At 32.1% G+C, this 72,089-nt stretch overlaps 1 protein-coding gene and 1 non-coding gene across 2 annotated transcripts; one reads left to right on the forward strand and one right to left on the reverse strand.

The window, feature by feature from the left end:
• Positions 1–5,573: 5,573 nt before the first annotated feature.
• On the reverse strand, positions 5,574–16,071 carry LOC124356795 (nucleolar protein of 40 kDa-like). The gene is made up of 6 exons (XM_046808003.1): positions 15,899–16,071; positions 12,209–12,367; positions 10,441–10,523; positions 9,344–9,473; positions 6,201–6,392; positions 5,574–5,741 (listed from the first exon to the last, which is right to left on the reverse strand). The coding sequence occupies exons 1-6, from the start codon at positions 15,944–15,946 to the stop codon at positions 5,649–5,651; spliced, it is 705 nt and encodes a 234-aa protein (XP_046663959.1). The 5' UTR covers positions 15,947–16,071; the 3' UTR covers positions 5,574–5,648.
• Positions 16,072–41,779: 25,708 nt separating this feature from the next.
• Positions 41,780–41,937, forward strand: LOC124358799. Its single transcript, XR_006922082.1, has one exon. It is a non-coding gene; the product is annotated as a U1 spliceosomal RNA (small nuclear RNA).
• Positions 41,938–72,089: the final 30,152 nt, after the last annotated feature.

A 72,089-nucleotide genomic window follows, 5' to 3' on the forward strand; every position in this document is an offset into this window, starting at 1 on the left:
GCCTAAATATTAAACAAATTAAATTATTAACCATTTTACGGTTTTTGACATAATATTACATTCAAAGCGAATGCTCAAAAAATGCTACGAACAAAGAGTAATAAATATTACACATTGCTATATTGTTCCACTTTTATTCTGCTATTTGACTTAATATTGCACAAGAAGCATTTCTATGACAACCCATGCACCACGCATGTATTTCTGGCGTTTTCTACTAGATGTCACCACTACCATAATTCCCTGTCATGAGTGTTTGTACCTTGGGGAGTTCGCTGTAGTCGCACAGTGCAGACAGCTACCATGTGTTGTACATGTCACCTGCCTGGAGTGTTTTATGATTTTATTTCTAGTATTTATTGTACCAGGGAAATATCCCATACACAAATAGACGATTGGCATTGTTTACGGAATGATGACACGGACAAAGATAGTGAAAATGATTTAGTGGACAATATACAAAAATATTAAAAAGATGCTAAAACAAAATTTTTTGCATAAAAACATACATTTAAACTGTGCAAACCTTTGTTAGAATACAGTAGAAGTATCCAGTTAGTATTTTATAGTGATTGTAAAATACTCTGATTAAAAAAGAAGGGGAATATGTCTCATCATTTGTCATGTTTGGTTAAATGAAGAACCTGTGAAAGAAACTAAGTAAATTTTATTCAGTACAAAACTATAAACCTAGACTATATTATGATCAGTTGAACATAATCAATCACAGACTTTCTAATTATGGTTCAAGAAGGAACAATAATTGTCATGAATTTGATAGAAGATACCCCATATCATTTACTGTCCAATTAATTACAGAATATTTATCATAAGCCCAAACGACACAAAGTAGATACCAAGGAAAAAATAATATTTCTTCCTGTGTGGCTTATGAAAAAAAAATTACCCCTTTCTGAGCAGGGGGGGTAATGAAAGTACTCTCATTTAGAAGTCACATTCTTATGCTATTTACAGAATATTAACCCATTGGCTGCCAATGACATATATTGCACATTGTCGGTTAACATCAGCGTAATTACCAATGACAGGCACTGCCCATCACACAAAGTTCATAACTTTGAGGTTGAAAATATTCCCGATACTGAATATTTTGGCATTTATCTATACTATTTATCGATGGTATGTTCACATAACATGTTTGATTTTGAAGCTGGTCAACTCTCTTAAATTGCTGTTTACCGTTTGTTTTGATTGCCGTTTTAAAATGACATTGTGGTAAGATCATTTCTTTTCTGAGTTTTAGTAACTTTGAGTGATGAGTGAGTAATAATGAAATTTTGAGTGAAAGAAGAATTGCTTGGTGATAAAGAAATTTAAGAAAATTATGTAAGAAGGTGTAACTTTCAAACTTGGGAGTGGCTAAGGCAATATAATAATCCACATAATTTATTTTTAGTGGTAGATCTGGTTAAAACCCAATTGTTGCTAGGCAACTAAATACTTACAATATATAATTATAAAATACAATTTGAACTGTTGTACAGTTGATTAATATTTTTAATAGACCCTAAGCACTCACACAATGATTTCCATAGCAACATAAAAAATTAATTCGGTGCCTGAGGGTAAAATTATTTGAATTTTAATTGGTAGCTAAAGGGTATGCCAACATATCCTTGAAGCTGGGAGCACATGCTGAGTGCATTGCCTGGTTGTTCTTTGGTAATTATAATTACACATTTGTAGGAGCATTCCAGGGTAAGTACATCTTTTGTGGACCGCACCATTTCTTATCCCGGGATCACTCGCGTGTTTTAGACTAACACCGTTACTCGCGTGTTAGGTTGAAATCTAACATTTGGAAATATTGAATAAAAACTCATTTTCCCATTAATTTTTTGTTTTTATTGTACATAATTGCATCTTAAACAGTACTTTATACATTATTATGAAACATTTTAAATGGTTTGTTTATAAAAAAATATACATATTGATTATATGAGCAGTTTTTGAAAAAATGCCCTCGAGTGCCAAAATAAAAAAAAAAACATTGTAATATTCTTAAAATGTACATTTACATAAACATGTACAGTCTCTGATTATCACAAAGGTGTTCTTGATCATTTACTCTGCATCTTGAGGGTTTTCTGCAGCTGCGCACTGGAAGCATGTCAGTACTGTAGAAGAAATATATGCTCTTTGCATACTGCGTGGTTACAAACCACTACATCTGGCCTGTGTATACCTGTTTTTTTCTAATAGGACAGTATACACATCTGGTTTTTTTGTCCGTCTTCTGGAGGTGGTGCTGGTGTTGCAGGTGTTCCCACAATGCTCTTGATCTTTTGGCGAAGTGAAATTGATAAGTTCGTCAGTGATGACCGTCTTGTAATGTAATGTGGGGGATTGCAAGTGCTCTAGCCAACTCGGTTAAATACTTCCGTCTGGGCATTAGAATGTTTGTGTTACTCTTCAGATTATCTGGCTGTTAATGGCTCCAATATTCAACAAAGAACAAAATACAGTGAACGGCCATCTGTTACTAATCCTTGAAACACAATATTCTGTTTTCATTCTGTCAACCACATCTACACCTCCTTTTGTGAGGTTGTAAAATGTGATTAGTTCTGGTTTCAAATTATCACCACTTTCTTCGTCAATCACTCCTTGTTTTGTGCATGGTTGATCCGACTAAAACATTTTTATTTCTCTTTGGAATGTATGAGGCTAGCATACAGTTGTTTGGGCTTTTGGAGAAGGCAAATATAGTACTCTTTACTGGACGTTCACGTAAATTGGTCGTGAGTTCTAAAGGCAATTGGCGCTTATTTTTACGAACAGTTCCTACTACAGTAAGTCTGTGATTTGCATAGAGGTCATTAGCCAATGGTATGTCCATGAAATAATTATCCATTGTAACATTTCTTCCGGAGTTGTCAATGGGTTTTTATCATACGTTTTACAACACTCACTACATCATTGCCTAAATCAAACTCTCCTGGAGGCTGTTTTCCAGGATAAATCTCGAGGTTGTTTGTAAAAAAAAGTCCTTGCATCAACCAGTGCGTAAATCTTTATCCCGTATTTCGCGGGTTTGTTGGCAATATATTGCCTGAATTGGCACTTGCCCCTAAAACGCCTCCAACATTTCGTCTAGAGTTGTTTAATGCACCTAGATTGTAGGTGTCTTGACATTTTTTTACAAATGCCTCAAACACGTCCGTATTGGTGCTAAGTTATCCTTAGTTGATCGGGCAGGTCTTGTTGCTCTTCTTATCAAATCTTATGGCCTGAATGAGTGTTTGGAAACGCTTTTTAGACATCGTAGCCACAAAGAAATCAGGAGCAGTGCCATCATTTGCCCAAAGCTCATCAATATTCAAATGGTTACCTTTCTTGACACCAGCCAAATACAAAATACCAAAAAAATGCGTGTAATTCGCAAAAATCTGTTTTGAGGGCAGTCTTTTTCTCCTCTTGTGTACTTTTGGCTCATAACTAACAGCTGTTTCATTTGTACAACGTACTATTTCATCAATTAACGTGTCGGGAAAAAAACAATTTCCACGTGTCATAAATTGTGTTAGAATGACGTGCCATAGCCTTTACTCCAGGTAGTGTTGTAATTATATTTTGCCTAGGTGTTCTTGAACTGGGAGGTTCATGTACATTCCATCCCGTGATTTGGTCTCTTCCTACATAGTACGGTTGTAAGTTAGAGACTAATGATAGATTAGGCCTACTTACAGTTATGGTGTCGTAACACTGGGTTCACATGGACCAGCACTTTCAGTAACTTCATTAGGTTCATTCTCGAAGTCTGACTGCTCTGAGTTGGTGTCTTGATCATCAATTTCAGTTGTTGCATCCAAATCTGACACGTCATCGTGCAACAAATTCTCCTCTTCTTCTAACCAACCCAAAATGTGTTTCATTGTTCCATTTTTAAGTATCTGTTTATAAATGTCACTTAGTTCAAGCAAACAGATTAACTACACCACAATATTAAAATTAAATCAACAAAAAAACTAAAGTTGAACACAAACAAAACACTAACGCGGTTACTCGCGTCGTTAGGTAGCACCTAACAAATGAGACAACATCGTTACTCGCGCGGTAGGTTGGCACTAAACAGCGCGCGTATGGCTACACTCCCCTCCCCCACCAGTTACCCCCACCACACGGAACTTACTCTTTTCGCGCGAAAACATGCTCACAGACACTTCAACGAGGAATAGACAAAAAGACGAGAAAAAATATAGTAACTTTGACTAGTAATATTGTACTCCATTTACCAATGTTAGGTTCAACCTAACAGCGCGAGTGAACCCCGGGTTATAGTGTTGTTTGTAATGGCAAAGTTACGTAACACCTATATTTACAGAATACAGAATGCTTTATTCATAAACATCAAGTTAGAACAGGTGTCAAATACAAAATAATATAAATGAAAATCAATACAATGTAATGGAAATAAATTACATTGCTACATTACATTACATTGTTTAGGTTTAGAATGCTATTAATTGTGATGTTTGTAATTATAGTGTTATTGAACTAATCATAGAGTGGAGGAAAATATAACTATGTTTACAGCTAACATGCTGGGTGAAAATGTAACCTTTTGGAAATCTCTAAGCATAAGTGTTACAATAAGTACCAGTTTTGATTTTATTAGTTACACAAGAAAACTCATCTAATGCCATAAATTTGAGGTATAGAAAAAGTGAGCGCTCAGATTGCTCTCTGTGGAGTAGTATGAGGTGGTATCAGAAAGTTTCCGGACTGTACTCACCATTTTTTTGGACGTGACTGTACAAGCTAACACGCCTGTAGGCTCTGCCACAATAGCCGCTAAGTCACAGTGTGGTCTTGTTGTGTTTTACCATTATGTAGCGATTTTAGTGACGGCTGACAGACTCGAGCAACGGACTTACATCAAAACAGCAGTAAAATTATCGGCTACATTATGGCAATTACGTAATAATTTAAAAGTAAAATAAATTTAAAAATATTGCCTTAATGGTATTTAATTTAAAAAGGAATTTAAAATATTTCCACCATTACACTCATAGTACATCTAATAATTGCAGATGGTGGCACATAAGGTTGAAATGTAGTTGTGGATTAATTTGTTAATCAGTGTTATCTATGAATTTTAGGTTTAGTGCCAAGGAGTACAGTACAGAAAGTAGCTATTAAAACATTGTTCTGTCTTTAAAAAAATATTGTGTGTACAGTTTACATGGAGGGAGAAGTAATTTTACTATCCAGTTGGTGACAGAAAATATTTGTTCATTAATTTTTATATGTGGATTAAAACAGTGTCTTTGAATACGTAATACTAGTGATGAGTTACTCGGGGTAGACCCTTTGTAAAATTCAATGAAACCAATTAATCAATATATTTTTCCTTTTAAATTACTTTTATAAAGAAGGAGAGCAATGCTCAAGTTCCTCAATGTACCTACAAAATAATACATTAGCCTTTTATTGGCTTTTCTCACCATATTTCATTTATATTCATAAGTAACACATGAACGGAAGTAATGCATTTATTTAAAAAGCTAGATGGGTGAAATAAAGAAATGAATAGTCCAAAAAATGAAAAATACTGAGATAAATAAACTAATGTAATTAATACAATATTTTTGACTTAATTACATAAACAGTTACATCTTGGAACATTATTTCCTCTTTTTCTTTGGGGATCTAGATCTAGAACGATCTCTTTTCTTGTGTTTTCTTCGTTCTCTTCTCTTATTTCCATCAGTGTCACTCTGAAAAAAGAAGAAACTTAAGTAATATGAAAGAATATAATCCAAGTATATATTATAAGTAATATATATCCATAGGGTTATATATTTAAACATTATTAAACACAATTCCTTTTTAATACTAAATTTCTTCCTATTAACAAGTCAACTACAGCAAACACTTAGGTGCATGTTTAGGTGGTGTAGGAATACTCAATATCACTTAGAAAGAAAGCAGTAAATGTGTTAACTATATGCATTATAATTGGTTATACAGCAGTTTAAATAAAATTGGCCTAGATTCATTGTTAAGATTATGCAAAATAACAATAAATTTACTATGGAATAATCTTACACACATTAATAATCATCACATTAACAAGTTTTATCAGAATATAATAAACTTCTGGAACTACAGCAGTCTATATAAAAATGTATAAAAAACATAATGAATAAATATAAATACAGTATTTTTAAACTAACCTCAGAATCTGATTCAGAACTCGATGCTTTCCTTTTATTCTTCTTCTTTTCCTTTTTATATTTTTTATCTTTTTTCCTCTTTTTAGACTTAGATGATTCCTTTTGACTTGTTTTTTCATCTTCAATAGAATTCACAGGAACTTCATTAATATCATCCTCTGGAATAAGTTCATAAATCTTACCACTGCCACCCTTAAAGGAAACAAAATATGTTAATAAAACAATTATCAAAATAGAGTCGTAACTTAAACAGATTTAAAACTAATCTAAAGAAAATAGGTTTAACCCTGGAACTGGCGGTCATATTTCTCTCAGTGGCAGAGTGTTTTTAGTACTTCATACATTGCCTTATATTTATTTTATTATTACAAGTTTACTATAAAGTACCTATGTCATATTATATATTTCTTTATTCAGCATTGTTCAAGGAACATTTTTCACATAATATAACTAAAACAAAAAAAATACCCTTACTCTACCTCTTCATGAAAAAAAAATTTTTTAGAAAAAAGAAAAGTTAGTTCAAAGTTTTTGATTTGTAAAATTGTTGTTGTTAGTGATATGCAAAATCCAAAATATAAAAAAGGAAGAGCATTTAATTCTGAGTAAAAATAAAACAACACATAGTTTATAAGGTATTTATTTTTACATGTGGTAAACGATACAAAAATCTTTCACTGACATTCGAAAGTGCTACTTACCAACAAAAGTAAGAACTTCAAAGCTCACTTGGATTTGTACAATCTTGTAACTATTAGTTTATATTAATTTTCTATTTTTTTATTTTTTATTATATATTTTTTAAATTATGTTCTGATTAAATGTCTAAATCGGAATCCTCATCGTTGCTTATTTCATGTACAACTAGTTCAGAAATGTCACTTGAACGTTCGCGGAAATTACGATCCATTACGTAAACACGCACAAAAAACTTACTATTATTGTGTCATATACGCAACCATCATTACAACAAACTCAAACAAACAATAAACCAGACAGAACACCATACAGCTGACGAAATAACAATACCCGAATGAACCAGTTGACTCGTCGCTGCGCGCGCAACTAGTGCGGTACACGGGAGAATGTAAACCAACAGTTCAGAGATTATGAAACGTATGGACGTGTAACGAAACGATAAAATTATTTATTAGTGTATTATTTACATAAATTGAACCTTCCTCTTTCGATTGGTATCAATGTACAACATGTTTTCGAATGTCACGAACGATCGCGGAAATTACGATCCATTACGTAAACACGCACAAAAAACTTACTATTATTGTGTCATATACAAAACCATCATTACAACGAACTCAAACAAACAATAAACCATTCAGAACACCATGCAGCTGACGAAATAACAATAGCCGAATGAACCAGTTGACTCATCGCTGCGCGCGCAACTAGCGCGGTACGCGGGAGAATGTAAACAAACAGTTCAGAGATTATAAAACGTATGGATGTGTAAAGAAACGATAAAATTATTTATTAGTGTATTATTTACATAAATTGAACCTTCCTCTTTCGATTGGTATCAATACCGATACTCTTTGATCGTGTTTTAAGTACGTAATATTAAGAAATAAAAGACGTATTAAAACGCCCGATATCGGGCGTTTGCCAGTTCCAGGGTTAAAGAAACAATACACCGAATTTGAAACGAAATTCAAAGATAAAATGCAGAAAGGAGCAAATTGGTCATTTAAAATAAACGAAAAAATCACTTTCATCATAGATATTTATTTATGTATGGTTATCTAAATATTTAGTTTAAATCTAAGTTATGTGGTGATTCTATTGGTATCTATTTACTGATTTCTATCCAGGTCATATTAACAAATACTTATTTTTATATTAAAAAGCCCATTTGTTCATACAATTTTCAGAATTAATATAAATAATAGGTTTTTATATGAGGTACCAAATAAGCTGTATTTGTTACTGTTTACTTGATCTCACGGTTTTTGACTTCCATTAATACCTTCAAAATTGTATACAAGTTGATATAATAATTGGTTTTTAATGACTTCTCATGGACTGTCTTTACTTTACTTTACTTTTACTGTCCTCCTGCAAACATCCATTGAGGCATATACAGTATTTTGACATTGACGTTGATTTGCAGATAACTTTAATAAGTTAAATCATACCAAATTTTAATCTTGATTATAATAGCATCAATAATTAGTTAATTATATTTCAACTGGTTTCAAATAAATCAATAATCTGATGAAGGTTTTTAAAGTATATTTTTCAACATTCTATACAGTTGTAGAGTTTAGCCCCCTACACTGGCTGGGATGGTACTCTAAGAAAGTGCAAAGTGCATGATCTTCAACTGAGTACGCTGTGACAGCTGAAATCTGCTATCTATCTGTATCTGAAGAGATGAAAAAACCTCAAAACAGCTTCAATAGGCGAAGTATAAACTACTTTGCTTAAACTTGGTTTACCAAGCAAGCAAGGTGTATAACACAGGGGTATCCTCCTACGCCTTAGCAGCCATACTAAAACTTTGCTGGCTGACGATTTGGTAGATTTACAACTAGTCTATCCCTTCATTTTATACAGAATATTATTTTACCCTTGTTACCCACTGGGTAAAAAGTGTAATAGACAAAACAAAATTTACATTTTTAATAAATGTTTACATTATTTGAATATATATGTGTCATGAAAATCTCAAATTTAAGCAATATTTTATTTTCAAATAACTATAATTTACCTTAACCCACTAAACTATATTTATCTCTCGACTTGAACATAAATTAAACTTTCATATGGGTTCAAATTTAATAAATCATTTGGCCAAGTAAACGATGAAAAGGAAGTACCTAATTTTGTATCTAATGAACAAATCAATTTATGTAAATTCCCTATTACAACCACCTTGAAATTGTATAAAGAACATGGATCAAACATTTTAGTCAATTTATGTAAATTCCCTATTACAACCACCTTGAAATTGTATAAAGAACATGGATCAAACATTTTAATGTAACTATGAAAATAGATAATGACAAATTATGTACGTCCTAAACATAAATATTGCACTGATTGATAAGCACAATAACACACAAAATGTTGTACACAGTCCATAAATTCAATAATGAGTTTGTTATTCTAAAAAGTCTACTTACTTGAAAGCAATCCTTGGCTAAGTGACCAGTGATCCCACATTTTGAGCAAGTAGTCTTGAGAACAGCTTCCAAAGTGATTTTCTTTCGCCCTCCACCTGGAGGCATACTCTTGCGTTTCTGTTCATCCTGACTTGAACAAAAATCTTTCATGAAGGTTACTAAATTTACAAAATAGAGTTGCATAAAATAACATACAAATGAAACTAATTAAATCAAGGATTTTTTACTTGATTTGTACTAACTTATCACATACATCCTGACATCTATTTAATATATAATTGAAGGACAGGCCTATTTAAAAATTTTAATCTTGATTATAATAGCATCAATAATTAGTTAATTATATTTCAATTGCTTTCTATTTTATTTTTAACAATCTGCATTACCTCTTCAAATGTTTAGGTTAACTTTATAGACCTGCAAATACTCTCTCATTGGGTTCATAAATACATAAAATTATATTCAGATTCCCATTATTACAATAAGGTTAGTTCAAGAACGTTATTGGCACCAACAACATAAAACAAAACACTTCTACAGTGGAAAACTGTTGTGCTCAAAATACAAAATGGCGACTAGCGGTTAAATGACTCATTTCTCGACGTATGTTTATAGGTAATTTTTTGTTTGGAATAATGAATACTATCAGTCACAGAGGTTTGTGACATCCTTTTGTGGACATACTGTATATTGCATTAATACCCCCATTACCTATATATTTTTCTACAGACAAGTAGTTTTTAGCATTATAATGATACAGGGTAATTCAAATAATAAAATATTTGTACCTACTTATTCACTGTCACTGCAACTAAAGCCAGATAAATCTAAAAGTGCATCTTTAAAAAGATATTAAGTTTTATTTCTCTTTGAGAAATTACTTCTGATGTGATGATAACATTATTTGTATACTAACAACAAACAGCTAGTGACATATTCCAAATACTGAATTATTAAAAAAATGACTGTGAAGATAGAAGAAATATCTACTTATCTAGTAATACATACTATATGGCATATTTTTTATCATTAAGCAATTATTAAGTTTTTACTTAAATTAATGGATTTATTTTTATGCTTAATGGAAGATGACTCACTGAATCTGTACTCCGTTTGGATCCAAATCCCTTCCGTTGCCTTGATTAACAACTTTCATTGATAATCCAATCTTTCCATCCTCCTATAAACAAACAAAAATGTTCTGAAAAACAGGTTGAAAAGGGCATAATAAGGAAGAATAATTGTAGACTAATTCGCAAAACAAAACTTTTGCTACTACTTTTGTTAGCAGGATTTTGAAGAATCCGTTTTATACAATTAGGAGATTTCTTGATGAAACCCAAATCATGTTTAACATCATAAAGTAGACTTTTGATAGTTTCTTTTGGACAGGGTACAACTGCATTTGCTTTAATCCGTTATAAATTTTATTTTTAATATTTAAAGCAATAGACATAAGCCTATTCTAGTTTAGAAATTTGTCAGTGGCAACAAGGATTCTTGATTTCTCCATCAAGTTAAAATGTAAGATTTCTCAGGGATTACACCATATTGCTCAATTTACCTATGTTTACTTTTTGTGGTTTTAATGTCAAAACAACATAATTCTATGTCAAAATAGTGAAGAAGCATTAAAAAATATAGTATTCAAATCGGAGAATGTTTAATTTAAAAAAGGTTAATTTTTAAACATGTATGAGCAATTTCAAGAATGTAAAGGCAAAGCTGGAATTGAAAAAGGGCAATGTCTTGAAGAAAACTACATGATTATCTTCTTTAAGAGAACATCAAAATGATGTTCTGTTAGGCCTACTTGTGAAACAAAGTTTTAGTCTCACAGTTCTTCAAACAAAAATTTAGAATAATTAATCGTATCAAAATCTATTTTCAATTAATTAAAATTGGAAAGATTTGAAATCTGGATGACTAAGTCAATAAGTAATTTAATGCATCCAAACTTTGTATAGTAATACTTTCAATGTTTACTTTTAATCACTCACTTTCAGTACTGTATTATTTGATTTTAATGTCTTTAAAATTTCTGTTTAACTGCATATGTGTTTTATATAACTTTGTTCTCTGCAGGAACAAAAATACAATTTTTTGAACTAATTTTTATCTTTTTGAAGTTTATTAATTATTTAAGTTCAATTGGCAGCCATTTATAAACTTCTTCAAAATATTTTAATAACAAGTGCATATATACATGACTTGTGTCGTTGCTTGTGTAAGCTTTGTGACAATAAACATATTGTTATTCTTATATTAACTGTTATACAATTTAACCTTTTTGGTAATTCTCTACAATTACAGTATCAACTTAAATTTATTTAATACTGATATATTACAAAATGAATGTTTAAAATTATATCTGAGATGAAAACAATTGTAGAAAAGATGAGATAGCCACAAAATTAAGTAAATATTGTTATCCTCTTTCCCTATTTGTTACAGTATTGTATTACAAATATTGTAATATTGTATTACAAACGTTAATTATAAAATGAAAGATGTCTAATAAAGACCTATCTAAACTAAAATCTGTTTACTATATGAAAAAGTAAACGTGTTACCAGTGTTTCAGATTATATAATATTGAAGATGGATAGTATTATATTGAATTGTTCGATAATAATAATCGAAATATGAGAGTAAGCTGCCCTGAGGTCTCCCCTCAAATTATTATACCATTGGTTTACAGATACACTAGTTTAACAAAAAAAATAACATTAGAAAAATAATTATGGAGCATCAACATATTGTTGCTTGCCAAAGCACAGGGCTAATATGTATTTAGGGTGTATCATAGATTGTAAATTGAACCCCTGAAATAAAAATCTTAATTTTAACAAAACAAATACTTACTGATATGCTAATTACTTTACACCAAACACGTTCCCCTCGTTGCAGAACTTCTGTAGCATCATCCACATTAGTAGATGATATCTGACTTCGGTGGACAAGGCCTTGATTTCTGTTCCCTGGGATGTGAACAAATGCACCATAATTTTGGACACTTGCCACCTACAAACACAATAAAATAGTGACAACTCAGCTAAAATTTATTCTACATGCAAGCTGGTCAGAGTAGTTTCTTATAAATTAATCTGGTCCTTCTTAAGGATTTTCCAGCTGAATTTTAATATTATATAATCTATTTTATATTTATAAAAGACCTCACACATACAGAACATAGCCTACTTTCTATGACACATATTGCCTAGGTCTAGGTATATTACTGGGACAAATGCCTCAAGAAAGATCAAATATGTATATCTTATGTGTTGTTTAACCCTTTGGGTAATGTCATCCAGAAGTTGCCAAGAAATACTAATGTTCTGTTAATCGGATATGCCTGGAACTGTCGAGAAATACTAATTTTCAGATAACTGGACATTTAGAATTTTATTTTAGTATTAATTTTTTATAATCAATTGATTATATTTACGCTAAACACACAGAAATGTAGATTAAAAATATATATTACATAATAATATACTCATCTCTTCTTTGTTGTTTATTTCATTCAAATATAGATGGCAAATAACAACAATGGAGCTACTAGGCTATGCAGTTGCAAGATTTTTTTACAGCGTTATAAAAATTTTTTCAATAAAACTTATTAAAATTTGAGATTGTGTACAGTTTTAATTATATTATTTAGTGACATAAGTAGTTTTATCCTCAAAAATCTGTTTAAAGATGTTTTTCTATCTAATTCAAAATGGAAAAAATAAGTTTTTCTTTTTAGGTAGCCTAAGTACATTGTGTATAACTTTTAGGTTTTTATTGGTTTCATGTACAATATTATTTGTGGTTCTAAAGAATCTCTTCTTGTAAAGTAATCATGAATTTTTCCAGAAAATATTGAACTTATTGGCAATAATGCTGCAATATAATAAGTGGTCACCGATACATAGAATCATGATTATCTATATATATAAAAATGAATGTTTGTATGTTTGTCCTTTATGGAATCGTGAACTATTGGACCGATCATGATGAAAATTTGTACGTATATGTATTTTTCCACGGAGAAGGTTTATAAGCTATGCCCATCCCTTTCCCGATTCAGGATTCCGCCCCACTGGTTATAGAAATACCCATAAGAAATGCATTGCAGCAAACATATGTTAACGTCTTTTCAAATTTTTAATCAGCTGTTCTTTGTAAACATATATTACACTTATAGTTTTAAAGCATAGAGTAAGCTTAAGAGAAACGACAAATTTTGTTTAAACTGTTTTTGCAATCACTATTAAACATAAACTTTACTATCCAGATAATACAATTCAAATTTGACGTAAAAATTCACCTTTAACTGCAATATTTATTTAATATAAACCATGCTCGTAATGCTTGATCAGAAGAGTAATGCAGATATCATAATTACTATCTTACGTTGGCTACAAATATAAAGAATGTTATAAAATCAACCTTAGTTGTTTTTTTTGACAGAAGTATGGTTCTCAAAACTCCGTGTGTACATATTCTCTCGATCTAGACAACAAAGCAAGCTCAATCGTGGCATCGGAGATATAACTAATTTAATCTAAAATTTATTATAGTAAAAAAAAAAATTTACTAAGTAATATAAGGACTTCGGTTCTTAAGATTTGCGTGCGAAGCCGTGGGTAACAGCTAGATAGAGGCAGGAATATGGTACATACCTTCATAATACGCCCAAGAGGCTCACGATGGAACGACTATCAATTATCTCAGCAATGTTTAGAATGTGATAGAAAAAGAATAAGTGAATATAGTGTACTGTTTTCAACGGGAAATTGCGTGCGAAAGCCGCGCGGGCAACTTTTGCAAAAAAATTATTGAAATGCGCAGCAAAGCGCGCCGGGCCCGCTAGTCAATTATAAATATCAACCCACAATGGGCTAAAATGAGCCTAATACCTCTCAGGTAGATATCACTGTTATTCCTAAGAAAGATTTAAATTTGGGCAGTAAGTTACCTAAAGGGTAATGAACATATTATTATTCTTCAACAACATTCGCAGGTTACCCATACATTTGTTGTGATTTTGAGGTTATGTTTTAAAGTGATAAAAAATATTGGTACCAGTAAGATTAAACGCCGGGGCGGCAAATCACGAATTTGACGTTACCAACGTATTCTGCTCACCCTCCTGAACAAAAAATATATATAGTACTAGGGGGTGCAAATGACAAATAACATGATTTTAGGGGGTATATTGATAAGTGGTAAAGTTTCTAATGTTTTAATGTTCAGTTTGTGTGCTGTGTCTGGATAATCTGTTTACTTGAATATTATCTGCGGCCGGGACTGATAGCATACCTGTTATCTGAGTTGTCCGGGGCATAGGTCAGTTCTACACAAGATATCGTGTTCAGTAGGTCGGATTGAGTGAGTGAGTTTACAATGATGAATCAACCATCCACTAGTTCAACCAACCCTAGTGAATTGTGTGTGTCGGAGTGTTTCGTAGGGCACGTAAAGAGCTTACGTTTTAACCGAAACGAAATTATCTCTTTTTTAATAGAACAGGGCATTTTTAAAAATGAGTGTATTTGTTCGTCGTGCGGTCGAGTGGTGTTTTTAAACCGGGAGACTTTGTCGTTTCGATGTGATAGACCACTTTTTTGTTGCTGCTGTTTAGCTATATCCGCCAACACACTAATGGTAAGTGTTCTCTGTTAATATCCATCTATATATTTGAGTTTTTCATGATTTATTTAGTTTTTAAACTTTACATAATTGCCTTTGCATTACATTTCAATTTATATTTTTGATCAGCCCCTCTAGAATTTTATATTTTACTGATAGGTACTATCTCGAGGGATGTTTTTCTTTTATTGACATCAGCGCGGGGCAGCACCGAAGGTGCTGCCGAAGCCCGCGCTGATGGCCGGAGGCACTCGTAATTAATTTTTTTCTCGAAATTAAGAAAAACATTATTAATTTTGATCAAAATTCTGCTCATTTCTGTAATTTCTCATTTACGTTTGCAAAGATGGCGGCGCAACCGATGACGTCATCACGAGGTTCAATCATTGGCCACAAAAGGTCACGTGACGCTAGACGTGGATGTAGAACATGGAGATATTACTGGAAAGTTATTTAATTTTTTATTTTCTAGAACTTCGTTATTTCTCATTTCCACCCCATCAAACCTTATACTTTTTTTATATAGGACGATTCCAATAAGTTAAGAACGCAAAACTCGTATTTTTCCGCCCCGGCGGTTAATATGATAATTACCAAAATATTTAACTAGGCCAAAAAGCTATTGGCTAAAAGTGATAGGGCAGTCACAAATCACAATCCCCTTGTTTACTAAAATTTAAACATTTATCCTTATCCTACACAAATTTAAATTTACTCAACTATTAGCATATTCTGATCCATGCATCACCATGGTAAGAATATTTTACAAACATACAACTGTATATAATCCAATAATTGATTTATTGTAATTTAAAAAAGAACACTTGAAAAATTAACGATAGGCCTGTAATTGAAGTAAGTGTCACGGATAGCATAATTAAAACATTTTGACTCTCCAGCGGCTTAGAAACTTACCTCACCAAGAAATATAGTGTTCAGTATATTAGATTGTTCTCCTTCCATAATACGTAGGTATGTAGCGTAAAAATAATTTAATTCTTTTGATAATTCACATAGATATATTTGTTTTTGCCTCGAGGTTAGTTCTTCACAACAAAACAAACAAACCGATCAATGCCGCAAGTTCTTTTTACAGTTTACTTATAAAGAGGGCTTTGAAGACGTCATGAAGCCACGATATGCACTGCCATGTGGTTGCTTATATAGAATTATTGTTTGCTGGACACTACAGGGGTTGTAACATGCAATAAAACATGCAACATATAAAACGATCCGACTTATGGTAAACATATAACATTTTAAAACGTACATACAAAATTTTCATATAATATATGTCCTATTAGTGTAATGTTAGTCAAATATGGAAGATTCTAAGGATAGGTCACATGCAAAGCAGGTTTGCCGCTAGTTCAGTAACGAAAACAAACCAACATTACATTACATGATTACAAGTTACAACTACAACAATAAACAGTTCAAATTTCTTACGAAACAGCATAGCCAAGTAACTTTCTTCAAAATACATTCAGGCTTTTTGTATAGCATATATAAACATGACACATTTATTTTTAGTATCTTTCTTTCCATCTTTGAACAGAAACTGAACTGATTGTGTCAGATTTGTACTATGTACACAGTAACAACGACTATATACACATAAAAATATTAGCTAGTATAAAATGATTGGCAGCAAGATAATAGGCCTATACTATATCAAATATCTACTAATATCTAAATGTTAAGTATAAAGTTCTTTCTAAAGGAATGTTTAAATTAGAGCGGTTACATTTAAATTCAAATGGAAATGTTCAAAGTAAAAATTTAATTTTAGCACAATCTTTAAAGTTAAATAAAAGGATAATATATATACATATTATTTTTTGTTTTTATATCTGGAATATTTACACACATAATTAACAATCTTGTAAATAAAGTCAATGTGTTTGTGTAACATAAGAAAACTCTTTTTGTAACTATCGAATACTGTCTTATTTTTATTGATATCTGCAGTTACCCGCATCTTTACACGCGATTTCCTATTGAATAATAGTTACGTCATAGGTGTATCCTTTATTATAGCATAATAAACACTCCTGAAAATGATTGATTCAACTGAAAGACATTCTAATCTCTTGATTAATTTCAGAACAAGTACCAATGAAATACAAACATTTCTCTGAAACATTACATATTATTTAAATGAATAGCTCCAACAATTTCAACAACTTTTGAAATATGTTAGAACAAAATTGATGAATACTTAGCCCGTAGTAATCTTAATTGAAACACTTATGGTGTAATAAGCTTATTGGTGTTATGAGAGCTCTATAATAATAATAATTTTGAATCGTCATACATATATTTGAAACAGTTTTCTCGGTAAAGATGAATCTATTCCGGTCTTTTTAACTTACATCTGGTGCCGAAGTAGCGTTTGTATTGTTTCTCGGTTTAAAAAAAATATAAAATAAGTTTGAAAACTCATTACAGTTTATATTTTCCATGGTAAAAACGACAACTTCCCGTCATTGTAATTTATTTCCAATCTAAGGTATTTAGGGGTATATTAGCATTTGCGTTGTAATCCTGATCAATAAAATATACAAATATACATAGGCTTACGTCTCAAAAGTCTTCTTCGGTCAAAAAGCATGTACTAACAATTAAAATAAACTTCCTGTCAAGATATTTCCGGCGCTATTGTACATTTTACTGGTTAAATAAGTTGGTCTGAAATTTCCAATGTTATCAAAAAGTTACTTTTTGTCACTGGTGTATACTTCTGGTACATTGGTAGTGTTCGTTGTCCCGATTAAGAAAAAAATATATACTAAGATACCTATATTAAGTTTTGTTAGAAAAATCTACTTTGGTCACAAAGCGTCACTTTCGATTATTATAATCTACTTCCGATTAAGTTATTTCGGTAACCGGTAGTCTGTCGAAGGCATAATACACATGTGTGCCATACTTAATCTGTCTGGGACAGTAGGATGTTGAAAAACAAAAATGTAGTTATTCTAGGGTTTGCAACCCCATATCAACTTCTACCCTAATGGTTGTATACCTTCATGGCAAATATTTTATTTGTATGTTGCGAGCATACGTCACGTGTGTGTAAAATTTCATTGTTGTAGGACATTGGGGAGTCCTTCTAGGGGTTATTGCCATATGCTTGATTTTTATGAAAATGCCTTAGTTTTTCTATTTAAGTCATGGAGGCATACGTGTGCTAAATTTCAATTTTAAGGGATATCGGGAAGTTAGAGAATTAGTAATGAGTGACGGCTTTGCCTTTTATATAGAGATAATTTAATGAGAAAATAGAATAAAGCTTTAAAATATTAATTCATTTTCGTCTTAATTCATAAAATGTTTATTGCATGTCTGATGCTTAAGACTTTATAATAAAACTAATGCATATATTTTAAATGTTAAAAGGTATATTTGCACTTATGGGCAGTGTATATTTTAGCTCAGCCAAGTGAAGCTCTAGCGTCGAACATTTATTTAAAACTAACTTAGTTTCATCTTATTAATTCATGTTACTTTAGTAGAGTTAAGTTCTTATACAACTATCTGACCTGACCTTAACTGAAACCCCTTATACTAGTAAGTAGTAATATTACAGACTACAGATATTTCTATAGACTGTTGTCAGGCGTGCACAAAACTTTAGTGACGACATCATCGTAGAGCATTAGTGTCGCAAGGCTTCACTCACAGTGCTGCTGTCAATAACAGCAGACAGCAGTACGTGCTGGTGATCAACTGTCTTCCACTGATACACTTGCTTCACCCCCTGCACAGTGCTAACTCTTGCTGACTCATACACTACACACTCCTGCCATACCTGAGTGTTTCCATTGTCTCATAATACAATATCGAAATACTAAATAAATATTGCACACACAGACGAGATTCGCTAGTAGATGGGTGATATAGAAGTTCGACGTGGTGAAGGCAGTGGACAGAAGTCTGTTTGATACTGAATGTAGGGGGTCTGAGCCACGCCACTCCTCGAATTGGCAACAGTGGGGCAAGGAAACTCGATGCGCGAACCAAATCCTCACAAATAGTACACATAGCGCCAAACATGGCGACATTATCTGAAAGATTGGTTTGCAACGATCTATTGTAAGAGTTGTAGATCACACTAAACAAATACTGTATAGGAGGAAGTATGAAGACCCTACAGCCAACTACTCATTTAAAATTCATCTTTTAAGGTGTATTTTTCTCAAAACGTACAAACTTGAGGCGTTCCTGCTTTGTTTTAACTGTTTTATAGAAAGTACAGTAGACGCTAATTTTGACTTTAAAAAATATTATCTTTACACATTATAACCTTGATTTTTCAAATAAGATTTTAATTTTTCTGTTTTTGTTGAGTTATAGGAATAAATTTGCATGTATATGTACAATACTGTAATAAACAAATTAAAAATAAAGGGTGAGGCAGAAAGGATGAATGTTTTTAGAACAGATAGTATTCTGATCTGGGTAGTGGGAGTGGGGCGACTGAAGTTGCCATGTGTTCGGTAGAACATACCATTTTGTCTAGTCATTGTTGAGTCGTCATCATGGAGTCGTGGAGTGTGCAACACCGTGTGTTTACTTACGACAGCTTTGTTCGTAATAATGAGAGTATTGTTGCAGTTCAGCGCGAGTTTCGTCGTCATTTCAATCTTGCGAGAAATAACAGTGTACCCACCCGTAACACCATTTTACGTTGGGTTCAATCATTTCGTTCAGTAGGAACAGTGATGAATAAACGACCGCCAGGGGCTCATCGCACTGTACGCACTCCAGAAAATGTGGAAAGAGTTCGGCAAGTCATACTCCGTAGTCCTGGTCGATCTGCTAGGAGACATTCTTCTGAACTGAACATCAGTAATCGGTCAGTAAGGCGTATTTTACATAACGATCTAGGATTTAATCCCTACAAAATTGCCATGGTTCAACAATTGAATCCTGGCGATTATGTAAAGCGGCTAAATTTTGCTCGAGAAATGAAGGCCATACTTGACCAAAATGAAAACATCATTTTGTTTACGTCGACAGATGAAGCACATTTTCATTTGAATGGTACTGTTAATCAGCAGAACTTTCGTTATTGGTCAGATGAAAATCCAAAATTAATGCATGAGACACCATTACACAGTCCCAAGGTGACAGTTTGGTGTGCTGTGAGCAGTACAGTTGTTATTGGTCCATACTTTTTTGAAGACGACAACGGGACCACTGTAACTGTAACCTCGGAACGTTATAGACAGATGTTCACTGAATTCTTCCTACTTGAACCAAGAAGAAAACGTATTCCTATCCGGCAAGTATGGTTTCAGCAGGACGGGGCAACAGCTCACACAGCAAGAAATTCAATGGAAGCAATTCGGACTGTTTTTCGTGGTCGCATCATTTCTCGGTTTGGTGACATTGATTGGCCTCCTCGTTCCCCAGACCTGTCCATGTGCGACTACTTCTTGTGGGGTTTCATCAAGTCACGTGTTTACCAGCATAAACCACGTACACTTCAAGAACTAAAGGAAGCAATTCGTGTGGAAGTCGAACAAATTGGCAGGGCAATGTTAGAAAGAGTAGAAGCCAACTTCCGAGAGCGGCTTGTAAAGTGCATCGCTGAAAACGGCCGTCACCTGTCAGATGTTGTTTTCAAACATTAATTTTCTAAAATGGTAAGATCATGTGAATATGCACAGGTAACGACATATTGCTTTTTTGAAAACCGTTCATCCTTTCTGCCTCACCCTTTATTAAGTAAATGATCCTTTTTACTTTCTGAGAAAAGTTTATCTTAAAGAAAAACGTAGTATTGGAAAAGAAGATTTAGGGCAAAATTAGGTTATATGCAAGATTATTAGCTGCTGTTCCGTTTTTACCTGTACACGTTTCGTTTTGGTACTAACAATCCTGGCGCCTCTGGTCGAATTTTGAGCCGATTTCTCCGCCTTTTATTCAAGTGGCATCTAGTTCAAAAGGGATATGTATTGCATTGCAGATTAGTTGTATGTCCTTTTATAATATTTTAATTTGCCTCATAGACCATCATTAAAACTCAGAACTGAATCAAACACATATTGTTTTACAGTATGTAATTGTTCAAAGACATTTTTAGGACTTTTACTATAAATAATATTGATTAGACTTTCCGTTGCTCTTTTTAGTTTTTCTAGCGGTATTTTTATTGTAACCATTACACCTAAGGTAATCCGTTTTTGTGTTATTGGCTGAGCGTTAGGAAAGCCTATCACTCGAGTGGAAAAATTCATTTCTGTATGTCTGTTCTTACATCTCGAGAACAAACCAACCTGTGGACTTGAAATTTTGTATGAAGATTCTGATGGTCAATGCGAAATTATTAGCTAATTTATTACTGAGATATTTATCCACACACCACTTTCTTCTAGCATGAATCATCTTAACCCCAATCACAGTTGTACTTTAACGTGGTTTCATTTAATAATTACCGATCTAAAACCTGGAGTGCAATATCGTATTTATACCAGTTAACAATCTTGAATCATCAAGATCGGACAACCTTAATACGAATGCCCATATAACTTTTTTTAACATTTTGCAAGGTTCCGACTGGCCCGATTTGTGGTTTTGCTACCGGTATATGTTATGTATAGGTTATTGCTTCGACAATTTTGTTATGCATTCACTCCAGCTTAAATCGTTTCTAAAATTCTGATTCAGTGGTCGTCTTCGACGAATGCAAAGTAGATTTAGACAATTTCTTATTGAACTTATTATTAATTAGTTTTTTGAGTGGAATTACTAACGTTTGTTTTAAACTGGCTAGTGGATTGATCTGGCTATTTGGTTACATACGTTTTTTTGACTATTCGTAAACAATTATTTATAACCAAGTACACATATTTAACGCTTTACTCTTCTCCATGTACTTATTTTGAGCTGCCTGTCTCTGATGCTTTGTCTTGATAAGGGCTATACTGTATTTGTTAAGCTGGTTACAAATGAAATAAACAATCTATAGGTTAAAATCTGAGTGAAATATTTTTGTGAATGATATAACTTCAACTGAAGATCTGGAAGGTAAATAACTTGTAAGAGCTTTGGAATAAATTTAGAGTTTTAAGGGTGATATGCACTTTTGTGCAAAGTTATTTATTAAGAAGAAAATGTGAAAGTATGGTCAGTGAAATTCCTCTCCCCCGCTACTCCAGGTTGCTTTTCCCACTCACGAACTGTTATTTTGAATGTAATATAGTTTTAATCAATCAAACACTCTTCTTAATCTTAAATTCCTTTCTATTTAACTTTAATGGGTTATATCTTTTAATGTTGTAAATGAATTATTACTTGCAAATTATGTCCTGAAATATGTACGAATAGCATATAACAAATTATTATATTATTCACTTTCATTGAAATTAGTACCAGATATGTTTTTATATAATTACTGAGAAATAATTGTGTAAACGTTTATTATTACGAATTTAGAACGGCGTGTGGATTTCTATACCAAAATATCTTATTAATCTCTTTAAAGTATGTTATGAAACACTCATTGGAATAACTAAAATTGGAATTAAAGAAATTGTAAACTAATTCATGATTGCTAAAAACTGTATCTTTCTCTGGCCCTATTATTCCATTAAGGATGTATAAAAATTAATAGTCCTTACACGATTTCTATTGCCTTACTTTTTCGGTAGGTAAGATCTTATAAGGTTGTTGTTTGAAAAACATTTTGATGTTTGATGTTTACAAAACGCGTACTAACAGTGACACATAACCTCTCAAGTTTGATAATGATGTACTGAGCCTTGTAGGCTAATATTCCAACTATTCCCACACTCAGTATTGCCTATGGAATACATTGTAACTAATCAGAGGATTGGCTCTGGGGACCAAGGCTGAATGCACATCTAGCATCTTGTTATATTCTAACATTCAAGATATCTCAGAAAATGTTTTGTAATATTTTACTTATAATTATTCAGTCAGAAAGACAATGTAAAAGAAAATTACAAAATATATACTCATACATTACTACAAATTAATGTTTCTGCATATTATGAATCACTTCATTATTTATTAATATATAAGTGAAGATTGCTATGAAAATTAAAACTTATTGTGGGTCTTAACTACCTTATGATCTGATCCTTTTACGCCTTTTAGAACGATGTGCTAACTGTTCACTTGCGTTTATTGTGGTCAAAAGTATGGAATTAAAAAAAAATCATGAAGTTTTATTTTGAAAGTGTATGACCAAAACTTGCACATCTTAGTATACGTTAATAATCGCTGAAAGAAAATTGGTTATTTAAATAAAAGATTACATTTACCAATTCTACTAGGCTTAAAAATTTAAGCCTTCGAAAAATATAAAACCACCTTAGTCTTTGTATAATTAGATTGTAATATGAAGTTTTAAAGCATAACTTTACATAAGTGACAGCGTTAAAATGTACGAGCGTGTCAGAATACTCGAGATGGAGCGACGAGGAATACGACTCAATTTCTTACGCTTCAATGGTTTACTTGTTATGTGATCCGAAACTTCCTGATTTATTATTGGTTCGTATTATAAGTTAAAGAAGAAGGAATCATTCTTGAAATGTCATATTATATACTCAACATAATCAAGTATTTTTATTTCCATGATTTGATTGATATCATAGCATTTCTGTAGTTATAATAAAGAATATATTTTCGTTTGTAGCTACTTTAAATTATTATTCATGCTTAAGTTAAAACTAGTCTATGGATATTTTTAAAACAAAGCTTTTTTTACTGAAAAGATTAATAGTACATTATTAATGTAGTATAAGAAGCAGTGGCGCACCCAGAAATCTTCTCTAGGGTGTGTCTGGAACACCTGAGAGTAATGGGTACGGGAAACCTTTCATATCAGTAGGGAGGGGATCTGAAGACTATCGCCCGGAAATGTTTTTTAATATTAAGTACTAACATCGTTATTTTATAGTACTCCTGTACTAATAAAAGGAGGGCAAACGTCATATCAGAGAGTATACACTTTACAGTAAATCCACTCTACTACCAATCACTAGGAAGCTTATACAGGGGCAATTAAAAGCTTCTGCAAAAATACAGTTTATATGAAGTGTATTCAACTAAAATAGAATCATAACATTAACGAAATATGTAGTAAACAAAATAGTTAAGTTTAAATCACAATTCAAGACCAAACCTAAAGCTTGATGTTTACTCTCGGATCAAAAGGTTTAGATATCCGAGTTGACCACAAACTAAATAACAGAACTGAAATAAACGGGAGTTATATTAAGACTTACCTTGTTTATTTCTTTGTTTTGACATTTAAAAGTGTTTACTAATAATAATTTCAAGTTTTTATGATAATACCGGGTTTTTTACAACCAAACTGCAACTGTGAAAATTCATAACTCGGAGACTTGTAATCCAATTAAGGCCAAACGCGTATACATGATAAATTCATGTTTACTGTAATTGAGTAGAAGCGGGTTTATACTTAGTTGCAAAACACGCTATATAACATTTGCTATATATAGCATTTGCTAAATGTAGTAAAAGCTAGATGTAACACGGGTTTCTTTGATCTTTACCGACTCTGAATGAGTAGCAGAAGTTTTGCTAAATTTATCAGAATCAGCTAGATATAGCATGTTATATGTAGCACTTTTAAAACTTAGATTTTCTATTTAAATATAAGTAATTTTTCTAACTTTTAGCACATGTATACAGGGTGTTTACTAAAGGCGTTCCAATATTGTGGTATTTTGTTCTAGACGTGAAAATGAGCAAACAACTTCATGTGGAGGTATGTCCTAAAACTTGTAGTTTTCCGTCTATATTCTATCTGTATGTGATTTTTACCAAAAAAGTTATATCTTTTATAATACCAGTAAAGACAGTTATGAAACTTTGCAGTTGTGTTGACCTTTTGTATGCCCATTTGAGAAAAAAATATGAACAAATTATCTTTACCCGTTTCAAAATGGCAGCCGATCATAAATTTTGATAAATTCCGCAAAATCTATACCCTGTATGAAAATTTTACAAGAATATTAAAATGTTGTAAACTTTATTCTAAATATAACAGTGGTTGTTTCATTAAAATCGAATAAAAACAACTGATTATAACTTTTTTGGTAAAAATCATATATAGACAGATAGACGGAAAACTAAAGGCTTTACAACATACCTCCATATGAAGTTTTTTGTTCATTTTCATGTCTAGAACAAAATACTACAATATTGGAACACCTTTAGTAAACACCCTGTATAACTTGCGTAAGATAACTGTTAGTAGGTTTAGCTGCATAGTGTAATCTCGCATTATTTAACATTTTAGAACAGAATGAAAATATCATCTTAATTTTTATTCTTGACCAGGTCAACAAAATTCAGCTTTGGTCACGTTATTACATAGCTGTTGTGGATATCTTCAGCGTGTGATTATGTAAACCGCTATTTGGTGTTTAGGTAAAAGTTTAATTTCAAACTCAGGTGAAACTAAACAGATTTTGTTCATTTACCATAACTGGCAACTGCTTGTTTTATAACGCAAATCACCAGACTGTCCAGAACGGTGTTACCTCGTAGTGTTACGGATGACAACAAACTAACGCAGTACAAAACTGCTCAGAGCCAACTCGCTGACTACTGTAACAACTGATCATGTCGGGACTACTGTAACAGATACTTTGTACCGGGTACTTGTCTGTCCGCAGGCACTAATGCCACAGGTTAATGTTACAGGCACTTTTACCACACAGATACTTTACAGATTCCTGGTAAAAAAATACTCGAACCCGTTTAGTAACAGTAACTGGAACGTGTACTTGTACTATTTTAGGAGTATTTAGTAAAGTATGATTCTAAATCAGTGCGAGTAAATTTTTTACTCGGTTAATGAAAGAACCGGGTACAGGTAGAAGCTACAAGGAATAGTAAGAACCATAGGCGAGGGGGTGGGACGGACACAAAGGGCCACGTGTCCCCCCCCAACTTGAGGAAAGATATTTTTAGAAAACAATTAGATTATATCTATAATATTCATAATATAAATAACTATACTTAAAACAAATGATCGTATACGTACTTAATACTAGTTTTATTAATATCCACATGTTATTAACAGAATTATTAATCATAATGAAAAACTACATGTATACCTACTGTATTTTGTTCATTCAGATGAACAGACTCAATACTCACTTAAAAATTATGTTTAAACTAATGAAGTAAGTTTAGTTTTTGAATTCAGTTATGATAGATTAGTTAGTACTCTAATAAAATAGTTAAGGTTGCAACTAAACATAATTTTTCAACAAAAAACTTACCCCTTTAAGGTGTCAAAATGTTAATATGCTGTGCGTGCCCTTCCCCACCCAATATTGATCACGGTACGTCTATTACCAGAACTAACCTAACATTCGTAGTTGGTGCGTGACGGTGATTTTAAATATTTAGCGTTTTTAACAAAATTGAATTATCATATGTGCGGTGCCTTGTATTTCGCAAATTAAAATAGTTATAATGTTTGAATTTATACATTAGATTATGACTGATTTCAAAGTTCCCACGTATATGTTATTTTAAACGAAAGTATATTATTAGGTGATCTATATTTTGAAATAAAACGCTCTTGGGGGGGGGGGTTGAGATCCCGTTCGTCCCCCCACATCGGGCCTATATTATTACATTATACTACTACCCTTGACAACAAACAACGTTTCGAGTAGTAGCATTTGCACTCTCTTTCACGCACCACGTTCTAAAACGTATGCCTATTCAATCAAAATAGTTGATGTTTCAATACATTGCCTATCTTTCAGTAATTAAAATAGGAAATTTGTACCAATTTGTTGATAACCCTAACTAATATTTGGGCGTTACTATAAGTATGACGTCAATACCCATATACAAGTTTCGCTAAAGGAATTCACTAATAATCAAGAGTGAAGTAATAATCAAATCAATTACTAATCGCTCGCGAAGCTCATCTTAAAATTGTTTGAAGCTGAACATGTTTCTACGTAAAAATTAAATTTTATTAATGCCGCTTAAATAGATTAATAAGAGCTTTGCATAAAGAACGATACATACAAGACAAAAAGGTAAGGGGAGCGATGGCGCATTAAAAATAAAACACATTATATTTAACAAAAATAAAAAACTATTTATTAGGCAAAAGCCTAATAAATAGTATTTTAAACAATTATCTGAAGGACACAAAAAGGTTTTCACATGTTCATAGAAAATATATTGAAGAGTATAAAGTTTTAACATTTTCCAAAAAAACTGTTACGGACTATTTTGTACTGCTCTTGAATTACTGCTATAAAACTTAGTTTAAGCGATATCTGGTGAAAACTACTGTAATAGGGTAGAATTACTAGGGCCCTCAGCCTTCGACAACTTCGCTCATTAATTAGGTCACCAGCTGCAAACTGTTCAGAGAGTTGACCATCTAGTCTAACCAACCAATCAGTTATATAAATCTTATTAACAGTAGATAGCAAACAAAATTTTGATGTGTTCATTATCTTCAACCGTGAGCATTATATTATTTCATTGACCGAACATTAACAAGCAAAGCAGCAACAAAATTTGGTAAAATATTTAATAAAAGGCTGCATGGGCCTAATCATTTATTTGGTTGAATATAAAAATGCCCAGGTTGAAGTATGAGTTTGATATTTTGTGTTGATTATCTTGTTTTGGCCTATAACCAAAAAAGTAAATTTCAGTTCACGTTAAAAATTAAATTTATAATTATAATTACTGTATATCTAATTATATAATATATATATATATATATATATATATATATATATATATATATAATTATGTAAATATATTTATATTTAAATTTATAAAAAATAATTTTTATTTTTCAAAGTAAATACTTTTCTTACGAGACGTAGTATCAGTGTATATATCTTATGGATGGCAATCTAAATATTTTGCCCTTTTAAAATTATTTGTCATTTACATTGTTAGTTAAATTCATGTGTTTTAGTCCTTAAAAATTGCGTCTGTACTATGTCTTGTCAATATATTATGTACCATACAGAAAATTAAAATTATTAAGTAATAAAAAGAATTCATAATGTTATATCAAATGTTTTCTAAAAAATTAATCTAAAGTAAAAATAGCGGTGGCCATATATCTTGGTATGAGATAGCTCTCTGTTAAACTCGTTAAATCTCATAAGGAGAACGGTAAATTTAAATGCTAGTAACTGTGTTTAAATTAAGAGATGTTCTAAAGCATAACGTAATATAAACAGTAATGTGACGTAAGACGAATTCAATTCCATTAAACAACAGGACATATATTTGAAAGTTTCAAAACGGATTTTTGGAAACTTTCAGAGTTTATAAGTTGAAGAACAAAGAAAACGAATACAAAAGTTTCCATCAGAATTTGTTTTCAAGATTATAGCTCAAAAGGTATAGAGTCAGCCTGCATATTAGATTAAATTTAAATTGAAAATTTCCAAATTTATAATTAAACATCTAAATTGTTTTCTTTTTTTTTTAGAAAAGAAAAGGAAAATTGAACTTGCTTACGACCTAATAAAATGTTGTTATACTATCGAAATGTATAGTTGTATATTATACACTCGCCTTCGGCTCGCTGGGGGCTACGCCCCCAGGCCCCTTTTCAAGCGTTGGTAAAATTCGGGGGAGAAATGGAATTCGGGGACAGGTTAAGTCCGAGCATTAGATTAGAAATCTGGGTGTTTAAAGTAAACGTATTGTGTTATTTTTTCCGGATTTACCCAAAGTTTAGACTTTAGGGCATTTTGTGGCTTAACCGTTGGAGATATGACAAAAAACACTGGACCTTTAATGTCGGAAATTTAATTTTATCTTTCGATTGTGCCCTCAGATTTAAGCTAAGTTCTCTGGTTTAGCGGTACAGAGCTTGGGAGGAAAGACTGCACCAGCCAGGTTTTCTAAATGTTTAAGAGTAATTTAAATGTAGAATTTGCAACTACTAGGTGTTTTCTAGGAGTCACTTGGGCTATGGTTGAATTATGCCAAATTTAAAGTTTGTAACATATACCGTGAAACTCTGGTTGGGTGGGGGGGGGGGGGGGGTTAATTTTCATGCGAGTAAGAAACGCGTCGTTCTTTACTGAAAGTTGTCGTGTCTGTGCAATTAAAAGAAATATAGAGCAATATTTATCAGAGGAATATACTATAGGTATACCTGATAGTAACGATTTTAAAATTAGCTACGAATAACTATTCGGCCGCTATTGACCCCAGAAACAGAGCTCTCATGTAAAAAATTATAAAATATTACCATTTAAACGGGGTTTTCGGCCAAACCATTGAGGGATAGGGTTTTGTTACCGGACTTTTTTTGTAGATCACGCTATTTACTACATATTGTGTTATTATAGTTTTGACCTCCGACCAATGGTTTCGCTGCTATAGACCCAAAACACTAAATTTTCGCATGAAACTTACTACAATCTTGCACATAATCGCTTTTTGGCCAAACCTATAGAGAAATGGTAAAAAGGCATTTGACCTTTTTTGTAGATCAGGTAATTTGCTAATATAATGGGTCAATCAGATTTGAGCTGCGACCAATCATTCGGCCGCTATCGGGCTCAAAACTTTATTTTTAACAAAAAATCTCTGAAATTGCAAATATTCGACCGTTTTGTTGCCTAACCATAGCAGATAGGACAAAAAGCCACTAGACCTTTTTTGTAGTTCACTTCATTCCTGACTAACAATTTTCCGTCAGATCCGAGCCAGCTGCAAAGGTTCGCCCGCTATCGGGCTTACAAAAAAGGCCTACAAGGGTAAAAAATGCGCGGATTTTCTCGAATTGTTTTGAGAGGTTTAAAAGTAAAAAGGCCCGGTTTTCAGACTTTTCCTGTGGGTAATATTGCAAAAGGTACCTGCGTGCCAAATTTCAAGTTTATAGCACTTCTAGAAGTATGTTAGAATTTGTATCTATATGTCACCCAGTCAGTCAGTGAGACAGTTTCACATGCGGCTGTGTATTGTATAGGACTGAAGTTTATTATAACGCACTGAACACACAACAGTAACAGCAGAGCAATGATTTTATACATTGCTTTGACAAGTGCCAAAGCTGAAAAATTACCCACCCCTAATACAATGCAATTTTATACAATGTGATTGAAGTTGATTGAAGTAAAACTATTTACGGTACGTTCGTGTTTGTTTGTTTTGTTGCCACCTAGGTTGTTTTACACGTTAACCTAGATTTGTAATAGATTTAGGGAATATTTTTCCAACACATTTGCACCTCGTAATCGAACAATATTGTATATACAGTACATCCATTGATGACAGAGCAAGCTTTACATTTGTAAGTTACACGGGTTAACAGTATTTTAGTTTGTTTATTACCGTAGATATCTGAAGTATTTAGTTTAGAATCGTTATTCTTTGATGACATTTTGTGATAGATCAGTTGAAATTTTGTTTTGTCTAGTATGATTTTTATATCGCTTACAACTAAAATCCAGAAAGTTATTGTTTTTTATAAAGCTTCTATAAAGAGGTTTAAGTAATTTTTTTACACGTGTAAAATAAAATAAAGTTGTTACAAATTACGTTTGCTTGTTGTACATGGGTTATTATTTATTTTTCGCTGCTATCACGACAATTTGAAAGAGAACCAACTTTTACAGGACGACATAAAATTGTTTAAGATTGATAGAGTCTCATGTTCACCTCCCACGTATTATTAGGCTAAATAAAACGTGTTCACCGAAATTGTAGAATGATTAATACGATTTTTAATCAGTCTTCCCTGTTCGATATTTTTTTTAAACGGATGATCGGAAAATTTCTGGATTAGAGTTTTAGTAAAAAACTGTATAAATGAAAAACTGTACTTATAGTCTCATTGTGCTTCAATGCTCTTTACAATAATCTCTACCCATAAAAGGGGTTTAGCCCGAATTTTCCCTTCAAGGTTTTCCTTCAGATTTCCATGGATGTACTTAGCTCGTAGAAGTGACCAAAAGATTTTTCCTTAATCATCCTTTATAAAGACTAACTGTAGATTACATAATGGCAAATAACTTTTTGACACTTTCATTTCCTTTAAAAATTTTGTCACATGGAATCATCATCCTATAAATAAACTTCTATACGCATGAGAGATTCACGTTCACCGCAACTTATTGCATGGGCACAGTATTCTCGGAATAAATGAATAGGTTTTAGTTTGTATGTGATGAATGAAACCTAAATATTCCTTGATAATGCCTACACCGATCACTTTTTGAGGATTGCCTTTTCTAATTTCTCACATTATTGCTATATGAAAAACATTCTTAAAAAAAAAATAAATTGTGATTTTCTCAAAAGGATATACAGTAATAGTAGCAGTGAAATCATGAACTGTTCCGGGTAAACTATATACTCCTCTTGAAATTTATTCTCCCTAATACACATAACGTAGCTATAGAGGGAAGTGTTATTCAATCGAAATGTTCAGTTCACCTTCCTCTTAGTGCAGCGTCTGGCATCTGACGTTCTCACAAACTTGACTCCTGGAATAAGTCACGTTCGTCCAAAAGAAGTCGGTGACAAAGAAGAAAACAAAGTCTTTTTATCGTTTCGACATTAAATACACCAAGGCTAGGACATCAAGTATACTATTGATGAAGAGGTATTCTCATTGTTTTAGACACGATCTCTAAGCGCGATGGAGCTACCGAGTTCTATACACATAACGTAGCTATGGTGGGAAGGGTTTATTCAATGGAATGTTGAGCATAAAACATCGTATTACACAAAGAAAAGTATCGGTATCGGTTTAGCTAGTTTATCTTAGTTTTAGCTTCATGCTAATATTTCCTCTCCTTAATGAAAAAGCTCGATTTTGATCACTTGATTAATATATTCAAATTTGAACCTCTCCTTAGTCAAATCAGCGACAGATAAATCAAAGCTCAGATATCAATATATCAATCATCCTGACATAACTCATTGAACAGCCAAACTAATGAGTGCCTTTGGGTACATGTCATTGATTAATGGAGATGTAATAAGCCGATATATCAGATACACAGATACCCTAGACTGTCTAATTCTAAGAGATTGAATGCTGCATGCCTTCTGCTGATTAAACAATTTTTCAACAAAATGCATCGATTAATGTAGTTATATTAATTGATTAGTATATATATTAATGTGGTGCTAAATTTAAATCTGGCAATCGGAACTTTCTCTAGTGACAGGGCATTTTTATGTCTTGCATAGTTACCTTAAACATATTATTAAAAACTAAACAATCGTATGAACCATAAACCGATTATAAACCACCGTTTTCAATGAGAATCTTTAGACAGTCTCTTTGTATGTTTCATATTATGGATAAATTGTTTCCCAGATCAAATCTATTTTCTTTTTTTTATAAATCATAACAAACACATAAAGTATGGTTTAAACAAACCATTCACAGCACTGTACTTTCCTAGGTGTACAGAACCCCGCTAATCACAAATAGTTCATCATTATCACGAATTAAAGATAAAACACTAAGTTTGTACTGGATATCAAGTTAAAAATGCACTTATTTTTCGTAATTATTTTTAACTGTGAAGTTGAAACAACCAGTTTTCTGAACTAGTAGCGCCTATATTCAACTATTAATACTCGTTTTCATAACGTCGTTAACAAATCACGGTTACCAATACAGCCATATAAAATACACCACTGAAATGAGAGACACTCTAGTTTCAGAGATACTTGTTTTATCACAATGAATGTGTTGGCTCTATAGGACAATTTCTAAATTTCCGGGTACCAGATCAACTTTAATTAAAGGTCTGCGAATTGCATAGTATAAATGAAAATTCTGATTGGATAGTGGCTTAATTAGGAACACGTAGTACACTCAAAACAATTATGGTAACTGTAGGCTGATTAATTCTTCACTTTCAACAATCAACTCCTGCAAAATGAATTCGTACTAGACTTATATTCTCATAATTATATTAAGTGACCGTAGAACACCAAATTCGTTATATTTTTTTAGAACACTATATAGAGGGATTTATGTTGTTTGTAGCAGCGAAATTGTATCAAAGAACTTATATTTGTAGCAGAATTGGTTGCTGCTCGACACAAGACGTCGAATGCAGGTTTTATCATGTCTGCGACAGTAGCACCTTTTCGTCATTACTGTGCATCTCGTGTATCGACTTCTCCCGCACTCACAAAACGCCGTGTTAAGGGAAAAGAATTCTGAAGTAAATGAGATCACCAGTTTCATAAAAAAATTGTTGCTAAAGCTTTAGCAAAGTTTGATAGGCTTTGCTAAAGGTTAGCTAATGAGAAGGGGTTATTTATAAATACGGAGGACCGTTCATTCTCAAACATTCATCCATAAATGCGTTAAAATAATGTATCGCCAAAGTTAATGTTGATCGAAGTTATAACTGTAACCTCCAAAAGCCTCAACCTATGTGTATCACTACTACCATTATTTAAACAGAGCGCTATAAATTATCGCTTAAAGGACCGATAACAGGAATCGTGTCTAGGCGCTTCCAATAATACTGACTAGAGACAAAGTTAGTATTATTGGTCTTTACCCGCTAATGTTATCTAAATATGAGCATTATCCATCATAATACCTGTAATAGTAAACAAGGTAACCAGCCTGTGATAAAGAATATATAAGTATTCAGTCTGTATTACGAATACGTCAGAATATTTTTACAGGATGTTTACAAACTACATCCCAAACCTTTGGTGCATTAATTAATTATTGGATGAAATATTATTTAAGAGGGACGTTTTAAAATAAGTTATAAAATGTTCCTTTTACAATCAGCCCGTTTATTTTAGTTTGTCTAAAACAATTTTATTTATGTTATATAGTTGAAATTCGGCACAAATATTTATTTTTGTACAAAAATTATTGTACTATGCACAATTGTAACAATCGTCATTTTCTCTAGTTTAAAATGGTAGTCGCTATATTTTTAAGAGGATTTAGCAATGTTTTGACCTTTGGTACATTTGTAGTGTTGTATCACAAGATATAATTCTGTATCCTAGAGCATGACTATTGATGTACTATTGTCAAATATTACAAACATTTTTTTGAAACTAGCAATGTCTATTAAGCTGTTATTTTGTAACTGTTTTGTTGAATACTACGATGTACCAATTATCACTATAACTATTACTATCTAAGAGCACGCAGACCATCACTGTGGCACAACAAAAATATTCAGGAATTGTTATTCTTTCGTGTTTCATGAAGTTTTTAATGTATATAACTAAGACTCCGTTGACAGTGTGTACCTTAGGAGGTCGGAATATATATATTCAATTTAAGGTAAAGTACACAATGAAACATTTGAATAATTCCACATGTACTGTTGAATAATTATTATTATAAAGTAGGATTTTCACCATAACGTGCTCATTAATGTAATTGCAATAATATTCTTAACCTTTGATATTTGATGGAATTTAAGCTGGCGTTGCTGTGATATTGATGACAACATACACGAGCTAATTCAATAATTAGTTATGTTACATCATTCGCTATTTGTGGATCTGAAAATACGTTTATATTTTGCTTAAAATACGGTTTTAGCACGCTCTCGTTTGTGTACTGTCAAGAATGATTAAGTTGATTAAGAGTTTCTTTGGTATATTTTTTTATAATCGAATATTGACATAACATATTTGTCTTCTGAAGCAATAATTTGAAAACGGCTATTGCACTGTATAGCACTGTTCATTTATAATGCTCTAAACTGTACTCTATAATTTCAAAAACCTCACGAATCACATACGTGTTCTAGAGTTGAAAATCTATACGATTTTTGTTTGCAATATTCACCACTGAGCTTTCATGAAACTTCTCTTTTTATTTCTGTGAAGCAACTAATAAGTGTATGTGTGTGAGAAAGAAATGTATGGTCTAAATTATGCATCTCCCACATAACTTGTAAACTTTAGCTTAGTTCCAGTACTAATATTACTGAAACTAACACATGTAACCTCCAGATAGCACGGCTGAAACGGAGATAGAAACGCCATGACATTAAAATGGCGGTGATAGTCTCGCCCCTAGCGGCTACGGAGCGAAACGTTATTTAATTTCTGGGTAGCCCTCGTTTGTAGCTTTATATCGATGGTAACAAAACATCATGGGCCCACTTATACTATAGGCCCACATACATTTCGACTAATTTCAATGTTTGGACATGAGACTGACATTTTTCTTTTCTACATTACTTTTATATTGTAAATTTGAAAAATTATATATAAATCCCCATGTTTGTATATATTACAAATTAAGTAATGCTCCAGGTGCCTGGTGAAATTCAGAATTCCTAAAGTAAATAAGCATTTGAACATTCTTTTTCCTATGTTGGTCCCAAGGTTTTTAATAGATTTCCGTACGAAATAAAGTTAGCAAACAATATAAATTTCGTCAGTTCTATGCTAAAGACATTTTTACTATCTTTTGAAGAGTGTAACTGGTTTTATGATTAACTTCAAATTCAAAATTAGCACTAATTTACAGTAAATTGAATTTAAATAAAATAAGATGAGTAGGTTTATGTTCTTAATATAAACGATTTTTAATCAGTGTACTGTATATTTGCTGGGTTTTTATTTTTACTTGTTACTATAGAAGCATAATTTTTTTGTTATATATTGTAAGCCAGTTGTTATCTAGTGAGTAAGGTATAGAAGTTTATTGATAAGCCGAATGCTAGTGTTAAGACACAGAATGACAGAGAGCGACTCGGCTGTTGAAACACGGTAAGAAACTGGACTCTGACACAAACATTGTATTTTATTTTGCTATGTTTGTACTGGCCACAATACTTGTAAAAGTGGCCAGCTAATTCCAAGATGTTCAGTTTTTCATATTGACTTTGCTGTTTTTGGAAGGAACGAACTCATTTACTCAATTAAATTTTATGTTAAATCAAATAACATATATAGTAGGTATATAGGTAGTGTTTTACTAAACAGTGCATAATAACTATAAACAGACAAAACACATTTTATTCCATTTTCATCAATTTATTTCACATTTATGTGACACGAAAATCTGAAAACTCACATCTGAAGACGGTTTGTGTCAAAGCTTCATCAATCTTGGAGCACATTAAATTTTGTTGCCTAATGGACTTTTTGTCTCTTAATGGTCATGTCTCTAAGTAAAGGCGAACTTGGATCCTCTTTAAACCCTCGTCTGACAAATTACTTTTAAGATTACTTTTTATGTTTTACTCTTATGATTGAACTATTCTGAATACAGTACAATATGTATATAGGGAAAGTGTGGATGACTAAAACTAATATGAATAACGATTTATTCAACTAGAACATCCTTGTTTTCATTTGAATACATTTACATAGTGACCATGATTGAACAATAACAAACAATAAATTCTAGCGAATGAAACTCAATTAACATAATGTTTTATACGGTGTGAGGCAGGCTACCCGTGCAGTGTGTATAGCGAGAGAATGATTTGGTGTATTGGCACAAAACAAAGCACTGTCACCATAAATCGTCCGTGGGAAGTCCATTGAAAATATATTCCTAAATTTCTATGTGTTCCAACATTAAGAGTCAAGTGTTCGAATTAACATTTTTTTAAAAATATTTGTAATGGGGAAAATCATACATAATTTTGAAGGTCTTGTTAAAAGGAACTCATTGACGAAAACAGATTTCATTTATTTCACTTGTTTCAACGTGGCGGCATTCTTTTTTAAATCTTGAAATTTACGAAACACCCTGTTTTTTTATACGTTTTAGTTTTGTTTATTCTGTTTCCGATTTGTTGCTCACAATAAACTCAGCTTCATTCTTATATACCACATGACTACTTTAAAGAGTATTTTGGTCTTGACCCCAACTTAAATATATAAAATACATAAGGTATACATAATGTTGTACACAATTTTTAAAGTGTCTTTAAGAAAAATAAAGTGTGTTTACATTTTTTCTTTACTCATATGGTTTTTGAAAAATAAGCATAAATATGTTTTTACGTATGTTTTCTAATGTTTTATAGTGATATCTAAGCCGTTAACCTCCAAAACTGAAGATGATGAGTTTGAATGTAAATGATTATCTTTGTATGGATAACAATAATTACAAAGTAAAAGTGAACACATTAGGGGTTTTAAATAACAATTTAACTTCATTTGACAAAAAATATTAAAATTCTTATACTTTTATTAAATATTCCGCAGTCATTTTTTTGCAGCGGGGGATTGTTGGTTTATTTTAAAAAGTGTAAATAAGAAGTCCTGAAAAAGATCAGCCCAGTTTCAAGTCCTCAAGTTTCCCAGGGCTTTGCACATAATGTTGTAGGCTTTGCCCATGTAAGAGCAATTCTGGTTCGAATGAATTATATTTGCGACGCCAATGTTGTTGTTGCTGTTTACCCTATTTCCACGATCAATACAATTTCCCAAAAAGTGTATATTTATGGTCATTGTAATTTATTCCGGTCTGAGTATTTTTGTGCTATAGTTCATTTTACGCTGTTTCACCGATCAAGGAAATATATATACATACACAGGTCTGAGAAGCCTATTTCCGTCAAAAGACAACTAAAATAGGGGTTTAAAACAGTTTTTAAATTTATAGTAAACGATAGATAGTAACTTGTCTTTGCTATGTGAATTACAGTAGTGACCAAGCACTGTATACGTAATATTTGCTAACAATGTAGAGTTAAAAGTTTATTTTTACTAAAACTTAAAGTGTTTTTTATGGTTATTTCATTACTCTGTGCTAAACAACAGATACAAAAAAGGTTGAGATATCAAGCTTTCCAGCCATATAAAGTATTAAAGAGAAAGTTTCCATGTGACATAAAAAAATATATTCTTCTATAATTGCATTCAGATTTTTTAAAAATTACAAGAAACTGCACTGTTTTGATCAAAATGTTTACATATTTGTTTCAAATCTGCTGAAAATTTACACAACCTCTCTTTTGGTCTTGTGAACGATGTAGGCCTACGCTACTTGAAAAATAATTAGGTCTACATCAATTACTTCAGTTCTTTTTCACAAAACTAAATATAATATTAGTAGGATAGTAAAAAAAAAAAACTAAAATAGGTAAAGTAATTCATATAACAATGGCTTATTGGACTCATAACATTAAAAATGAACAAAAAGAAAAATTTACTGTCTGAACCTATTTACTAAACATACAAATCACTCCAGGCCTTCTCTTTATATTTTTTTGTAGTATGATATTTTCAAAACACAAGTAAGGATGGAGTCCAAGATTGCGTGGGCCTAGGCCTAGGCCTAAACTTAACTGACGTTGAAAGTTGTTCAGTCTCGTTGTCATCTAAATCACGGACACTTACTACACATTGGTTCTTAGAAATAGTAAAATCAGGATCAAAAATCATCATCGTTACTATTAAAATAAAACAGTGCATCATCATCAATGACATCATCATGCAAAACATTTTCATCACCGCCGCCTCGGCTTGTCGACGCCATTTCAGATGAAAATGAAAACTCACTTTACGTGTTTGTTTGTTGACAACTTGAATGATAATAATAAGAAGTCTGTATTTATTCCTAAACAAACGACTTTAAAAAAATGTAGAAGACGCTAAAAGTCGTTGGTCGGCACAAAATAAACACTACGGAGGTTTTCAACTACGCATCGTAATAATGCCGAAAGTGAAACAGAGGAGTAACTTGACACTGGTTATTTAAAACCCTTTACAAGATCTACAGAGACGTTTCATCGACCAAATATGAGTCCGAATGATTTTTTTGTTAGATATTCACGATGCAACGGATGTAGAACTGAGTCTGGCCTTGGACCAGGACGGCCGAGATACCTATGTCGGACTTAGTACGCCAATGCACCCTAAAAGGGTTTCATTCATTCACAATATTCTCTGCTTCCTATATTTACGAGCAAGGGTCTCAAAAAAACCATCCACGATTTGGGTAATCGTTTAATTCTCTGGACGTAATGAAAATCAGCTAAATAACACAGTTTGGAACCTCGGATGTGAATATCGTACGCAGCTTCAATAAGTTTCAGGACCATATTTCTCACCGTCTCGTTATTTTATAGCATACATTATAACGGTTTACAATCATTTCATACATCCCGAAAAAGATGACATTAACTTTTGTTGCTTTAAAAAAAATTTATTTGTAAATATCCATACCTAAAAACAATACCTATATCAATTAAAATTTTATATTTATTGGCTTAGACTATACGTTACAGATTTTCGACATTATATTTCTAAGGCAAAGGTAAAAAAAAACACTGATTCTATACGTAACATTACTAATTTTAGTATCTTTTTTAGATAATATTACCACCACATTGACATTAAACTTTACACTTTAACATGTTCCAGAAAATTTAGATAAACGTCCTTGTAGGAGTTAATTCCAAACAAATTGTGTAATATATGATTCCAGGAAACTCAGTGTATTCCGCAAATACTCTTAAATTCAAAGAGTATCTTTCATATGAACTATTACTATGTTTATGCTGTTTGATATTATAGAGAATACAAAACGGTTAATAAAATAACATTACAGTTTGAATTCCTCGCTTCACAATCTGTTGTTGTGATATCATAATAATTGACTGAATTTTCATTTACTCTCAATATTTATGTGTCTACTGTTATTTTAAATGTTCAATATATACTAACTTTTTATCAAACAATATAGTAACTGTAAATAAGATTGTTAGTAATAGGGTTTGTAGTCAACTAACCTTTTATCGGACAGTAAACTAATGTTCTTCTTTTAATATGGGACGTTTTAGTCCAATCCGCGGGAGGGAAAGGGCCTAAGCGGGATAAACCTTAAAATGCTGTAACAGCATTTTTATTCAAACGTAACGAGTGTTTGGTTACCTATTCTTTCCATAATAAGGGTGCTGATAATAATTTAAAACATATCACTACTCCAGACTGCAATTTCAGTAGGTGACAGTTTTACGAAGACACAATAAAAGTAAGGCGCCGCGCCGCGGCCGCCTGGTCCAGGTTTTGTGACCTCATTATTGTTTGGGCGACGTATTTGCATGTAAATTGGATCTATCTTTGTTCCAAGGGATGGAATTGATTGTGTTTTGCAAATTTGTTGAGTCATTGATCTCTGTATTCTATAAATATAAAGTAGAATACGTGTAGTAACCTGTGACTGGATTATTCTTTGTTGAAATTTTAGAAGAGTTGTATAAAAAAAAACAAAAATAACAAGAATATTGCCTATACAGGTTCTTGTTAAAATTTGCTACTATACTATGCTTATTGAAATAGTATTTCGTTTGGTTTCTTGGCGATATCACTAAATTATCAAAAAGTAAGTTGTGCCAACCTAAAAGGAGGCCGGATAAATTTGACACAAGTCAAATTGTAAGAGTAAATCACTAAAATATTTAGCAACTATGTTCTATATCCATTTTTGGACATTGCAGTTGGGAAAAACTCAGGATATTTTTCATGCTTAATATTCTTATTTTAGACGAACTATGTGTTAGTTTAGAGTGATTTTAAATTTGCTCAATTGGCTTGATTTGATGAAGAGCGTGGAAAAGAAATTGAAACGAGACTTTCACAGAATGTAAAGATTACATTGGCTAAGACAAGAGTTAAACCACTGCAGTAACCATTGTAAGAACCAAATCGGTACTGAAAGTCACCATCAAAAACTGGCAGAGGGAAGTCTGGACGAAATATTTACTTCACAAATTCACAAATTTAAACATAACACCTCAGTAACTGAGTGTTACATTTTATAACGGTATACTGTTATTTGGAAACACACATATTTCACACTCTATTTATTTCAATCACCTATTAGTATTTCATATTAATGTTTCAATAGTTTTGCATGCAACATTGTAATTGTCTTGCAGCATTAAGACTTAAACATGTCTTGACAAGAAAATGTGTGCTAAATAAATAATAGGCTATGTTCTAATTTAAAACACCACATTTTTCTGAACAGTTCAGTGCTAATTTGTAATACCATACGTTCACAGCACATTGAGACATTTCAATTTGTATAACTTCAGTACAAAGCTTAGACTCATTTGGAATTTTAGAATCGGACACTTCAGGATACACCACATGGAATAAGTTTTACGAAATGTACGAATCACCTTGACACCGGAAATTGTAATCCTTTCCCTCATGCAATGTCAAAAGTTTCACGATATATGACGTAAAATATGTCAGCCTTACCGGATTATATAAAGAATCCCTGCACATTGCTTAAAGGCTGAATACATTTTCTTATATTTTAAGCTTTTCTTTAGTGTCCACGGTATCTTAGAGAAAAGTTAAAAATCAAAGTGAAGAGAGTAACCGTTGTTGGGGTATTGTACAAGATAAATACTAACTGCTTTTAATGTAGTAGAGTTTATGACTGAAAAAATCTTCAAGTAGTAAGTACTGTTGACAAAAGAAACAGGTAATGGACAGAGGCATGAACTAAATATTTAACTCTTTCGCTAGCACAATAAGTGGCTGAAATGATCTTTAATGACAAAATAGAAAGAAGGAAACAATTTTGGAGTTGTGTTTTGAAATAACGCGTCTTTTCAAATTAAAAACTCAGGTGGAAAAATTGCCACATGTGGAAATATATTCTGCACCGTGGTGTTTAAAACCTGTACAAATTAATAGTTTACTTGCAAAAATAATACTGTGTTAACATGAAAAATTGACCATAAGAACTGTGTCTTGCCGTTTGCCTTTCGGTGGTAGATGAAACTTTTGTGTTGGTCGGTACCAAGAGTCTGCGGGAATACATTCAGACTTACCTGGCGTAGGGGTTACCATGATCACGAAGGCGGTTCCCTCACGACGAGGCCTTTATATTACACTACGGTCGGGATGAATCCTGCGAATACCCCAAATGTGGGTATCTCGGGCGCCTAATTTTGGTAGCGGGGACTGCGTCCGCGCCCTAATTATTCTTTCATGTTAACCGGGGGAAAAGATTCTTACGGTTTTAAAATTTCACAATGATATATAAAGTTCTTTGCAAAATGAAACAAGTGAGCTGTTTCAACAAAGTCGATACGTACAATAGTATTAACAGTCTAGAATAATAAAAATATATACATAAATAAATACGAGTATCTAATTAGATCTTGCCATGGGAATTTCAATATGAAATTATTTATATCACTAAGCGAAAATCTTTTGTAATATAAAGTTGTCATTGGCACTCAATTAGAAATTGCAGTCTAGCCATTAAATAAGGTTTGTTTTGTTAAATTAAATTTGCGATAGTACTAAATATTTAGGGTTCTAATCTTAAGACTAAATATTTAAGATTCTTATTTATTACTAGCACGTACCTGCGACTTCGCACACAATTACTATGCAACATTCCGTGTAGTTGTTTGAATAGCTCCCACGATTTCATTAACACTTGAACTGTTTTAGATAAATGAAGAGGAACTCCAAAGTCGAAGTTCATAGATTTTTTAGTGAAAGCACTTGTGATGTAATATGATAGAGTCCTGCGATATTATTCTAGTAGAATTAACACTATATTCGTGTAGTGCATTACACAACTATTTTACGGTGTTCATGATTAAGAGAACCAGAAGTTAAGCAAAAGTGCGTGTATTTTATTTCAGGTTTTGAACTTCCAGTTCACTCAATTAATTATATTTCCAACGCAAAATTTTAATTTTCCTATTTTGCTCCGAAAAAAATATAAATATACCTATATATGATTTTTTAATGAGTTAGGATTTAACACAGTATAGATGTGTAAATTGTATGGATATAGATATTGTTACTGAAAATTAAAAACTAAAATTGACATCAATAATACTAAAAAATTTCAATACTGACATTATGATAGTTGCCATCCATATGTGAAGATAATAAATACATGATACAGTAAAGTTCTTGCTTCCAAACCCATGTTCATTATATCACACTATTTCCCCGGTTTAGTCTAGGAATTATATCATTTTATCTGTAATCATATACTTAATCAGTAGAGTGTACCTCATCAGTGAGAAATGGATGCGATGTCACCTCAAAGACTATCTGTCATAAAAGTTGTTGCATTTAGAGTCTCGTGTATTACTATCTGTCCAACCCATAATAACTTGCAGAGCACCAACAATATGTCTGCCTCTCATATACGATCCATAATTTCCACAACAAGGGTCGATACTATTAAAATTTCCTACGACTAAATTTGAACCTTTGACAAGTTATTAATACTTATGTATTGTTTTGAGTGATTTTCAAAATAATTAATTTTTATAGAAACAGAACAGCTCAAGTCCCTAATAAATTTAATAAATTGAAATTGTTAAACAGTAAAGTAAATTATAAAGTAGTTGTACATTTGATAAAAAAGGCTCTGTAAATAGTGCAAATGGTTTGTTTATATAGTATTAAGATAAAGTGGACAGCTATTACACAAAATTTGAGTGAAGAAAAAAAATTCTCCAATATATGACCATAATGTTAGAAACATTGAGCTTTTTAACCATTCGGAAATAACATAGAGTCACAATTCTTCTTACATTCTACATATCTACTGGACTCTGTCGTACCACAAGTGTTGGTCTTAGGTGCGTTGATATTATTCATTTTCTGAATTCTGTTATGCTATTTCTCGAGTATTATTTATGTATGCATGGACACAGTCAGTAATAAAATAGACAGAATATTAAAATATGCACAAAGAGAAACTTTGTTGCTTTTTGTGACGTATACTTCCATCGGATCTTAAAAGAATCATAAAGCTCTTCTGGATACATACTCGTATTGATGAATCAGCATATAAAAACACAGTAGAATGCTGAAAATAACTGAACAATGTAGAAGTTGAATGACATCGAATCATAGCGTTTATATATTTACTTACTTTAAAATTCTTTTTTATTATGATTCTAGAACTAAACCTAGGACGAATACTGTGTTCTAATATTTATCAAATACGAGGTCTGGTAGAAAAAATAATGGCTTCCAAGTGGAGTTAGGACAAAATTAAGAACACAGGCTTTTATGTCAAATAAAAACCACATTTTATTACAAAGAGTAACCTCTTATCTTAAATATTTAGTCAGAATCACTGTCAAAAAAGTTTTCCAATTCAATGTTGTCTTCTTCATGATGAGGGTGTTCCTCACAAGGTTGATCTTCTCTTGATTGGCCCTGTCTTGTTAAAGTATTCCCTTGGTAGTTATACCAATTACATGGTATACTTTAAATAAAAATAAAAATTTTATAAATAAAAATTTATTTTAGAATTGTAAATGGATAGGGAATAAAAAAGTAAATTTATATTGTAATCCAGCGGCAGGCACAACGCGCTTGGAATCTAGTCTAGACCTGACTTGATGGCAGTGAATGCTAAACAATAGTTTACAGTGGACTCTATCTTGGTTAGGCGGCCAACCTGCGTTGGAAAGATTTAAACAGACCTGCAGGAACAGGAGCGTAGTCGGTGCAGGCCGAGAAACCACGTTCTGCTACCATTCCGAGTTGAGAAGCGAGAGAGTAAAGTCATTTTAGTGCGAGTTTAAAACTAGTGTCGGGCGTAGGATCCGTCGGTATAAATTATATTAATACCGAACTCCAAGACCTTAACGACCAAAGAGCTAAGTACTTTGACTGAATTATTAAATTTTTCTAAATTTGAAATTTGCAAAATTAAGAAGTGAATTAATTTAAAATTGGAATTGAAAATTTGAAATTAACGATCAAATTCTGTTGAGTGAGGACTATAATATATATATATATATATATGAATTGTAAAGGAGTAATTTATTAAAGTTGAACGTAAAATTTAATTGAAATTCTAAGGATTGTAGTAAAAATTAAGAGCTGCAGGTGCTGCACCATATCCCGTAGGAACTTGTGAAAAATTCCTGTTGAGAACTGTTTAGTTTTGTTTGAGAATTTAATTTGAAAGAAGTTTATTATTATTATTTTATTAGTTTTGAGAAGAAGCCTATTTAATTTATTTCATTCAGATTTATTCAAGATTATTATTTTATTTTTTATATTTTATACTCACGTATTTAGAGGACAGTGAGCCAATATTAAATCGAAAGTGCCTTGCCTAAGGAAGTAGTAATTTTAACCTATTGTTCAAAACATTGTTTTGGTGGAATACAAGGTTAATAATTGACATTTGAATTGATTTAATAAACCTGAATATTTCTAAAAGGGTGCAGTTTTAATTTCCACCAGTATCTACTTAAATCTTATGAGTTCGAGACTATTTAGGGTCATCATAATAAAAACAAAAAAATTTGTATATTAACATTCAATAAACAAATACGTGCGCCACTCTGCTTTATTCTGGTGAACCTTAATAAAATTGAACTTAGTGGTTGTAAATTAATAAGTGGCTTGGATACTGGAAAATTATAAAGTGTTTAATATTAAAACTTTTAAAATGGCACTTAAGGTGGACTTGTTAACCAAGGAGGAATTGGACTATGAAATTAGGTTAAGAGGTGTGGAAGTGTCTCCTAGTCTTAAGGTGATAGATTTAAGGAAAAAGTTACGGCAGTTAATAAGTCTTGATGTAAATAGTCATTATTAGAACCTGAGTGGAAAGGTGGCTTTCAAGGAGGAATGGGATAAAATTAAGTTAGAAACCCAACTATTAGGAACTAGACTGGAGGAATCCATTGAACAGGGACTAACATTGGACTTAGTTAGGTGTGAAACAAAAATAAATCATTGGCAGCGCCGACTGACTAACTTAAGTAAATTGTTTTAAAATCGAAGAAAAGGATATAGCTAAACATGTTGAAAACCGGAATAGCATATTAAGTGAATTGTTGTTAAAAATAAAAAACCTAAAAATTGACAAGGAAACATCTGATAACTTGGTGCGTAAGTTATCTGATTCCAATCTGGAAATAGAAGGTGAGCTGGAAGAGGCTGGTAAACCGGAAGTGAAAGATAAGTCTGGTCTAAATATGAGAGATGATGTGTTTGTTTCGGGACGGCCACATTTAAGTTATAATAAACTACCGAACCCCATTGAGCGTTATTTGAAGGAGTTAAAAATCTGCGATGGATTAAATGTTCAAGAATTATTAGAGTTCTTTAAAATAATCTTGAAACTTAAAAAGGAAACTATATGTACGGAAGAGGATATTATGGAGATTGCGATTTCACATAGTCAGGGAGCTCTTTTGTCGAAACTATTGGAAATAAAACAGGACAATGTCACGGTCAAATTAATGCTTGAAATATTATTGAATTATTTCGTGCCATATCATCAGCGTGAACTTTTGAAATTTGAAAAGGTGCACCGTCCCCAAAGATATAATGAAAGCTTATCCAACTACATTATAGACATTAAGGAATCAGTAGAAGTACTTTGTTGTAATATAAATGAAAGGGATGTTGTGGAATTAATTAAGGTGGGAATTAATCCTGAAACCAGAAATAAACTAGTGTTTATGGGAAATCCGAGCACATATTCCGAACTGGATGAGATGTGTACAAGGGCGAATAATGTAGGTTATGCTGACAACGTGAGGAAAACAGGGAATAATTTGAATGTGAATAGGAAGTATAATGTACCGGTTAACAGCATCAGGGCGAGGCAAGAAACAATAACTTGTTATAAATGTAATAGACCTGGTCATTATGCTTATCAGTGCCGGGAGCTAAACAGGAAACCTGTTGTAAACCAGCGGAGACTTATTGTAAACCACACTCCAGCTATTAACCCCGAAAATGTAGGTCGTAATGTACAGGAGTCAAAAAACTAGTTAGTAGGGAAAGTTCGAACAATGAGTTAAGGAAGGGCGAACTTTCCCGGTTACCTAAAATTGTGTCAAACAAAAATTCACATGAATTATCTGCTAAATTAAATCATACTTGGCAAAAGAAAAATTCGGAAAATATCAGTTTATTGCCCAGCTTAGAAATAGATTTTGGCAAGAATATATCATTAAATGTATTGTTAGATACTGGTAGTAGTATAAATATAATAAGTGATAGACTGTATAAACTATTATTAGAGAATAAGATTGTAAAGTGTTACCAGTTATCTAACCTGACATGTATGAGTGCTGAAAATAAAAAAATGCCCGTAATCGGCAGTGTAAATATAAAAATTAAAATAGATAGGTTCACCTGGAAAGTGGAATTTCTTATAGTGAAGGACTTAGCCCAAAAGGCAATTTTAGGAGCGAACTTTATAAAACATTCTGGTTTGTTAATAGACTTGAAAAATAATTGTTGTCGATTTGACTTTAATGTAGAGAAGTGTATAAAATTTGTGCAAAATATTACAGTAGCGTGTATGAACACCAATCACACTTATAAAATAGGATGCGAAGAGGCCAGCAATGAAATAATAAAAATTATAAAGGAATTTCCAACGGTATTTACCGACAAAATTGGTAAAACTCTAGATTATGAGTATAAATTAAAAGTTAAAGATCATGAACCCGTAAAACTTAGACCAGATCTATTGAATCCACCTAAACAATTAAAAATAAAAAAAATTATTGACGAATTATTGGAACAGGACATTATTCAACCAAGTGTGAGTCAGTACTCGAGTCCAGCCTTTTTAATAGGTAAGGAAGATGGAAAATCGGAAAGATTAGTAGTTAATTACAAGGAGTTAAACAAGAAGTTGGAAGGAGTGAGTTATCCTATAGGCGACATGCACGAACTATATTACCATTTGAAGGGAAACAATTATTACTCAGTAATAGACTTAACCAAAAGTTTTTATCAAATATGTTTAGCGAAGGAAAGCCAGGAGTTAACTACGTTCTCGGTACCTTTCGGAAGTTACAGCTTTAAACGAATTCCTTTTGGATTATTAATTGGAAGTGGGGTATTGTCGTCATATATGAATAAAATCTTAGGAGAATTGAGATTTACTTGCACTCTCGCCTTTTTGGACGATATTATTGTGTATTCGAAGACATTGGAGGAACATTATATGCATTTGAAACAAGTGTTAGAGTGTTTAAAGAAAAATAATCTTACTGTGAATCCGGAGAAAGTAAAATTTTGTTATAATGAAATTAAATTTCTGGGACATTTGGTTTCCAAAGACACTATAAGAATGGACCCTGACCGTACACGGACGTTATTAGAATCTCCGAGACCCCGGGACAAGAAAGGTATTGCGAGGTTCATAGGGATGACTAGTTATTTCTCTAAATTTATTCCAAATTATGCGGAAATAGCTCATCCACTCAATGAAATGAGGAAGAAGTCGTCCAAATTTGTGTGGGACCAAAAAATGTCAGGAATCGTTCGATAAACTGAAACGAGCGGTTACCCGTCCCCCCGTGTTAGCCATCCCTGACTTCAACAAGGAGTTCACAGTCCAATGCGACGCGAGTGATAAGGCCCTCGGTTCCTGTTTATTACAGGAAGCGGATAATGGACATTTAAAACCGGTGGCCTATTATTCGAGGAAATTTAATGAAAGTGAGGTGAAACTTACTACCTATCAAAAGGAAGCTTTGGCAGTAGTCTGTTCAATAAATAAGTTCCGTAATTTCCTAGAAATGAGACCATTCAACTTAGTGACCGACAACTCAGCACTGGCTTGGGTATTGTCCCACTTTCGTAAGTTACGAAAATTAGGGCGCTGGGTGGAGGTTATATTGTCTCTACCATTTAAAATTACGCATGTTAAAGGTAATCAGAACCCAGTAGCGGACTATTTATCTAGATTATTTCAAGATAGTGAAGTTGACAACAATGTGTTACATGAACTAGAAAAATTAGTGAATAAGGACAAGATGAACGATAACTCTTTAAAAATCAACAATTAAACTGTAAATAATAAGGACTTAGTAATAAGAGAGGAAACAGTGTCTATAAATAGTATAAGTACGATGCCTTTTAGCTTTATGGACTTAAAAACGCATCAGAAGCAGGATGTAAATATAACTAAAATTATGGAGGGTGTATTGAACTATACCAATAGTGATGTTTACAGTGTGGAAAAAGGGGTGTTATTTAATGTGAACAATAAAAACAATTCTAAAAGGATCTATTTACCTGAGCACTTATTCAAGGTTGTATACGAGTATTATCACAACTCATTGTCTGGCTGTCACTTCGGCATTTTAAAAACACAACAGAAAATAAATGAAAGGTTTTATCACCCTAAACTAAATGATTATGTGAAAAATAATGTAAAATGTTGTGAAGTATGTTTGAATGCAAAAAGTAGCAACTGGAGGGACCAAGGACCTTTGAACAGCAATCTGAGCAGTCGTCCAATGCAGAAGTTATATATGGATATTTATGGGCCATTACCTGCATCTTCCAATCGAATGCAATACATCCTGATAGCAGTAGATGACTTCACCAAATATAATTGGATAATGCCACTCAGGAAATGCACCTCAGGTAATGTAATTAATGCATTAGAAAATAATATTTTCAAAAATCTTTCTTTGCCTGAAGAATTCGTGACGGATAATGGAACATATTTTGTCAGCGAGGAATTCAAAAATTATTTGTTTAATTTGGGCATAAAACAAAGGACCATTATACCTTATACTCCTTAAGGAGATAAAAGTGAAAGGCAAATTCGAAATTTAAATCAAATTCTGACAGCTTATTATCATGACTGTAAAAAGAATTGGGACAAGGATTTGTACCATGTGCAAATGGCCCTAAATACTTGTCACAATGAAAGCATAAAGTCGTCTGCATTTGAATTAATGTTCAGTTTCAAAGCAAATGACGGTTTGTCACTAAAATGGCAAATTAAAGATATTTGTGATGAAAAATGGAGCAAAGATAAGAATGCAAAGATGGTTGAAGCTATTCAAAATTTAAAAAGACAAAATGAGCTGAATTCGAGAAGAAACCGATACAACCGAAATCACAGGCAATTAAAAATGTATGATGTAGTCTATTGTAGAATTACAAATCAGCGATATAAGCTAGATCTGAAATATGAAGGACCATTCAGAATAATTTCAATTATTAGCTCCAACTCATTTGTAGTTCAAAATTTAAAAGAATTGAATGAGTTTCGTAGAATACACTTGCAGGATGTGAAACCCACTGGGGAAAGAAGAATGCATATTTAAATATAACAAAACAATATAATTACCGAAGGGTAAATAATTTGAATTACAAAAAAAAAAAAAAAAAAAAAAGGAACTGATTAAAAAATTATGACGAATTAAATTAGTTGTAAGAATGAAGAAAAACTATATTAGATGTACGCTGTATGTATGTATGTTTGATTTGAGAAATTTCAGTGACAAGGAAGATTAAATTAAAATATATTGAACAATTGAGGAAATTCTACAGCCCTGTTAAATTGTAAATATTAACTTGAATTGTAATCTTGTAAAAATGTATTTTAAACTTGAAGAAACCTCAAGAGGAATAAAAAGTTTATGATTTAGATAAAAGGGCACAGGTGAAGTAAACAGTTGCGATAACTACATGGTTTGGGAGAGGAAGAGTGTATTAAAACAATTCAGTATTTATTTTCTGGATAATGCACAAATCCGATACTCATGGTCCGTAATTAATGTTATTAACATGTGTTATTTATGTTTGTATGTAAATTAATAACTAACACGGATGTTGGATATTAATTTAAACTTGTTAGTTTGATAAAATTTATGCCAAGGAAGAGGGGAACAGAAGAAAAAAGACTGTTATTTCTATGATAAACAACGGTATAGGTAAAAATAATAAAATAAGAACTGACACCCCCGTCTGGGGATATGTTTTAATTCTATATGAAGCTGCGTCAACCAGTGAATGGGCGAGCCAACACTCACAGCCGTGCAGGGCAAAGGTTCCAAGGACGACCCAACTAATAACAGACCGGACCTGCAATAAACATCCCACAACAACAATCACCGTCTACCTCGTTCGACCCATTGTGAAGGATTATCTGGATGGACTATCTTTATGGTAGGACTTAGAATTGTAAAAAGGTAGGTGGCAATTGGACTCTTAATATTTGCCATAGTTTAGGTCAAGGTTTCTATTGGGGAACTTAATTGTTTAAGTTTTCAAAAACAATCTGACAATGTATGGACTCTTTTAAAAAGAATTTATAATAATTAACGCTTGGTTAAAATAACTTGATAACTAGTATGCTGCCACTTCTTACAACTATTATCAAAAATAAATTAAAACAAATATTATAAATAAAAAAAAGGTTTTGTAGATTTTATGATGCATGTTAAAGCTAGGTGGAAATACAATTTCTAAAGGATGTGAGATAAATTTCTTATTTTTAAGAATTAAACTTGGCAGATACCAAGCGCTTTAAGGGGGGGTGTGTATACCAATTACATGGTATACTTTAAATAAAAATAAAAATTTATTTTAGAATTGTAAATGGATAGGGAATAAAAAAGTAAATTTATATTGTAATCCAGCGGCAGGCACAACGCGCTTGGAATCTGGTCTAGACCTGACTTGATGGCAGTGAATGCTAAACAATAGTTTACAGTGGACTCTATCTTGGTTAGGCGGCCAACCTGCGTTGGGAGAGATTTAAACAGACCTGCAGGAACAGGAGCGTAGTCGGTGCAGGCCGAGAAACCACGTTCTGCTACCATTCCGAGTTGAGAAGCGAGAGAGTAAAGTCATTTTAGTGCGAGTTTAAAACTAGTGTCGGGCGTAGGATCCGTCGGTATAATTATATTAATACCGAACTCCAATACCTTAACGACCAAAGAGCTAAGTACTTTGACTGAATTATTAAATTTTTCTAAATTTGAAATTTGCAAAATTAAGAAGTGAATTAATTTAAAATTGGAATTGAAAATTTGAAATTAACGATCAAATTCTGTTGAGTGAGGACTATAATATATATATATATATATATGAATTGTAAAGGAGTAATTTATTAAAGTTGAACGTAAAATTTAATTGAAATTCTAAGGATTGTAGTAAAAATTAAGAGCTGCAGGTGCTGCACCATATCCCGTAGGAACTTGTGAAAAATTCCTGTTGAGAACTGTTTAGTTTTGTTTGAGAATTTAATTTGAAAGAAGTTTATTATTATTATTTTATTAGTTTTGAGAAGAAGCCTATTTAATTTATTTCATTCAGATTTATTCAAGATTATTATTTTATTTTTTATATTTTATACTCACGTATTTAGAGGACAGTGAGCCAATATTAAATCGAAAGTGCCTTGCCTAAGGAAGTAGTAATTTTAACCTATTGTTCAAAACATTGTTTTGGTGGAATACAAGGTTAATAATTGACATTTGAATTGATTTAATAAACCTGAATATTTCTAAAAGGGTGCAGTTTTAATTTCCACCAGTATCTACTTAAATCTTATGAGTTCGAGACTATTTAGGGTCATCATAATAAAAACAAAAAATTTTGTATATTAACATTCAGTATAGTAGTCTAGAGATCTGTAAAATCTGTGGTGAACCGGAGGTACAAATTGCAGTAGATTAAGAAGATCCTTGTACTTAGATGCCTTTATTTTCTTTTTGTTTGTTTTTGGAGGCAAAGGTGGCAGTTGGGTCGGAATCCTTCCGGGGTTCTTAGCGATCATGCTATATTCTGAAAACGGTAAGTCTTTATTGAAAGTAGTTTTGTAGAAGAAAGTCCAAGGATGATTTTTTCTAAATTGTAACCACTACATCTTACTGATACCCATCACAGATTTAACATAGAACTTGTGAATGGCTTCTAGGGAAACAAAATCTTCATCTGACATCTTTTTTACCATGAACTTTTTACTTGCTCCGGCAATAATCTCCATCCAATCGCCCCTCTTCGTGTTCCTCTTCATATTTTCAATCTTCCCAAAGTCCCTGTCACAGTGGTTGTAAGAATGCCCAGTAAGCAGAAACTTCAAATCAATGGTCTCAATGTTAGTTGTATTAACAACGTGAAACCAGAACTTTACTGTGATGTGACTCTTGTTCTGGCCCCCACAATTGTCGCTAAAAGCTGTCAAGTGTGTTACAGTTGGAGGAAATGATTTTATATACTGCAACAAACAAGAGACAATTTCTTCGCACCCTCTAGAAGCTTGTGCCTCATGCCACATGAACATGAACGCATTACCTGTACAGATATCATGGACGTTGAAATTATAGGTCCAAAGTTGACGAGAGTAGTAAATTCTAGTACAAGTTAGTATTGGGGTTGGCAACATTTTTTGGAGGTCAAAACATATCGCAACATGGGTTGGGTCAATCTTTTACCTCCTTTTTCGCATGTTTCATTTCAGTTTTAGCACTCTCAGCTTGACGGAGGTGAAATTCTTTAGCTGTAGTAGCAGCTACCTTTGCTTCTTCATCTCCGTGTTCGATGGTGTTTTGCAACTTATCACACGTATTGCAAGTGTCTGTGTGTGTTCGATGGAAAGTAAGGTTGAAACAGTTGTTGAAAATGTGTCTGTAATAAGATACAGTACTAGGTTCCACGCCCCGATCTTCACAGGAAAGCTTGTAACATTCATACATCTTTTTTATGTTAAGGTTACTGTCAAGATATTTCCTGTTTGGATTTTCATGTCGAGAATAGTGACTGGAGTATCTTGGAAACATTGCAATATGCTCCTTGACCAAGTCAGTTTTTTCCTGCACAATTTTGTTGGTAGGAACTTTACGCTCTCTTTTGTCTCGAGGTGGAATACCTGTTTCAGATATGTGTTTCTTAGAAGCAACATTAGTAATTCGCTTGTTGGACACATCAAGAGTCTTTAAAAAGAACTCTTTACAAACTCTGACATTTCCTAGATTATATTGACAAGAAAAGGATTTCCCACGCACTGCGCCATCTTTCTTTTTATTAGGCGCCCCTATATTAACAGCCGAGTTCAAATAAGAAGATTGTAGTTCCCAGCTTCCCAAAGCCCAGTAACTGTTAAAAAATTCTTGTCTCTTTTCCTCATCAACTTTTTCATTACATTTGTAACGACATTGATGGTTGTACGGCTTAAGCTCCTTTCTTTGGTGTACTTTGCCTTTGCGGTCAGTGTATTCGTGTCCCGAATTGCGAAGTATATAAGATTTTTTCCTTTTCCATGACTCAATTCGTCGAGTCCTTTTTCTTCCAGGGTGCTTGGAGCGCTTAGGAGGGGGTTCTTCTTCGTCCATCTGCTGTTCTTCTCCCTCTGTTCTCTGGACCTGTTCTGTGACTCCACCTAAAAATAAAAAAAAGGTAGTAGGAGAATCAGTAGGAGGCGTATCGTATGTCTGTCATTTGTCTGTTTTGCAGTGTCTTAGCGACTCGAAATACACCTGTGGAAACTGTGTTTATTTTAAACAGCTTGTTCTAAACTGCTGTAAGCCGACTTTGGGAATAATATTACTTCTTGATTGTTCAATATGTCTATTGGAAATTCTTTAAAATATTGTAATGTAGTATCCAACACTATAAAAGGTTAATTGAGGCTCGCTAGATGATTGTGTAGGCTTAACATGACATTTTTGTAGGGGGGACGTTATGCCTATAGATATGGGACTAAATGTTCGTGGCCACTATCCTTAAGGGGGATATTCAGCCCTTATTGTATGGTAACAAGATTACAACCTTGTAATTCACCCCTCAACCTTCATCCCATATGCCTCAAAATACCTATTATTTCCAAAGGAAAGATAAAATTAAGGATCTAGGCTCAGCTTCATCGGAACTACGCCTGAGTCCTCGTTGATCGGATTGAAGTCAGGATCGTTATCACTGTTATCTGGAAATAAAACTAAGTATGTAGTAAATATTAAATCACTGTTTTAAAACAAAAATATTACACTTAAACACTAACTCTTTAATAATGAAACATAACCTAAAAACTGCAATGGAAATTTTCATATCTTAAAGGAATTGTAGAGGCAAATTATTACATTAACAATAATCACATATTTTGGAAACTATCAAGAATCAGTTGAACTTATACACTTACCTCCAAAAATACTTGGAATACTGTCTTCGGACATTGTCTGCCATTCGGAATGAACAATACAGTAAACAGAACACATTCCTGAACAAAATGTCTGTAGCTGTTAGAGGCCAAGGGATACAAGTGCTTGTACCCCTTGGCCTCTAACTAAAACAGCTGATGCTGAAAGTAGTTTTTCATTTTGCGCTATATATCAGCATTTAACAGAGTTTTAGTTATACCTGTTGGCCACAAACATTTTTAATACACTCAGGATATGGCTTCTGCAGTGAACTCAGAAAAATCCATAAATTCACTTGTACCCCTTGGCTTCTGACCCCTTCATTTGACCCGACTCGGACTGGATATGGGGATGGAGTGGAGATGATTCACTGACTGAGTAAAACGCAGCGAAATGCTAGCGGTAGTTAGGGAGGTTCCCTTTACATCTTCATATCCGGTCCGAAGCAATGAGTCACGTATTAATTAGGACCAAAGAGAGGTTTGATAAATTAGCAGGCTTAGAATAAATCTGTAAACATATTAATCAAAGCAGTGCAGTTGTGGTTTTTCCAAAATCTGAATGCAGTTATAGAAGTATATATCGTTATATCTCACGTAGAACATTTCTCTATAATACTCATCAATAGAAAATTTGTATGTCAACAGTAATAAATTTCTATATGAAAATTAATGACAATTCAAAATAATAATCTATACATGTAATTTGTCGTTTTTAATAATAATTTTAACTAATGACATCTGCTCTTATAGTGATATGATCAGTAGTTGCTACACAACACACGTTAACAGAGATTGGTACAAGTAACTCCCACCGATAAAATGTAAATGTCACAACCAACATCACAAGCACCACCTCTTTGCATTTCATTAGTGATCCGCACACTTTCATTTTGACACGGTATATTAGTATTTTCTGGATAATATTTACTCTCCCTCATATTCGCTCTTGTTGTAAGCGTGATTCTGCAACTAACTACAATTCAAATTAAATATTACATATCATATAAAAAGCTAGCTTTTACCCGTGACATCGTACGCAGTTTCCTGTTGAAAAAATGGAAAATCATGGTCGTATTCGTTTTAAATTACAATATAAAGTTAAATTAGTTACTGTCACTTGAAAATATTTTAATCTCCATGCCATTTTTATTTAAGTTTAAATACGTTTTTTTTCAAACCTAAAGTCTAAGAATGAAATAGTTTTTTTAATATTAGTGAAATAACTCGAACTTCTCATCAACACTCCATCATATTTTATTGCCCATGCATCGGCCATCTCCAGCAATTTCAGTACCAACTGAACCGTGGTGAACCGTAATCATCCTAGCTTAATTCGAAGACTAGCTTTTTAACCAATTTAGCTTTTCAGTTAAAGCACTTATGATGTAATAAATGAGGTGGCTCTTTGTAGTTTAGCAACGAAAGTAGACATACGTTAAACAGTGTGTATGGTTAACAGCTTTAAGAGATTTATCAAAACCGTGTTAAACCATAACTAGTCACAGGGAATTTATGTTGAGAAATATGATTAGTTATTAAAAATAAATGTAAACGGAATACATACGGTACATGTACATGACCATAAAATTGACTTAAGCAAATCTATTTTTATAAGTTCAGTTGTTATTGCGTTTTTCAAATTATAAAATTACATAATTGGCTAGCATATTTCTATATTTAAATTTTGATTAATTTAGTGAATCTTGAAATGTTAATAATAAGAGCTGATTCTACCTTCGTGCAGGATTCAGTATTCAATCGTTCAGTGTAAAAGGATAAATTAGCGAAATATATAACCCAATAAACCATTCAATAATATTTTATAACATGATAGAATATATCACCCTAATTGCTAATTAAGTATAAAACTATTTTAACCTCCTATTTAAATTTTAAAGATTTTACAGGAAACGGTTTAAAATGAAAATTAATGATTAAATATTACTGTTGAAATGAAACGCAATCTTCAACTACCAAGGCGATGTTATGAGATGTTGTAAAAACTAAAGGGTTTTACTTCTGTGGATATTTTAAATTTGTTAACGATGTTTGAGTATCCAATAAAAATGTTAAATACGTATTCAATCGTCACAGAATTAAGCACAATTTTTAAAGTTTTTTTATCAAATATAAGCCACTCTTAACTATTACAAAATTGATCGAGACTGGCAGTTCACAGCAGTAGTTTTAAGCCAGTGAGTGTATTTAGCTCTAAGAGTAGCTATGGGCCAAGGTTACATAAATATTGTAACAGAACCACTAACAATCTCTGGGATAATACGAGGAGAAAAACACTAATGTAAAACGACGTCACTTTTTCTGAAGACTGTTTTAGACTGACAGTCGACTGTCAACATTCTTGTGGGCCAACATCGCGAGAGTGCATAGTCAAAACATTTTAGTTAGTAACTTTTATTACTTCTTAGTTATTAGTTTTATTTATTCTTAAAAGTGTGAAAAGTATTATTTTGTAGATGAAAGCTTTTTGAAAGCCATATTTAAATTCTTATAGGATTTTCTAAACAAATAGATACACCTTAAGAATATACACAGCGTGCTTGTCGAATACCTCTGTTATTAAATATTTTTAATAAAATATAATAAATTTAGTGAATATATTTTAGTATTCAAATAAATTGGTATGTTTAAAAATTGGAAATAACAGCAATGGTTACGGTGTTAAATTATCTACGATTTTGTAAAAATTGATTTCAGTCCATTGATTTTATCTCAATTTTACATGGTTGGTCAAGGTTTTGAATAGAGCATTTCACTATTGTCACCAATCTATCATAAAAACACTATTGCACAAAACAATTTTAACATATTGCTGCTCGTTTAGAGATTTCAGAACTTTTGAACCAATATATGATTTGTAAAATACAATTATACATACAAAATCAATACTACTATAGTAAACTAATTGCTTTCTCTTTAACACATATCTAAGATGCTTCTTTGTTTGAAGGTTATTTTTGACGATGGCAGGATTATGAAGGAACAGGATTATTCCGGACATTTGCCATCGTTCAGTGAAACAAGAAATCAGTAACACTACGTTTCGAGATCTGCAATCTTATCTCTTCTTCAGGTAAATAACTAACATATTACATAATTACAAACTAGGTTAAAATAAACAAACCATACCAAAGCGTTGTGGCACGCCTAAGTCAGGAATCGCATGGTGGTTGATTCCTACCTTCGTTATAGGTTAACGATGGCAAATGTCCGAAATCCTGTTATCCTTCCAAACCTTCCATCGTCAATAACAAACTTAAACAAAGGGAAGTGAATAGTAGTGTTGATGTTAAAAATAATAAAAACCTTCGAAAAAAACTATGCCGAAAAAAGATAGATTAAGTTGCTTTTGAATATATTCTGGGAGCAATACTAAGAGATATTGTGTCGAACACACATTTTGACTTGCAAATATCCAATAAAAGTTTTACAGACAATTCAAAAGATAATGTTAGTATTATCTTATAATATAAAAATGTCAACATTTAAGTTATAAAGATAAATTTATAAAAATTGTTTGATTTTGTGAGTCCTCAATAAAAACAGTTAATACTAACCAAAGGGTAAAAAAATGAATTTTGTCTAAACTGATGTGATATTTCTATCAAGTTCATAAATCAGCAGAATAGTGAGTTTGTGGTAAAATACATATAGTGATATTGAGTTTAATATTGAACTCACGTAGTTGGTGCGTGTAGATGTGGTGAGTTAAACTGGGAACTTACCACAGTTGGAGTGTACGTGGTAGAAACATTTCTGAAATGGAAATTCCAATCTTTCTTTTTTTGATTTATGTAAAATAATTGCGGAAATTTATATGAAATATAAATAATATTAATTGTAATAATATATTTGTTTAAGTTTTAAATATATAATATACAAACTAAAACTGAATCTCTAAGAAAATGTATACAGTCTAATAAAAATTACTTTAAAAATATTAAGAAAATCACTACCAACTCAGTTTCAAAATAATCGTTTTTTATATTCTCAATTTTATAATTTATTTATTTTCGTTACATTTGTCTACATAGCCTAAATTGTTGACGATAATCAAAATAAATCTATTGACAAATAATAAAAATAAATCCATTGAAAATTATTGGTTTAACAAATTGAATAATATTTAAGAAAATACAAGTAGTTTTCAAATATAAACATGATCCCCGTGTGATATTACGCGCTGCAGTGACGAGTAAATATACATTCACTAAACAAACACGAATCTGGGACACCTGAGCGGCGGTGCGAGGAATTGTACAAATGTACAGGCTCTGTGTACTTAGAAAAACTGCGCAGTGAAAGTAATATTTGTATAATTTAAGTTACAAAGTTGGCGTACAGCTGATATTGGAACAAGTAAAACATTTTAGTTGTAAGTTAGCCTTTCTAGGAGAGCGTGTTCCGTTATCGTCAGCAAAATTATGCCGCAGTTGCTATGTATCTCACGTGATGTGAGTATTATTTATTGAAAACCAAACCTTGTTACTATAACTGAGAAAGGCAACAGAGGCAACAATTTTAGTTTATTTCTCTTTACTATTGTAATAATTCCTACGTTTTGGTAGATTATGTTCATACAGAACCTCTATTAAAACCCATTACTGTAATATGTTCTACTGTATATTGTTATCATTAATAATACTATGACAAAAAGCAATGAGTACGTTTCTCTTTACACTTACAATTGGAATTGCAGTTGAGGTGTAAAATACTAGTTAACATGCCCTAATATGATAGCTTTCACTAATTTGTCGTTAATTAAAGAAGTTTAACTCATTTTAAAACTCCCACACACTCCTAAAATACAAAAATAAACCATAGTCTACCCAACAGAGGGTATAATGAAGCATTTTCAATTGGTTTATAATACAGACAAGTAATAAATTTCCTCAAACGAATAATAAACTCTTATTATTAAAAACATTTAATTTACATTTTAGGAGCACTTGTATTATTTTGTAAACTGTATGCACTACATTATATAACAACAAATTTATAGTTGAATAATAATAAAATACGAAGTCATATTAGGTAATATAATAAACAGCAACATGGAAAAAATGGTTATAAAAGTGTATTATGCTTATATTGGAAGGTTTATATACGTAAAAGGCTCAGTCTCTGGATGAAAAGGAAATATTACGAGAACCTCTAACACCGTAATTCTTTACAAATATCTAAATAACAGGATGGTTAACATGCCATGGTAGTGGCTCAAGCTATAATCAAGTCTGATCAAAGATAGCGTCAGGCTTTGTCGACGTCCTGTAGATCAACAGCCGAGCCTTCTCGTGAAAGCTTCATTATAAAGGTCTATCATTGATTACATTATAAACTTCAAAGAGGTGTCCCTGACATGATCTTCAAAGTTTAAGTTCGTCTCAAACTCTGTAACAATAATTTTGGAATATCTACACCATTGTATCAATTTGAAAACGCACTTGCTTCATTCCTTAAGCATTTTCTAAACAAGTAAAGTTCTTCCTCCATCTGAAACAGATAAAAAGATCGGAATGTACGTATAAAAACATAGTAATAACATTAAATTTCTGTCTATTTCAATTAAGTCTTTTTTTAAATGGTTTTTATAAAGTATACCAATTGATGTCATTAGGTTTTTATGTTCGAAATTAATGTTATGATTGCAAAGATATTGAATGGTAGTAATAATTCTGATATTAATTTTACAATAAATAAATGTTTAAAACTGAAAATTATTAACCAAAGTTTGACAATGCTCTAAAAATCTGAAAGAGTTTTTAAAGTTTTATTTAAATAAGAAAATTTGATTCTTTAAGACCAGGGTAGATGTTGCTGTACGAGAAATTAGGACTAAAATATAAAAACTTATCCTATCAAGTTAACGTCTAACTTTAGGAAAATTTACCAGATAAGTGATGAGGTACTACGATACGATATCGAATCCCGGAACTAATTGTGAGGTAAAACCTTCTGGACAGTTAGCAGCAATTTGACATCTCGATTGGAGTATACTTTTTGAAATCGTTTCAAATTGGAAATTAGGTGTATAGCAGAATTTTGAAGTTAGGGGATATGATCCATATCATCTGTGAAATATTTTTGATGCAAGCTCTTGAAGGTTTAGTAGCAGTAAATAATGGAGAAACCTATTGGCCGCATGAGCTGAATCTTTATTTAGAAATGTTATGTAACAATTCAGCAGCAAAAACAAAGGTGTCAATTATATTTCGACAACTCAATAGATGTGTAAGAAAGGTAGATAAATAACACAAATGTCTATACATTTGAGTAAAAGGTCGATTGATAGGTATCACATTTTGCACAGAATAATTATTGTTAGAGTCATTGAAGCTCCATTAGCGTTTTAAGGTTTTCACAAGCTTAAAACTTAAGGTAGTGCGCTTTGGCCGATAGAGGCTTAAACACAATAAGACTCGCTTTCTGCTACTACCCTACCTCAGACCTCATGAATCGGGGATGTACGAGATTGGATTTTGGCATAAGTTACCCCTAATCCCTTACGAAACGAGAATACTCCGCATTCCAGACGCTGAGCAAAGGTCTTATAGGTATACTTTCATTGAGAAGTGTCCTTAATATCTTATTCTAAGTGAGCAATAAATATTGGTTCAAGTTATCTTCAAATGCACATTAATTGTGACCCAAAAAGGTATAGGAGCAGAGAACAATCTGGCATAAATTGTGCGTTTGTTTAGTTCACTAATTGGTTGAATCAACTCGTACGTTAACAGGGATACTGTCACAAGATATGGCATACATTAGTATATTGAATTGTCTGGCTAGTACAATAAATTATCCTTAATTATAAAATATTGTAGACACACAAGCAGGTAATGGAACAGTGAACTGAAGTGGCTTCTCATTACAAGGAAACCAATCCAGGTCTGAGGGAAGAATTTGAATAATGGCGATACAACGCGGTGCTGTACAATGTCCTCTCTTTCATTGTTGATTACATTCTTTGTTAGTTGTACCTTTTGTGTTCCAGCATTTTAAACAAAAAAATTGAATTTAAGAAAACACATTGTAATGGCCCCTTAAGTAATTGCAGGAGATATGTGCTTTAATTTTGAAAATGTGTATACTTGTTCAAAAACATCATACAGTATTATTGAATGTCAAATTCAATTACTTTATGATTTAAAAAGAAATTAGTTACTTTGAAAATTTGCATTTATTACTAGCGGCTATCTGCAGCTTCCCATATATTTCCATTAATAAGCAAGGAAATCACAAGCATATTATTTTAAAATACGATTCCAAACAATCCTGACATAATTCACTGAAAGATATTCCTATGTATTGATACATTTTAGATTTAGTTTAAAGATAAGGCCCTAAAGCCGAAGATTGAAACTATTATTTATAAATACCTATTAAATGTCTCGAATTTTTCTCCAATGTTTCATGATAATTTATTGGATAGCTCCAACGATTCCAGTAATAATTGAACTATTTTAATCAGTGTACAAAATCCTAAGTTTAAAGGTAGACTAAATTCGAAGTACTTACTTTTTAAGTTAACACACTTATGATGTAATAAATTATAACATTTATTTGATTAAAATCCAAATAAAAATCTAGACAAACAGAAACTTCTACTCGTAACATGACATTGGTAAAATGTAACTGACTTGACAGATGAATAACAACACCATTAACTATTACCTCTTTACATATGTATAAATTATTATAATTTTATTATTCTTGACATTGATAGACGTTTAATGGAGTAATAAGGGGTTTAAGTATCAGCGAGGGGTAGCTTGGAGGTAAATCCAGAATAATAATATACCTTTATGTTAACCAGGGACCCTAAGAATGTCCCTTTAACGTTTTAGTACACTGGGTTTTTACGCGATTGAGTAACACACAAAAAACACACACACACACACACCATTATAGTGTTATATCATATTATACAAGTGTTACCATCCTTATGGGATAAAATGTGTTAGGAGATTTCATTCAGTACAAATGCAATGTGTTTGAGTCAGAGTTTTCCACAGTTGCGCCAAACAACCGCATGAAACGCTCTTACAGTCGAGTAGATTGCTTTTCACCTCTTAAGCTCACTGTGACAAACTGTCTTCCACGCTCTCTTACTTTATATCACAAATCACTTAAGCACTTTCACTCTCTCAGACAAATCTATCATGTTAGTCAAGTGAATAACAGACTCAACTGAACAACGGTGTGCTACTAATTTACAACAAAACGAGTTAATCAATGTAATAAATATATTAGTTGGCAAACCAATTGAACTCGGATACGAACAAGATCTTTAGTAATTGATTGTGTATGCATAAGAATTTTAATTTAAACATGTTAAGACTATACTTACTGGAAATAAATAATAGAGAACACATTGATTTACAATAAAAATATATTTATCAATGTCCCATGTATTTTTATTAATTTAATCCACGTAAATAAAAGGATTTTTCTATGAAAATAATTAAGAATATAATAAAAATAAATAACTTTAAAATGCAACTTAAAATATTAAACCTTATGATATTAAGGCTTATATGATATGTTTTTCGCGTTTTTATTTCGTTATTACTGAATGAAATCTCCTACCACATTTTATCCCATAAGGATGGTAACACTAACAATTAACGTTTATTGTATAGAAACTACAAATGGTATAGTTGACATTCTGGTAATTTCATGGGTTATGAAAGTACGCATATTAAATGGCAATATGCACTAAGAAAATTTATGATAGGGCCTATTATAATTACTTTATAAAAATAGCGATTATGTGTTCAAAATTTTATTGTTTTTTTGAAGATTTTGAAAGTGATTAGTATCGCGGCAAGCAAAACATTTCCAATAACTGTGATCATAAGTTATTTATTGGTCAAATATAATACTTACCCTTATAGCGGGAAAACTACCCAAACGATACTTTTTTATCTTACACGATAACATATTAAAGTTCAAGGATTTATTTACGCACAGTTTAGGAAAGAAATATAAACGGCTGACGATCCTGTTGTTTTCAACGTGCACGTAGAAAAAAAATGAAGCAACAACACAGGAGAATACATGTGTGTAATGAACACGTCATACGCCTGTCATACGATAATTACAACTGCAACCTTCCTAGTACTTTGCACGAAAACCATATGTTCGATCTTTGACGTTGGATTTAAATGAATGTATTTCCGGTGGTTTTTGAGTGACAAAACTGCAAGGTATTAATTCGAATGTTACCATACAGCGTTGAGTACTGGTTTTAAAGCCAACAATTTAACAACCAAATACGTTCACTATGCCAACCCTAAATATGTTTAGTTATAACTCTGAGATTAAAATTTAAGAAAGAAAAATGTAAAATTGTAAATCGATACACTTATATTGAAATTAAACAATAGAAAATAAAGGAAAACAACATATACCATTTTAAAACTGGCAGGTTTACTTTTATCTTCATTAATTTAGGTCTCCATAGGAATAATATCCATGAAACTTAAGAATAGTAACCATACAATAATTTATAGTTTTCAGACTTTTTATTTAATGTATTTCAACGAAATAATTTGTATCACAAATGTTTCTGAAGTTCTTGCTAAAACATTAAAATGTATCAATATAATATATCGACCCAATACAGTATTAAAGTAATTTCGGACCATCTCTATATAGTATTGATGGATTTTTAAAGGTTACAAAGTAATAAGTGGTTCTAGCAATAAAGAATTAACTGGGGAACAATCTATTCCAATCTTATAAGAGATATACGACAAAGAAGTGAACCATACAGCCTCGATGCTCAGTTAATTCTGCGAAGATGTATCTTATGTTCAAACACTTTACTCCATATGCTTTATTATTCATTCTAAGTAGCTGAAATGTTCAGCTCAAAATATTCTGCAGCCTGAGTCTGCCTAGTTGCTAACTTGATGATCAATAAAGTGACAATAATATGGATGGGATTAGACCTAATAATAAAGTACTAAATGTAAGGTAATAATTTTTATTATTTTATAGGTTAATATTTTAAAAACCATTGCTTCTCTTGCAAGACAAGCCTAATGCAAATAGCAAGGTTTTACTAAATGTAACTACTAACTGTACTTAATCTACATGTACACACATTTTGTAAAGGAAATCTACCTACATTAAAATCATTTCTCACTCAGAAACTTTTCAACCGAAAAAACACATTGTTATTAAGGTTACTCCCTCAGCCGCCTTTGACTACAAAATGATTAAATGTATATATTAATACATAACGAAGTAATGAAAGACCGAAAGAACGCAACGAAAGAGGTAGCACAGACCTTTCCTTTCCTTAAAAAACAGGAATCTATGTACCAGGTTTCAAGTCTCTAAGATCTGTCTATGAAGACTTATCTCACAAGGACAGAAAGACATACACACATTTGGACAGACTTTCCTTTGACCTTGGGACCACATCAAAATCGATATGGTTCTTCTTTGGACAAAGAGGAAACTATGTGCCAAATTTCAAGTCTCACGACTATCAAGAATTACCACACTGACAGTGGAATAGACGGACAATGACATGATTTTAATGAGACCTTGTTGGTCCTCAATAAAAACTAATACATTTGCAAATTTATAATAACATATTCGAGTGCTTTACAATATTACGCGCTAGGGAAATAAAAAGTAATAAGGAAATTGATATTCTAAGTAATAATGCCAGTTTTTCCTTTTTTAAAAGTAAAAGCAAAGGATCTCACATTGAAGGGAATAGGAGAATCTTTTCTTACTACTTCAAACTAAGTTATAAAGACAATCTTCTTTTTCACTGAATTCTTCTTTTGAAATCCAAGCTTTTGGAGTCTTTGGAAGCGTCGTTCTAATTCTGTCTTTTATAATACTTTTAGTTATATTAAAATTGAAAGTTATTTATTTTATATTTAAAAAGATTTAAAATATCAATCAAACTTAAAGAAGTTTTATTAATTTAAATTAAAGTTTTTGTGTTTTTGCTGAGTCAGTTTAAACACAACCATTTTAATGTAACCTGCGTTTTACCTAATACCCTCCATTTAAGCTAATACGGAACAGAAAATCACTTGCATACCACTAAACACATCGATTTTATCCTCTGAAACTTAACTTACTTAAGATTGATATCGTGATTATTCAGTTCCGGATTGTATGTTTTATTTATCGTACTTGCATTTGGAAAAATCCATAAAAATGTTACTTCACATGATTTACCTACGTATTTTGCGTTCTGCCAATAACATCACACATTTTTAAAGAAATAAAACAATATATTTTCAACGTAAAAATGTTTAGCCTATCCTAATTAATAATATTGATTCCTTAAATCCCAAAATAATACACTAACATATGAATTTTAACTGATGAAAAAAGGATGAAGAAAAGGCGTAAAAGGTATAGTTAGAAAGGTTTTAATGTTAAAATCACAATTATTCGGGCAGTATGTATTTTAATGACAAAGAATTTTTCATGACTTTAACCAACCTAATTTCCTAAATTAGATTAACACAACGTAATTTTAATAAGCAATCAAAATTGCTGTTATAGTCAAAAAATAAATATTAAGTTAATAGTGAAAACACTACGATGCAAAATTGATCAAATCTTTTAATGAAATGCATTTACACAAGATAATATGTTGATTTTCTCATAAGATTATATTAAGAAATGAAAATGGTACTAACATCTACACACAATTATTGTAATGTAGTACGATAAAGTTTAAAGACAACTTATATGACAAACATGTTAAAGGTTCTTTTTGCTTAGAGAAACAACTATTATAAAAGAAAGGAACCTTACTGAAGGGTCAAAGGCGTGTACATGTTATATACGTTTTATGAGTTAGGCCGGCAACAGAAGACATTTAAAGTGTATGTTATGACGGGACCTCTGAGAGACTTTGCCTGGAGACTAAGCAGTTCCAACTGGGTAAACGTCCTTGTAATAGCGAGGATCCTGTGCAAGATTAATACATTACCAAGATTTCCTCTGATTATGGAACTAGCCCCAACACCAGTTTCTCCCCTCTCCCAAACTTGGCTAAGAGAGGAAGTTTTAGCATCTCTCACATAGATTAATATTAAAAAACTTTTACATTTTATTGAATATATGTCTCTATATGACTTTTGGCATAAATTACGTCTAACCTGTCATAAATCGTGTATAAATAAATAACAATGAGAGTGATGATACAGGTAATAGCTAAAAATCTAATATTAGAACAAGTAGTATATTTCACAGTACATACAAGAGAAACGTCTGAAGAATCTTAATTTAAAAATAAAAGACTATAGCTAAAATAAAACAAAACTTGGTTTGAAATTTAAGACTCTTATTTCTAATGATATGAGTTCTTTTGCTTGGAGTGTATTCTGAAAAGATGCAGTTCGTTTTTGATGAATGGAGTATTAATTATTTCTTGAATGTGTACTTCATTATATTAATATGTTCACCTAAAGGTAACTCATGTATTATTATTCTTGTAGACTTTTCTTAAAATCTCGTGTTTTTTTAAATTATTACAGTTTAAATATTTTGTTTGGCAACAATTTTGGAACATTAGATGATATTTCTTTAAAGTTAAAAACAGGTCTCAATTAGAGTTAAAATGTTTAAAGTTTTATACCATTATTTAACTTAAACATATATTTTTTATAACAGCCCACCAAGAGACAGAAATCAGGAATATATATAGATGATTAATAAATTAACAAGATAATTCAGTTTATCTAATTTTTTCCGATATTTAGTTTAAACTTGGGTAGTAAACAATGAACCTTTCGAACTACCTTCAATCTATTCTCAACCAGATTACCTTATAGTCCATATTTTGAGATTTTTGACAATACATACAAAACATACTCGCTTTTACGAATGGATGATCATAACCTTATTAGCTTTACCTGATCAGAGTCAGTTCTCTTAATTCTAAATCTATTCATAAGTGGCAACATTATTAATGAAATGTCAACATGGAATAAATTTACTTTGACAAGACTATTTATCACTAATTTTAGTACTTATTAATTAAGCAACACTAGTAATTCGTAGATATAGAAATCAGCGAAGCGAGTTATTACAGTGGCAGGATACGGTGAGTTACATCATTACAAGCCCGCAGAGTAATAAAAGGACACATATCTCTGGATGTGTGGTGTATGACAATAAAGCTGCCAGTGAACTACCACTATGTGTTATGGTCCATTACAATATAAATTATTTTTTCAAACATGCTAATATAAAAACTCATATAAACGGTATCAAATCGTCGGTTAAAATTTTGTATGATATGCTACAGTTTAATTTATTCTAAATATCTGATTGGAGTTAAAACACGACGTATAGAGTTCAATTAAAATCAATATTCTTGTATAATAGTCTGTTTCATTTCTTAACACATTAAACGAAAACAATTTACAAGCGGTAAATGATGTTCCATTTGGAAATTACTAATTACTCAGAGGGAATCTACACCAAAACATAGATGAGAACGAAGAGAAATTTTGCAATAGTTCTTATACCTACATTTATTTACCTTATTTTATTTACTGTGAAAACTAAATACGAGTATCATTATGATTGTCGGTTCTTGTTTTAAGCCTCACAAAAAGAAGCGATGGTGGTGAGAATGAGCCACTTTGCCCCTAAGTACTATTTGTTATTAGTCTATATTGTTTACAGGTAGGTAAATAAAAAGGTACGTACAAATAAATCTATCAAAAGTTATCGAGGGCTCTCGTGATCTGAGGTTGGGAAAATACCGATCAGAAATACCCCTGGTCATCTGTGCGGGCTTCGGTAGCTCCGCACTTTTGGTAAACAAAGATAGACATCCCTCGAGATATTCAAGCTCAGATAACGTAAGCGCTTGTAAATGTATGTAAATTTGGTACTACTTGTAGCATATTTATGATAGCCTAATCTAAACCTTCTTAAGCTGTATACCCTAATGTATAGCCTAATAACAAATAGTAGACAGGGACAGAGTGACCACTTTGTCGCCGACATCGTAAAAACAAGAACCGAACGTCATAATGGCGTCACAGAAAATAAATGGTTTTGGTTTCTAATAATGATTTTAGATTATCGATGAGAAAATATCTTCTAAAAATAGTGGCCTCTGTATAATACAAAAATCCCTAATTTCAATTCCCATAGGTCGATTGTTTTGTGTCACCAATTTAGTCAATTTGCATACGACGTTGATATGGTATAATGACTGAGTTACAAAATACGTGCAACACATTTTCATGTCATGAAGTAACATATTAATATTCACAAATGGAAATATGTTGAAATCCCAATAGTAATTATACCTCAATGACAAAAAAAGTAGTAATAAATATTTATCAACCTTTTGGTAATAACAGGTGATATTTTGTTGTTGCAAAATCATTCTTTATTATGCAACCTTTACGCTACAATACGAAAACAAAATATTCATATTTGCATCACAATCTGAATTTAAAACATGTGATATCAGTGCAAACATAGTATTATATGAAATACTCTAAACTGCATGTTCTTTAAACGGTAAAATGCTGTCAATGAGTATAACCTGTAAATATGAAAAGCGCATAAACTTTTTTGTTCTTTTTTGCTTTAGTTCATCAAGGATGTTCTTTAATTGATACATTAAAACAATGGGTGATTAGTTGAGAAAGCAGTGTATTCAACATGAACAGTTTGTAAATTCATTTGATATAGTCACGAAGCATTGCTGATTATAAAGACTTTTATAGAAACATGTCTACTGAGTGCCTGTTCGTGTCGGTGAAATTGACTCATTGGTCCATTAAAAAAAGGTTGTATTACTTTGTATGAAACTAATTAGTTACTTTATATGTATTACTCTATTATATTTACAAAACGATATTTTTCTACTTAACCCAACCTTACATATAAATGTATAATATTTATAGATCCGCATACTTGCTGCTGATATTGCTGATATCCCTCTTTTTTGTGAACGACCTCTTAAACTGCATTACTGGTGCCAATGCCAGAATTTTTCTTTTTGTTGAAGATACATCCCTTACAGTGGCAACTCCAAATCGCTTGGACCTAATGACTCTGGATTCTGAAGAAATACGCAAAATATCTCAGCTCGTAATAAATAATGAGACAAACTCAAATAATAAATTTTTCTATCAGTAGTTCTCAGAATGTGGAGCATATTACATAACTTTTTTGGGGGATGAAGAGATTTCGTCTGGTGACTCTCTAAAGTTTCTTGGCATTCAGATTGACAATAAATTAAGCTTCCACGATCATATTGAGCTCGTCTGTAAGAAACTAAGTTTGTGGATTTTCGTTATAAGAAACCTATAAAAGTTTACTGATACCAGAATGACCTTGGCTGCTTACTTTGGGCTGATATACCCCTTTCTCATATATGCGGTAGTTGTTTGAGGATGAGAAAGTGTACGCACAAAATTGGTTTTCAAACTCCAGAAAAGGACGTTGAGAGCAGTTTTTGGCAAACCTCGTAGAACTGCACGCAGGCCGCTTTTTAGGGAGGCCAAAGTTCTAAAACTCCCATCGATTTATGTTTTGAACCGCGTGAAATTTGTTCACACAAAATCTCCACCTTTTCAAATCACATAATCCCCTACATCGGCATAATCTACGCAACTCCAATATAATTACCATTCCTGCCCATAGAACAAGTTTTTTTTAAAGGCGTTTATTAGTCAGCGGCATTAAACTCTTCTCTCCCAGACATTTGGTGCAGCGGGCTTATTAGGGTGTCAGGGAATTTGTTGAGAGCTCCAATCAGAGTAGTTTAATCTCAGATGAAGGGCCACCTGGATAAGTTTTAGTTTAATTTAGCTTCAACATAACATTTAGTCCTAATTTAATTAGTTCAACTTTGTTTTTATATTTAATTTAATTAGGTTATTTTTATTACACTAATGCATTTAGGTACTACATGTTATTGTTGACGCTATTTCGCTATATTATCCGTCTGTCAATAAAGAATTTCTGACTTCTGTATAATTATCCAACTCACTATTGTGATTATTCACTTAGCTAGCCAAGCACCTAATTTATATTAACTCAATTGTATTTGAAATTAATGTAATAAAATAAATTAAGTCTTAATTCTTTACTTTATTACAAAAATTTCATAATGCAACTTGAAAAGCAGCTTTTGAATTATTGGTATTCTAAAGTGAAATGTGGCATTGTACTGCCATAATGGAGAAATCAATGCAGGAAGGTTAATTAGTTTTAGCGTTTATTTGATACAGGACACACCACTAGGCTTTATTGTCACTCTTGACTCATAAAGTATAAAAAAATAGTTTCAACAAACGTTGAAGTAAAATAACTTTCATTGTTGGAGATATACATTATCATAAAAACATACAAAGATATTTGATATTTCAGACTAGTATTTGAATTATTTTAAGAAATAAACCTACAAAGAATTTAACATGAAAATGTAAGTTTTGTTGTAAGCAAAGATTTATTTATTACTAAGTTATGTCCTTCGCAAATGTACAACTTACAATTTTAATTTCATTTTAAAATTCAACGTCCCAATTTAAATAATCTGAACGGCCTTGACCTCGATTCTCAAGACTTTGTCAACTTTGTAATTCTTAGAGCATAAATTGTTACCTATAGTGCAATTGAATGCTTCGACTCGTAACTACGTATTACCTGTACTTCACATGAAAAAGGCATCTAAAACCCACAGATTGGCTGGACTGTATGTCTCCTTTTAGGAGATTTAACTAAACCTGTATGTTCTTCGAGTGATGTTTGAAAGTGTGTGCGATTATCTCGCAAAGCCTATTCTGTAGGACTTTGGAAATTTGCATTAACACCGAAATAATATTTAACATAACTTTCTTAAACTATCGCATGTTTTTATCGTAAGTCATCACAACTATGGACTCCTAGTTGAGAATTCCTCCACATTGGTTAAAATCGTTTAAATGTGACTGATATCTTCAAATCTGTTCGATAAAATATCATGGAATTTTGAGTTATTTCATTGGTGCCTATAAAAACTGTTTCCAAATCTCCAAATTCAAGGACCACAAATCATTCTTCTTCCCACTTCTATTCTAATCTAATTATTCTAAAATCATAGGGTTGGAATATCCTGCAGTGATTACTAATTGAGAATACAATTAGTAGGCAATTTCAAAACAATATTCATATCACATCACTATTATTATTCAGCAG

This window comes from Homalodisca vitripennis, chromosome 3 (assembly GCF_021130785.1).
Source record: "Homalodisca vitripennis isolate AUS2020 chromosome 3, UT_GWSS_2.1, whole genome shotgun sequence".
Lineage (NCBI taxonomy): Eukaryota > Metazoa > Arthropoda > Insecta > Hemiptera > Cicadellidae > Homalodisca > Homalodisca vitripennis.

Coding starts and splice junctions, on each gene's coding strand:
- LOC124356795 (XM_046808003.1), bottom strand. CDS start 15,946: ATGGAAGGAGAACAATCTAATATACTGAACACTATATTTCTTGGTGAG. Junction 10,524..12,208: donor GTAAAGTAATTAGCATATCA/GTAAGTATTTGT, acceptor GTTTGTTTATAG/GAGGATGGAAAGATTGGATT. Junction 9,474..10,440: donor CCAAACGGAGTACAGATTCA/GTGAGTCATCTT, acceptor TTTTTGTTCAAG/TCAGGATGAACAGAAACGCA.